Here is a 72,089-nt window from a genome sequence, read left to right as displayed (position 1 = left end):
AATACCAAGGTATAAAGCCAGCAGCTTACCTCTTCCCGTTGTTAGTTCTTGCAGCATCCCTCCTCCTCCCCGGCTCCTCCCTTTTGAACAATTTTGCCTGTTATAGGGGGGCAATCGGAGCTCGGGTAGAATATCCTCTCCGAGCCCCTCTATAGCAGACAGCAAGCCAAATCCGTTTACCACTTTTACCAAGATTATATGGGCACACAAACTCGTGAATGATCATTGTAAGCAATCTTATATTTTGGGGATGAAAAAACATATCATGAGACTGCAAAACTTCAAAGGCTATGATTTCATTAAATAAATTTGAGCTCTCATGCTTCAAAATCTGAATGTGCTGCTGATGTGCATTCTATGGGCTTGCAAACAATGCTTCAAAATGCTTCAGTTCAGAGCAGACTCGAAGTCAATGAATAGTGCACATTCATGCCAAGCTAATTCTTATGAACATGACAACGTTTTCTTTACGGTGAATATATCTTTATATGTTGTATACAGTTGTAAGGCTGTATATTTGATCTCCCTCATATGAATTGAATGAGCAGCATGAAATAAGTCATTGCAATTTCTTATTTGGTTGCTCAATGTGTTTCTTTTTTATTTATTTATTTTTTATTTATCCATCTAACCTTTTCTCCACCACAGCAGTGATGTTCCCTCTGCTCCCACATGAGATCAGTTTCTCTGGGTAATTTTCTCCACTGCAACAGCAGCGCTTTTCCTTCTGCTCCCACAGGAGCTCAGTTTCTCTGGCTAATTTTCTCCACTGCAACAGCAGCGTTTTCCTTCTGCTCCCACAGGAGCTAAGTTTCTCTAGCTAATTTTCTCCACTGCAACAGCAGTGCGTTTCCTTCTGCTTCCACAGGAGCTCTGTTTCTCTGGCTGATTTTCTCCACCTCCACAGCAGTGCTTTTCCTTCTGCTCCCACAGGAGCTTCGTTTCTCTGACTAATTTTCTCCACTGCAACAGCAGCGCCTTTCCTTCTGCTCCCACAGGAGCTCAGTTTCTCTAGCTAATTTTCTCCACTGCAACAGCAGCGCTTTTCCTTCTGCTCCCACAGGAGCTCAGTTTCTCTGGCTAATTTTCTCCACTGCAACAGCAGCGCTTTTCCTTCTGCTCCCACAGGAGCTCAGTTTCTCTGGCTAATTTTCTCCACTGCAACAGCAGCGTTTTCCTTCTGCTCCCACAGGAGCTAAGTTTCTCTAGCTAATTTTCTCCACTGCAACAGCAGTGCGTTTCCTTCTGCTTCCACAGGAGCTCTGTTTCTCTGGCTAATTTTCTCCACCTCCACAGCAGTGCTTTTTCTTCTGCTCCCACAGGAGCTTCGTTTCTCTGGCTAATTTTCTCCACTGCCACAGCAGTGCTGTTCCCTCTGCTCCCACAGGAGCTCAGCTTCTCTGGCTAATTTTCTCCACCTCCACAGCAGTGCTTTTCCTTCTGCTCCCACAGGAGCTCCGTTTCTCTGGCAAATTTTCTCCACTGCAACAGCAGTGCTTTTCCTTCTGCTCCCACAGGAACTCAGTTTCTCTAGCTAATTTTCTCCACTGCAACAGCAGTGCTTTTCCTTCTGCTCCCACAGGAACTCAGTTTCTCTGGCTAATTTTCTCCACTACCACAGCAATGCTGTTCTCTCTGTTCCCACAGGAACTCAGTTTCTCTGGCTAATTTTCTCCACTGCAACAGCAGTGCTTTTTCTTCTGCTCCCACAGGAACTCAGTTTCTCTGGCAAAAATTTCTCTACTGCCACAGCAGTGCTTTTCCCTCTGCTCCCACAGGAGCTCAGTTTCTCTGGCTAATTTTCTCCACTACCACAGCAGTGCTGTTCTCTCTGTTCCCACAGGAGCTCAGTTTCTCTGGCTAATTTCTCCACTGCCACAGCAGTGCTGTTCTTTCTGTTCCAACAGAAGTTCAGTTTCTCTGGCTAATTTTATCCACACAGCAGTGCTGTTCCTTTTGTTCCCGCAGGAGCTCAGGTTCTCTGGCTAATTTCTCCACTGCCACAGCAGTGCTGTTCATTCTGCTCCCACAGGAGCTAAGTTTCTCTGGCTAATTTTCTCCACGGCCAATGCAGTAATGTTCCCCCCCCAGACCTGCGGTCTGCAGGTCAGTGACTTACTCAACAACATCGTGCCCGCAGATTAAACCCTCCTCCCTACCCTGCCCGGAAACAAACACCGCTAGATCCACCAATTACGTGCTAAGTGCAGCAACTGCCAGCGCAAATCAGGGATTCAAAAGGAGAGTCTCCTCCTTCGTAGAAAGCAGGCAGCCCTGCAAACATTTTAATTCTGGTAAATGTACCAAACAGCGATGCCAGTTTATGCACATTTGTATTTTCTGTGGCTGCGCCCATGCCCGCATTTAATGTCCAGTGTATTTAAATATTTCACACATGGACTTTGAACTAGCTCATCATCCGGATGCCGAATTTACTAATTATCTGCTGTCAGGCCTCAAAATATTTTAGAACGCATCACCTTATTGTTCCATGGCGACGCGTCGTGCTTCTCACATGACACAAAGCTGCCACAATAGCGCTGTATGACAGCTCAGCTGTATCGGGTTCATTTCGTTTTTTCTTTATTCAAAATATTCACAAAATTGCTAACCATGTCATGAACTATCTGATATTCCGATTTTCAAATATGTGTGAGTGAATGTGTGTTAATTTATCTATACTGCGCGATGGGCGGTGCAATGTTAGTTTGCGCCTCAGAGAATCGGATCTGTCAGATTTACATCACGCAAATTCATTCATGTCTCGTGAAATACATGAAAAAACACCTGAAATCCGTTCTCCAACAGCCAGGCGTCCCAACAAAGACTTCTCAAGCTACCCTTTCCACATCGGGGAGGCAACTTCAGCAGCTCAAAAAGGCCTCTCCCAACAGCAGATCCAAGCTCTCGAGAGATGGTCCTCAGATGCTTTCTCAAAGCTATATCAGGACCAACTGGTACCACATCATTAAGCCCTCCAAACCCTCCAATTACCCCCCAATCTACCAGGAGGTTTTGTCTCTGTCCAGCGAGCATTTATCTCCCAGTGGACGCAGTGAGAAATCTCCCGGTCAAGCAATCTCCCAGTCTCAATCTCCCGGTTTTCTTTTCTGTTTTTCAGCCTTTTAACAAGAAGTGGAAAGTTTCCACGCAGTGAGTCAGCGGAAAGTTTCCACGCAGTGAGTCACCGGAAAGTTTCCACACAGTGAGTCAGCGGAAAGTTTCCACGCAGTGAGTCAGCGGGAAGTTTCCACGCATTGAGTCAGCGGAAAGTTTCCACGCATTGAGTCAGCGGAAAGTTTCCACGCAGAGTCAGCGGAAATTTCCACGCAGAGAGTCAGCGGAAGTTTCCACGCAGAGAGTCAGCGGAGGTTTCCATGCAGAGATTCAGCGGAAGTTTCCTTGCAGCGAGAAAATGGAAAGTTCCACACAGTGAGAAAGTGGATAGTTTTTCACGCAGTGAGACGTGGATAGTTTTCCATGCAGTGAGAAAGCGGATAGTTTTTCACGCAGTGAGAAGTGGATAGTTTTCCACGCAGAGAGTCAGCGGAGGTTTCCACGCAGAGATTCAGCGGAAGTTTCCTTGCAGCGAGAAAGTGGAAAGTTCCACACAGTGAGAAAGTGGATAGTTTTTCACGCAGTGAGACGTGGATAGTTTTCCATGCAGTGAGAAAGCGGATAGTTTTTCACGCAGGGAGAAGTGGATAGTTCCCTTTCAAGGGAACTCGCGCTGCGTCAAGCGCTGCAGGAACGCCTCTGCGTGATGCGTCATGAAGCACTCGTAAAATCAGTCCAATGGTGTGGCTGGACGTCGTAGGCGGGTGACGTCATAGACCAGAAAGCTATATAGCAGCCCTGAACCAGACAATGTCAGCTTCTGTGTCTTCACAAGCGCTCCATGTGAAATAGTTTATCCTTGTATGAAAGAAAGTGTGTGTGTCTCTCAAAAAAACTAAAAATATGGCGAATCAACAGTTCAGACACTGTGTTACTCCCTGCCCTCGTTTCATCACGGGTGGGGATACACACTTGCTCTGTGTTATGTGTTTGGGACCGGAGCATGCACAGTCAGCTCTCGATGGAGCTGGCTGCGAGCATTGCGAGAAGTTATCAATGAGAACTCTCCGGTCCCGCCGTTCGCTCTTCGAGGAGGGCGCTTCGGCTCGCGTTCCCCAGGGTGCAGGTCCCGCTGCTGCTGAGGCACAGCGAAGGCTTTCATCTTGGGGTTCGCAAATGGATCTGACGGCGGGGTTAGAGACGGGTGATCCCCTTTCTCTGCCTTTACCCGTCAGACCCGACGCTTCAGTTGCCGAGTCAGAAGCACGCTCTGCGGTTTCTTCTGCTCGCGCTGAAGCGCAGGTGCAGCAACACTCCAGTTCTGAGGAATTGGATGTTGTAAGCCTGGATCATTTAGATGAGGTATCGCCACCTCATTCACACGCTCAAGAGGAGCTTTTGGAGGTTGTGACTCGCGCTGTTGCCAGGTTGCAAATAGACTGGCCAGCCGAGACGCACGAAGTGCATCAGCCCAGTAAATTAGATGAACGCTTCCTTCCATCTAGATCGCAACCTCCAAAGCGGGGCTTGCCATTTTTTCCTGATCTCCACACCGAGGTGTCGAAATCATGGAACAAACCAGCATCATTCAGACCATTCAACCCCAATACAGCCGCTTATTCAAACATAGTGGGGTTGAAACAGCATGGTTACGCGGTGATGCCTCAGGTAGAAAAGACGTTCGCGAGCTACCTCTCTCCTGAGTCATCATCGTCGTTAAAAGCCCCGCAGCTGCCCACTAAGCCGGTCAGAACAACGTTGCCGTTAGTGGGTAGGGCGTACTCAGCAGCAGGTCAGGCAGCCGCATGTCTCCACACGATGGCGGTGCTTCAAGCTTATCAGGCTGACCTGCTGAAAGATATTGACGATGAGTGTGAAGAAGTGGGGAGGGAAACGATAGCGGAGATTAGGAGAGCTGCTGATTTGTCTCTTCGGGCCACCAAGGAGACGGCTAGATCCATCGGCCGTTCTATGGCAGCCCTGGTGGCCACGGAGAGACATCTCTGGCTTAATCTTTCAGAGATAAAAGATTGAGATAAGAAGTTCCTTCTCGACTCTCCTATCTCCCCTGCTGGCCTCTTCGGCGACTCAGTTAACACAGTCGTCGAGAGGTTTCAAGAGTCAAAAAAGCAGGCGGCTGCGTTCCAGAAATTTCTCCCCCGCAAATCTCATATCTTTGGGGCTGCTGGGCGGGAGCAGCCCCAGCCGAGTACGTCCTCCTCTCACAGAGCGCAACAGCGAGAGAGTGTTGCGACCCGCGCTCCCCCACAGAGAGACTGGGGGCGGGGTCAGCACTCTCAGCCGAGGTCTTCCCGAGGTAGAGCAGATCTGAGGACTGTTATCATCTATAGGAAGGCCTCGGCGAAGAAGTCCTGAGGCCAAAAGCGTCAGGCTTTGGATGGCAGTCCCCTCCGGGGGGAAGCGGTGTGTCGAGGCACCCGTCTCCTCTCGGTGCCATCAGGGGGCCGTTCTGCCAACCCTGCCACCTCGGGTGCTTCAGGGCGCAGCGGTCCTCAGCGAGCGCAAATCTCCACGTCCGCCCGGAAACGTAGCGGCGGCGGGGATGCTCGCTCCCTCCAAGGAGGGTCCAAAGGGGGTCAGTTCAGTTGCTTCCTGCCGGCGCGCCGTTTCAGGACACCAGGCTGCTCACACTTCAAAATCCAGAGGCCAGCCTCGAGAGCTAAATCGGGCAGTAAAGAAACTAAAGTTCAAAATGCTCACGCCAAAACAGATCATGTGTCACATCCGGTCCGAGGACTGGTGTGTCACAATAGACCTGAAAGACGCATACTTTCACGTCTCCATCCTTCCTCAACACAGGAAGTTCCTCAGGTTTGCTTTCAGGGGCGAAGCATTCCAATATCGGGTACTTCCATTCGGCCAAGCATTATCACCCCGCACCTTCACAAAATGCGTGGATGCAGCTTTGGCTCCGCTGAGACTCCAGAGCATCCGCGTATTGAATTACATAGACGACTGGCTGATCTTAGCAGAGTCGGAACATCTAGCGGCTCAGCATCGAGATGCTGTGATCGCTCACATGAAGAGGCTGGGGTTAAGGCTAATGTAACCCACACCTGAGATGTAAATTTTTATTTCGACTCGACAACTGGACCAATGCGCTCAGAAGACTAGGTTTGACCACTGAGAGAGATGGTGCAACAAGAGTGAACAAACTCAGACGATCAAGGGTTTAGTAAGAGAAAGATTTAGCTGTATTGAACACAAAACAGTTGATGTAATTTAAATGCAGTGAAAGATATGAATAAAATAAAATAAAAATCAAAAAATCAAAATCAGTCCATGAATTCAGTTCAGCTCAATTCAAAAGTCCTTGAATGTGATGTAATTCACAGTCTTTGCAAAAAAAAAAACAGTTTGTTGTGCAATTCCCCTCCTACCGTTCGATGACCAAACGTTTAAGTTCACAAGAAGTTTCAAGGATTCACTCTACAGGTGGCCCGCCAGTCCAACCCCACCAAGATGCATACAGAAAGTGCAGGAAGGAGTTGAGACGAATCAGAAGAATTCACACTTCGATCAATCCACATCCAGATCAGACAACATTCAGCTGCTGGCTCCACAAACTCAAACAGACAGAAAAAAAAAACCTGGCCAAGGAAACTCATTCATCACATGTACATTGTCCAACAGGAATTTTCCAGAGCATTCACGTTCCAAATGTCACTTTCCAGACAATCTGCTTCTCTCTGAACCATTACTTTTCTCTGACTTCAAAGCACTGAATCTCCCGGGATGGCGAGAAACATCCGTTTTCATCAGAGGTTATGGAGAACAGAGAAAGATCTCGAACGTGCAGGATATAATGATCCCGCGACGGCGGAGATTTAGTGACGTCAGACGCGATCTCATTGGATACTTCGTAGTGTGAGAATATCATTAGAGAATTTTGAAACCTTCAATATTTATTTATTTATTTATTTATTTATATATATATATATATATATATATATATATATATATATATATATATATATATATATATATAATATAATTAGTAAAATTAATTACCTCATAATTTATAGTTTCAGTCTCTTTATACTTGGTTTAATTCAAAGATTTATTTATTTCTCAGTCCCTAACCACTAGTAACCTGGGTTACACCTTCCACCACTGAATTCAGGCATGTCCTCGGGCATGCTAGGGGTTGTCTTCTCACCACTGAGGCAAAAACACCAGGCATGTTTACAGACTGATCACTGACACTAGTGGATTCTTCCAAGGTAGTTGTAAGTGCTGAACTCAAGCCTTGCAGTAGTGACTGGATAACCATTGTTAACGGATTTCCAAGTTTATGATATTGGAATTTGTTAGGGGGTCCACACTGCCTTTTAGAGCGTCTATGGCCAATGGCTCCTGGGTCATCATCCATGACTGCTTGGTCACCAAAAACATCTTGGGCAGGTGGGATTTGATCAATTGACTGCGCTTCTTTACTCACAGGGTCTGATTGGCTTGTATACTCCAACACTCTTTTATTCAAAGGCTCTGACATCTCTGGAAACTCAGTCTTTTTAGTGCATTTGCTTTCGCAGCTCTCCACGCCAATGGTGTCTTAATCTCGGCCAGAGCCAACTTCGGTGTCAGCTTCAACAGAATTCATCACAGGTAAGTGACTTTCTTCTTCACTATCTGATCGATTATTTGTTGAGTTTTCTTCCAGTCTGATGTCAAGTAAAGTTTCTTTTACAGGGTGTATGACAGCTGGAGGGAATTTAGAGTTATCAGGTAAGGTTTCATTCACAGGTTCCACTGCAACAGGAGGTGACTCAATGGGCTCCATTTCAGGTAGGGTCTCTACAATCCTAGGATGGTTTGAAGAAGGTAAGATGATCCTTGTGCTGAATTCCAATTGGCGCTCCGAATTCTTTATAGGAACATTGTCATCCTCAGATTCTGATTGACTGCTAGTCTGATGTTCTTGGTTTGCTGCTCCATTTGCAGATTGAGATCTGGTTCTAGGCTTACGACGAATCTTTGGAGAACCTATTTCTTCACCTTCAACCACAGGCAGAAACCCACAAGGCAGCAGCAAATCACGGTGTACGGTGCGTATCGGTCCATCTTTCCCTTCTGGGCAGACTGTATATACTGGCATGTCGCCTGCTTTCCGGAGTACTACATAGATCTCAGATTCCCATTTGTCTGATAATTTGTGTTTCCCTCTTAATCTGACATTTCGTACAAGGACTCGATCACCTGAATCAAGTGCAGAGGCAACTACATTCCTGTCAAAACGTCTTTTGTTCTGATCAGCAACTTTTGATGCATTGTGAGTAGCAACTCTGTAGCTCTCCTCAAGTCGACTCTTTAGGGATTTCACATATTCCGAATGGGACTGGAATGAGCAGTTATTAGTAAGTCCAAAAGCAAGATCGACCGGTAATCGAGGCTGCCTGCCAAACATAAGCTCGTATGCTGAATATCCCGTAACATCACTCCTGGTAGTTATACGCATGAACCAATGGCTTGACGTGATCTTTCCAATGAGCTTTGTTCTTGTTCTCCAATGTGCCTAGCATCTGCAAAAGGGTCCGATTAAAACGCTCCACCGGGTTCCCTCTAGGATGGTAGGGGGTGGTTCTCACTTTGCGGATGCCAGCAATCCTACACAACTCCTGGATAGTACGAGATTCAAAATCTGGCCCCTGGTCACTGAGCAGCTTTTCTGGGAAGCCGTAATGGACAAAGAAATTATCCCAAAGGCATCTAGCAACTGTTTGCGCTTTCTGGTTACGGGTTGGTATCGCGACAGCGTACTTAGTAAAATGGTCTGTGATGACCAAAATATCCTTGGTGTTACTGCTGTCTGGTTCCAGGGTCAGAAAATCCATACAAACAAGCTCTAGTGGCCTATGGGTCTCAATATTCACCAAGGGAGCCGCTTTCTGTGGAGGAGTCTTCCTACGAACACAGCGCTCGCACGTTTTGACTTTCTTGTCCTCATCTGCTGCCATCTTCGGCCAGTAAAATCTGGACCGGAGAAGATCGAGAGTTCGCTCAAGACCAAGATGGCCCATGTCATCATGGAGACTGGTAAGTACAATTCCTCGAAGAGCTTGAGGTAAGGCCAGCTGGTTTAATACTTTGCCTCCATCCATCTTCTTCCGATATAACACCCCATTCTTCAGCTCAAGTTTGTTCCATTGTCTCATCCACAGGGTTACTGCAGGTAAGTGGAATTTCATGTTGGAAGGTTTGTTATTAGACTCCAAGTAATCCATCACCTCTTTTATTTCAGGGTCAGCTCGTTGCTTCCACATCAGATCCTCTTCAGACAGGTATGGGATCTCTGGGAGACCATGGACACCTTCTCCCTGGATTCCTGGAGGCAAGGCCTTTACGTTCATGCTCAGAGACTCTACCAAAGTCATTGAGAAAGACTGAGAATCAAGGGATTGACTGACTCTATGTTTCTCACAGATGGCTTCCACCACTTCGGGTAAGATGGTCTTGGTGTTGCCCTCAAGATCTGCCAGGTGATGTAGAGTGAACTGTCTGATTCGCTCCTGCTCTTTTTTTAGATTGCCAGTCATCTGATGGTTCGCCATTGGGACGACGGGACAATCCATCCGCATCTTGATTTTGGGCTCCAGCTCTGTATTGTATTTTAAAGTTGTACGTCGAGAGACTGGATATCCATCGATAACTAGTAGCGTCTAGTTTTGCAGAAGTGAGGACATAGGTGAGTGGATTGCTGTCCGTAACCACTGTGAAATCGGCTCCATACAGATAGTCATGGAACTTTGTGGTAACGGCCCACTTGAGAGCCAGAAATTCCAACTTGTGAGTCGGATACTTGGCCTCACACTTTGTTAATCCACGGCTGGCAAAAGCTATGACTCTCATGTGTCCTTGCTGTTCTTGATACAGAGCTGCTCCGAGGCCCATAGCACATGCATCTGTATGCAATAAGTAAGGCAGACGAGGATCAGCATATCCCAACACGGGAGCGGATGTTAACTTTTCCACAAGGCTGTCAAACGCCTGTTGACACTCCGTGGTCCACCTATCACCCAAGGAGTCCTTTGGATTTAGGTAAGTATGGTCTTTATCTTTCCTTCTTCCCTTCCGAACAGGGGGATATCCAGCTGTAAGGTGGTTGAGCGGCCTGGCAATCTTGGAAAAATCTTTTACAAATCTCCGGTAATATCCGGTAAATCCTAAGAAGGACTTTAATTCCCGAAGATTCTGGGGCCTTGGCCAGGTTTTAATAGCCTCAATCTTTGATGGGTCAGTTTCTACACCGTTCTGGGAGACAATGTGTCCCAAGTAGCGCACCGATGTCTGGAAGAATTTGCACTTCTTGGGTGAGAGCTTCAACCCATATTCTTTCAGGCGGTTTAGAACTTGCATCAGCCGACGCTCATGTTCTTCAAGGGTTTCAGAAAAGATGATCAGATCATCTATGAAGACCAAGACTTCTCTTCTATTTAAGTCACCCATGCAGCGCTCCATAAGCCGCTGGAATGTGCTTGGCGCGTTGGTGATCCCTTGCGGCATACGATTGAACTCCCAGAAACCAAGTGGGCACACGAATGCCGTCTTCTGCTTGTCCGCTTCATCCATCTCTATCTGGTAATACCCAGATTTTAGATCAAGGACAGAGAACCACTTGGAACCGGTTAACACAGAGAACACTTCCTCTAGGTTTGGGAGTGCATATGCGTCTCGTATTGTCTGAGCGTTTAGCTTCCTAAAATCAATGCACAGCCTCACAGAATTGTCCTTCTTTCTAACCACTACAATGGGGGAAGCAAATGGGGACTCAGACTCTCGTATAATCCCTGCTGCTAACAACTCCTGTAGATGTTTCCTCACAGCATCAATGTCTTGTGGGTGGATGGGACGGGCTCTATGCTTGAAAGGAGTCTCGTCACTGAGTTTAATTCGGTGCTTCACCTTATCTGTGTTCCCATAATCCATTTCATTCAGAGCAAAAACCTCAGGCATAGAGTTTAACAAGCCCGATACTCGTTCCTTCCACTCAAAGGGCAGCGGAGAGTCTCCAAAATCAAAAGTTATTGGAGAGCTTCTAGGCTTTTCCGGTATTTCAGGAGCATCCCTTTCCAAGGGTTTGTCTATCACCTGCTGGACAGCATGCATTTCTGCAATTACAGTCCTGGGTGGGATGATTATATTAGACTGGGTTTCATTCTTGACTACCACAGGCAAGGAGAAGAAACGCTTCACCGGTAAGGTGTGCAACCCACTAGCAACTAATAAACCCCCTGGCAGAGAAGACATTGTGGGAGGACTTATAACAGTCAGGTTTTCTGCTGGAAGACCCTTTAGGCAGACAACTCCATCAAGAACAGCGGTGTGTCCTGCAGGCACAGTTTCAGGGACTGTCCCTTTTAATGTCACACATCCAAGGGTTTCAGCACATGATTGTCTATGTCTCACATCAAGTGTCTTCAGTACAGCTGCATACCCATGAGAAGCTGGATTGGGGCTGACAGGCTCCTCTTGTATATATCTGTAGTAAAGTGCATCCAAGGTGTTTGTACCGACAAGGACTTGATTCATAAGATCCGGGACCACCAGTGCTAACGTGGTAACCTCTGCGTTTGTTCCTAGGAACTCTTTGGGAAACATCAAAGTTACCTCCACATACCCAAGGTAAGGCACAGATTGTCCAATAGCTCCCTCCACTTCCAGCAAAGACTCCAATGGTTTCATGGGATAATGAGACAAGTTATTTTCGTAAAAAGACAAAGGGATTGTGGTCACCTGAGAACCAGTGTCTAAAAGTCAGTTCACTTTAATTGTGTCAACATAGATTTGAGCAGTACACTTCATTCCGATTAGTCCCTTTGGCAATTTCGTTTGAGGGCCTTGATGTGTTGTTCCAGCCTCCATATGCCCTGCTACAGAGACTGTCTGGCGTTTAACTGAGAGGTCGCTGCTTGGTTCTTTAGATCCCACTGGACTTGTTTTTCTCTCAACTGGCGTTTCTTTTCATCTACTTTAGAAGGGTTAGGATCATTTTCACAATTGATGGCAAGGTGTCCGTCTTCCCCACATCTAAAACAGTACCCAGGACGGGGACGAGTGAAAGTCACGGAACCACTTCTAAGCTGATTGTTATCATCCTTGCCAGTTTGTCTATGATGGAATGTTGGTGATGGACTTTTGGAGGTAGTCGGCTTCCCTGACCGATGTTGGGGTATCTTAGGGGCTGTCAACTGAGCCTTTAACTCTGCGACTTGCTTCTTTAGTCCGGCTATTTCCATAGCTGCTGGGGTCTCTTTAGGCACTTTACCAGGAATGGATGTTTTCATTGCTTCTACTTGTTCCTGTAATTCGATTAGCTCTTTCTTTAACTCAGTTACATCAGCATTCTTTGAATAATTAGGCTGGCACCTCTGGTACGTTGAGGTTTGCATAGCAGCGACCTGTGCATGAATTTCAGATATCTGAGCTCTCATGGTATTCACCTCTTCAGCTGTTCTGCCAACTGAATCATGGGTGTATGCTGATGCTTGATGAGTAACAGTTCTCAATTTGGGGACATTGCTGTGTTTGTTCAATCCAAAATGATTTCTCATTCTGTCTTCTTTCGAGGTTTGCCTGTCTTCCTCCATGCGAATGGACACTACCAGCTCTGCAAAGGAAGGTGAGTTGGTCTTTTTCTTCTCTAGCTGCAGACTAGCAATTAATCCATTATCTCAACACCCACGGCAGAATTGCCTTACCAGACAACGGTTTTGCTCACCCTCTGCAATGCCACCTCTCCTTACAGTTGTGCTCAACATAACATGCAACCGGTGCAGATAGCTGGAGAGTTTCTCCCCTGGATTCTGTAGCATTGTCATAAATTTTGCCAACAGCTCATCGCCATCCTCCACTGATCCGTAGACAGATTCTAACAATTCCAGGTACACTGAAGGTGAAGACTGAGGACTCACATGCTTAATGACATCAGATGCAGGAGGGAGCAGACTATCAAGTATCCTCCTTGTGCGGGACAGGTCGGAAATAGAGGGGTCATCCAAAAGAAATTGAACACTCACCCGCCAAGTGTCAAAGTCTGGTTCGTTGACTGGTCTAGGAACTTTCCCAGAGAAGGACCTGAGACGAAAAGAAGCAGGTTGTGATGCAGCAGTGTCATTTGTTCTGACAATGTGTTTCACTAACACTTTTTGCACACTAGGAGGATCAATCATGTCAATTGTAAGTGCTGGATGGGGTACTGTTGTAGCTGTAGGATGGCTAGTTCTACTGCTAGGTCTTTCCTTGGACAGGTTTTGTGATTCGATTCCACTAAATGGTGAATTTTCTAATGAGGGTGGGGCAACTTGTTCAGTTGTAACTCTCTGTAATCTGGCTGGGAACCACTGTCCATCCAGTGAGCTGGTTGTGCTGCTATCAGGCATTTGAGAGTCTGCAGCATTTCGATATTCAACTCTTCCAACTGAAGTAGTTTTGGGCTCTGCAAGTAAACTGCCAGCTTTCATTCTCTTTAACTCCTCCTGGAGCACTTCTTCAATTGACTTTCCACTAGCACTAGCAATAACTTGCAGTCCTTCTAAATACCCCTTAGTGGCACTGTCACTAGCTACATGAGAGTAGACATAGCTTAAGGCACGCACTTTGAAAGTGGTATCTGGGTTTGACGTACTAACCATCGTTACTGGGAGTAGGGGCACTAATGTCTTCATAGCAGAGCTATCAGTAAACTCTATAATGGCATGGCGGTGAAATTCAGAGTTTGGATCGTCAATGAGGAGGTTTCGACTAATAATACCATATCTCAACAGCCACGTTTCCAAGTCCTGATCTGCTTCGGTTAATGTTAGGCCGCTGACTATCACAGCATTTGCAACATTTACATTCTCTCTCTCTACAACATCCATGCTGTCAGTATTTTGTTCAATGTATTATTCAATTAAACTCAGCTCTTCTAACCAGTCTCTATTGCTGCAGACCAATCTCTCTCCTGGCTGGCTCGCCACTTTTTGTAACCCACACCTGAGATGTACATTTTTATTTCGACTCGACAACTGGACCAATGCGCTCAGAAGACTAGGTTAGACCACTGAGAGAGATGGTGCAACAAGAGTGAACAAACTCAGACGATCAAGGGTTTAGTAAGAGAAAGATTTAGCTGTATTGAACACAAAACAGTTGATGTAATTTAAATGCAGTGAAAGATATGAATAAAATAAAATCAAAATCAAAAAATCAAAATCAGTCCATGAATTCAGTTCAGCTCAATTCAAAAGTCCTTGAATGTGATGTAATTCACAGTCTTTGCAAAAAAAAAACAGTTTGTTGTGCAATTCCCCTCCTACCGTTCGATGACCAAACGTTTAAGTTCACAAGAAGTTTCAAGGATTCACTCTACAGGTGGCCCGCCAGTCCAACCCCACCAAGATGCATACAGAAAGTGCAGGAAGGAGTTGAGACGAATCAGAAGGATTCACACTTCGATCAATCCATATCCAGATCAGGCAACATTCAGCTGCTGGCTCCACAAACTCAAACAGACATCACAGGAAGAAAAAAAAAAACCTGGCCAAGGAAACTCATTCATCACATGTACATTGTCCAACAGGAATTTTCCAGAGCATTCACGTTCCAAATGTCACTTTCCAGACAATCTGCTTCTCTCTGAACCATTACTTTTCTCTGACTTCAAAGCACTGAATCTCCCGGGATGGCGAGAAACATCCGTTTTCATCAGAGGTTATGGAGAACAGAGAAAGATCTCGAACGTGCAGGATATAATGATCCCGCGACGGCGGAGATTTAGTGACGTCAGACGCGATCTCATTGGATACTTCGTAGTGTGAGAATATCATTAGAGAATTTTGAAACCTTCAATATTTATTTATTTATTTATATATATATATATATATATACATAATATAATTAGTCAAATTAATTACATCATAATTTATAGTTTCAGTCTCTTTATACTTGGTTTAATTCAAAGATTTATTTATTTCTCAGTCCCTAACCACTAGTAACCTGGGTTACACCAAACACAAAGAAAAGCATGTTATCTCCACAGCAGAACGTAACTTTTCTGGGTGTGATATGGGAAACGAAAACCATGAGGGCTCGGCTGACGCCCGCTCGGGTGAATTCGATTTTACAAGCCGTATCCAAGATAAAGCTAGGCCAGTCACTCACTGTGAAACAGTTTCAAAGACTTCTGGGTCTGATGGCAGCAGCGTCCAACGTGATACCTTTTGGCCTGCTGTACATGAGGCCCTTACAGTGGTGGCTCAAGACCAAGGGATTCTCCCAGAGGGGAAATCCTTTTCGCATGATCAAGGTCACGCGGCGATGCCTACGTGCCTTAGTCATGTGGAAGGATCCTTGGTTCCTGTCCCAGGGTCCGGTGCTGGGGGCTCCTTGTCGTCGCTTAACGCTAACGACGGATGCATCCCTCACCGGCTGGGGGGCGACCATGAGTGGTTGCTCAGCTCAGGGTCTGTGGAGCGACCAGCAGCTCTCCTGGCACATAAACCAGTAAGAGCTGATGGCAGTGTTCCTGGCACTCAGGCACTTTCTCCCAGACCTGAGGGGCCATCATGTGTTGGTTCGCACGGACAACACATCGGTGGTCTCATACATAAATCGCCAGGGGGGGTTACGCTCGCGCCGGCTATGGAAGCTGGCACATCGAGTCCTAGTTTGGGCCCAGGGCAAGATGCTATCGGTCCGAGCAGTGTACATCCCGGGGTACCTGAACACAACGGCAGACTCCCTGTCGAGGCAGGGAGTGGTGCCGGGGAGTTGGAGACTCAACCCCGAGGTGGTGGAGCTCATATGGAACCGGTTTGGTCAGGCTCAGGTGGATCTGTTTGCGTCTCAAGAGACAACGCACTGTCCCCTATTTTACTCCCTCACACATCCAGCCCCGCTGGGGTTGCCATGGTACAGACGTGGCCGAGGCTGCGTCTGTACGCCTTTCCCCCTCTGGCATTGATACCAGGAGTGCTGGAGAGAGTACGCCGGAACGGGGTTCGTCTGTTGCTAATAGCCCCATTTTGGCCGACACAAGTTTGGCTGTCAGACATTATATCTCTCCTCGAAGGTCCCCCGTGGGAGATTCCGATCAGGAGGGTCCTTCTCTCCCAGGCGTCGGGGTCAATCCTGCACCCGAGGCCGGAGCTGTGGAAACTGTGGGCTTGGCCCCTGAGGGGGCCCAGCTCGTAGACTCAGGTCTCTCTGCTGAGGTAGTTGAGACCATGTTGCACTCCAGAGCCCCTTCAACGAGGAGGCTGTATGCCCTTAAATGGAGAGTCTTTGTCGCATGGTGTTCTAACCATTCTCTAAACCCAGTCAACTGCCAAGTCAACTCAGTACTGGATTTTCTACAAGAAAAGTTCGCTTCAGGGTTATCCCCGTCCACCTTAAAGGTATACGTGACGGCAATATCGGCCTATCACGTCCATCTGGACGGTGCATCGGTGGGGAAACACCCATGGGTTATTCGCTTCCTTCGTGGTACTCTGAGGCTAAGGCCTGCGGCACGCTCAAGGGTGCCGACCTGGGATCTGGCCGTAGTGCTGGAAGGTCTAGCTTTGGCCCCATTTGAGCCTATTGAGGAGGTGCCAGAGAAGTTCCTCACGTTGAAAACTGTGTTTCTCTTGGCTATTTCCTCTCTAAAAAGAACGGAGCTCTGCCACCCCCATAGGTCGCGGCCATTGTTTCACTGCCTCTACTTTTTTTGGATCGGTCGAGACCCTGTTGGCTGAAATGACGTGTCCCAGATAACCTACTTCCTGCTGGAAGAACACACACTTAGTTAACTTGGCCTTCAACCCTTCTCGCTCAAGCCGACTTAAAACAACCTCCAGCCGCTCAAGATGTTGTGTCACGGAGGAGGAAAACACCACTATGTCGTCCAAGTACAGCAAAAGGGACTGACACTGCTGGTCCCCAAACAACCTCTCCATCAGCCTCTGAAAGGTGCCTGGGGCATTACAGAGCCCAAACGGCATTCGGTTCCATTCAAAAAGGCCGAATGGGGTACAAAAAGCCGTTTTACATTTATCCTCCTCCGTGACAGGAACCTGGTTGTACCCACTGGCGAGGTCCATAGTGGAAAACCACTGGGCCCCCGTCAGTGAGTCCAAGGTTTCCTCTATACGTGGGAGGGGAAAAGCATCTTTGCGAGTCTTTGCATTCAGCTGCAGATAGTCTACACACATACGCAATGAACCGTCCTTCTTTTTGGACCGCAGCTCTCTCTAATAATGCTCGTTTCCAGCAACTGGTTGATGTGCGTTTTTACCACGTCATATTCTGATGACGGAATCCGCCGGTGCCGTTGCCGAACTGGGACCGAATCTGTTAGAGGAATATCATGAGAAAGAAGCTGAGTACATCCCAAATCACCTTCGCACGCAGAGAAGACTGTCTGAAACCTTACCAGCAAAGACCTAACCTGTTCTTGTTCAGTCACAGTCAACATGGACAAATCGAGACTCTCGATTTGCTCCTGCACTGAAGGAAGAACCGTAGGAATCTGAAGATTAATTGACGCAGACACAGATTTAACTTCTGAAACACCACGGGACAAGCTCACAATATATACCTGTTGTACCGTGCCCAGCATGGAGTTCCGAAAAAGCAATACATCCGTCTCACCTACATTGATAACTGGCACGTAAACCGTACCCTGTATCACCTGGATTAAGGCTGATGACGCCAAAAGACCAGCTGCCAACCCAGTTACTGGTGGCTCGAAAAGCACGGTTTCCCCAGCAAGGTATCCAGGGCAAGTGGCGGCCACAATTTTCATAGTGCCGCCTGGAATACGACACGCCCTACGGCCCCGCAAACGAACCTTGCCCATGTAACCATCCTGAGGGACACAGCTTACCTGGCGACAATGTTGTAATGCCTGAAACACCGCGTTAGAGGCCCCCGACACGGGCGGCGTATCAAATAGGCCGGGGCCATGCTGCCCAAAGAGCTCCCGATAGCACCGGCTCAACACATTCATTCCCAGAACACCAGGGACTCGAGTACCGATGCCACCGGGAGGATCTCTGACCACCAATACGCCACACCGCGGAATCACCCGACCACAAAGCTCAACGTCCAGCTCAATATATCCCACATATGGTATCAATGACCCGTTAGCCGCATGGAGTTGTAACCACTGACATGCCCTGAGACGATCCTGGCCCCATGGTGCAAACTGTTCCGAAAAACAGCCTTCTGTGATCGTGGACACCATGGAGCCAGTATCAATCAAACAGGGCACCTGTACCCCCCCCATACCGACAACGAGATGAGGACACGATGCCATTAAATGCGGCCGGGAGCCTGAAGTCCCTGAGTCACGACCTTCCCCATCCGAACAGTGACTCTGCAGTTCGGTGGGACCTAGTTTTCCGTCGGTTGAGAGCCAGTCCGCCCAGCCCTCATAGAAGGCGACTCGCCACGGTTTAAAGAGGGAGGTGGGTGGATGCGTTCTCCATCATATTCACGGGCAAAATGGCCCGGCCTCTGACACCGATGACAGAGTAATGTATCCGTACGGCCAGGCCGACGACTTTGTTGGGTGTAACGAATACCTGCGACACTCTGAGTGAGTTGATCTAACTCTAACTGCTGCGTTTTTAACATCTCACGTAACTCCCGCAACTCGGACTGAGAATTTCCCTGTACTCCATACTGAATGCCATTAGCCATCGGGACTGACTGACTCCTACCTCTCGCACCCCCTGGCATCCCCTCTCGCTCCCATCTAATCGCTTCCCCACGTATATCCAATAAAGTAGCGGTGTGCTGGCGGCGAACCAACTGCTTGAGTTCCCGGCGGAGAGCACTATCGGCTACATACTCAACAAACTGGTCACGCAACACAATTTCAGCGTTAGGGATAGCATTGGGTGATTGCAGTTTAACCTTCTCCAGAAGAGACATCAAAGCAAGGGAAAACTCTAACAGAGATTCCCCCTCCTGTTGCCTCCTGGAGAAGAAAGCTTCTTGAAGTGCCACATACGATTGAGAGCAACCATACAACTCGCGCAAAATCCTAATAATCCTATCTGGATCTCCCCGGTCCTCACTAGGACGATGTCTAATCTCTTCCCGTGCTTCACCCTCCAAATGATCAAAAAGAAAGAACGCTTTATCAATCTTTGATAAATAACGAGCACGCATGCAGGCCTCGGCCTCCTCCACCCACTCATCAATACCGGTGCCTGATCTGCCACAAAATTTTGGACACCGTCTGTCCCTAGGGACAAAAACAAAACGATCCAGCACCACGGTATCGATTGCCACTGGCTGGGGAGGACCTGACACAGCCGCAGTGGCTACAACAGGAGTAGTGCTAGGGCCCGGTGACTCACCTGGGACCTGCTCACTCTCACGACGCAACCGGTCATTGTCTGCTCTCAACTGTGCCACTAACTCTCGCAACTCCTGCATTTCTCCTCCATGATCGTCAACTATACTCACCCTAAAAGAGAAAAAGCCACGAAAAAGTAATACAGTTTTGCGATGTATGCACACTGCTGTTTTGCCTATAGGAAAAAAAAAAAAAAAACAATATCAAAACAGACACAATTACACCCAAGTCTCACCTAAAAGTCCCTGCCCTACTAGGTAAACCCTGCCGACTACGCCAAAATGTGGCGCACTTATAAGCAAGAGATTTAGAAACCACAATAAATTTATACCAGACTACGCCACCCTGGTGAAAAAACAGGGAAATACCTTAACGGAGGACACACAGGTAAGTATTACTCACTGAGGGCAAAGACTTAAACCAGTGAGACCAGGGTCACAATCCAAAATATATTTTATTGTATTTAAAACATCAAAATTATTCTTAAAATCACATGGTATAAAACATTTCTCTTCAGAGCCAGGTTTCTCAGGGACAAGGCAGGCCGGGCGCAATCGAGAGGTCATCCAACCCTCCCTCACTCACCCCAAACCAGACGGCAAAGCACTGCAAGAAAATCGTGTCAATGTAAATCACACACACTGTGACATGCGTGCCTCTAGATCACGACAACCGGCCTTCCCTGCTCCACCACGAATACACTGGCTCCTGGAGACACACACAAAAGATGGTCAATGGATTAAAGAACACTTATACCATAACAAACACACAATAACATACACAAGGGTGTCACGTCAAGAGCACTCCAGCCTCCTCACAAGTGAGGCTAACGAGGAGCAGTGCTTAGTTGGCGGGACAGAATCCAACGCCACACATAAATGGATTATGATGCAAACTAAACCACAAATTAGTCTGAAATAATGTTTAAGGAAAATCACTAGACATAATAACTACTAGTGGAAGTTCACACGCTGTAGTTACAAAATAAATCCCACACAGTGAGACAAAACAACTGTAACCCCAAAAACAACAAAAGAAACTATAAGGAATCAAAACCATAAACCAAATAAGCAAAACAGCAGCGGCATCTCCTTAACGTCCTCCCACCAGATAGAGTTTACAGATGAGGAAGTTCCCTTTAAGTCATAAAACACTAAATATTAGACTCGATCTATAACAGCTGAAATAAGGGAACACGCTACTTACAATTTTAGATGACGTCACTCACGCGCTCCGTGTATGGTTACTCACAATGCGCGCAGACCAATCTGCCAGTCAACACTCACACACCGTTAGCAGTAAATCTCCTTCCCTTTAACCAAACAGGACACATTAACTCTATGAAATCCCCAAGGAAAATGGGAAAGAGATACTTACGTTTAGATGAGCAGATAAACACCGCCCAAAATGCCCGATATATGGGTACTCAATCCGCCGCAGTTCAGTCCGCCAGCCAGCACACACACATTTGCTATGTTAGCTGAGACTGCATACAGCCACCATTCAAATGCCTACACCACCAGTAATGCTACAAATCAAACTATAAATAACACAGATTACAAGAGAGCGATCCACACCATTACAACACACCGCTAGCCTTAACATACCTGGAGATAACCTGGAGTGGGACAGGAAATGCCAGGGGGGAGAAAGCCCGGAATCAGCAAGCCACGTAAACAGATACCAAAATAAAGGTCTTTAAATACTCGCGCTGCTCTCACCTCATTGGTCCTCTCCCCATCCTCTAATAAACAGGCTCCTTTACCCTGCCACAGTTACATACGTAACCTGAGACGTTTTCCACGCAGTGAGAAAGAGGATAGTTTTTTCCAAGCAGCGAGAAAGCGGATAGTTTCCAAGCAGCGAGAAAGCAGATAGTTTCCAAGCAGCGAGAAAGCGGAAAGTTTCCACGCAGCGAGGAAGCGGAAAGTTTCCAAGCAGTGAGGAAGTGGAAAGTTTCCAAGCAGCGAGAAAGTGGTAAGTTTTCAAGCAGCGAGAAAGTGGAAAGTTTCCAAACAGCGAGAAAGTGGAAAGTTTCCACGCATTGAGTCAGCGGAAAGTTTTCCATGCAGTGAGAAAGCGGATAGTTTTACACGTAGTGAGAAAGCGGATAGTTTTTCACGCAGTGAGAAGTGGATAAATTTCCACGTAGTGAGAAAGCGGATTCCACGCATTGAGGGCCCTATTTTAACGATCTGAAACGCAAGTGTCAAAGCGCGAAGCGCAAGTAACTTTGTGGGCGGGTCTCGGCGCTGTTGCTATTTTCCCGGCGGGATAAATGGCTCTTGCGCCCGGCCCAAATCTAAAATGGGTTGGTCTGAAGTAGCTTCATTATTCATAGGTGTGGTTTGGGCGTAACGTGAATAAACCAATCCGAGCGTCATCCAACATTCCCTTTAAAAGCAGGTGCGCAAGTTCCATTATGGATTGCTATTATTATGGCGTATTTACCAGGCGCACGCCAGGAGCGGTTCACAGCCGAGGAGACTGATGTTCTTGTAGGAGCAGTGAAAGACAGAGAAGTGAAGTTGTAATGTTGTACATTATGGTAAAGGTGATTTCACAGTCTTTTTTTTTTTCAGTCTTTCAGTTTTTTCAGTTTTTCAGTCGATTTTTTTTCCTGGTTCTTGACGGACAAACCAATTTGTCAGATGTCCTTATATACATATATGTCTTGCCACTATTGGGCAAACAGGTCTTATCCTTAATTATTACAATTAGCCTGAATCATTTGTAAGCTAGATTTATGCCTATTTTTTCACATCTTCGTGGCACACCACAATGATTTCCGTCATCTCATGTGTTAATATTTTTTTAGTGTAACAATTTATGATTTGCAAAAATAACTGTTGCATCTGTGTAGGTTACATGAGCAAAGGTTACGTTGTGCACGCCATACATTATGGTCAAGCATGCGCCCTTAAAATAGCATAATGAACAACGCGCAACGCGCCACTGACTTTAGACTAGGTTTTTTCTGGTCAGTGGCGCAATTGTTTAATGGAACAGCAAAATAGCACCAGGGATGTTTGCGCCGGAACACGCCTCCTTTTTTGCGCTGAACCGCCCAGGTAGCGCAAGTTCATTCACTAGTTTAGCGACGTGCTTCTGTGGAGGGAAAAGCGCGCTTTGCGCGGGTGCAAAATAGGAATGACACATGCGTCAGTGTACAAAGTCAATTGCGCTGGGTGCAAGATAGGGCCCTGAGTCAGCGGAAAGTTTCCACGCATTGAGTCAGCGGAAAGTTTTCCATGCAGTGAGAAAGCGGATAGTTTTACACGTAGTGAGAAAGCAGATAGTTTTTCACGCAGTGAGAAGTGGATAGTTTTCCACGCAGTGAGAAAGAGGATAGTTTTTCCCAAGCAGCGAGAAAGCGGATAGTTTCCAAGCAGCGAGAAAGCGGATCGTTTCCAAGCAGCGAGAAAGCGGATAGTTTCCAAGCAGCGAGAAAGCGGAAAGTTTCCACGCAGCGAGGAAGTGGAAAGTTTCCAAACACAGAGGAAGTGGAAAGTTTCCAAGCAGCGAGGAAGTGGAAAGTTTCCAAGCAGCGAGGAAGTGGAAAGTTTCCAAGAAGCGAGAAGGTGGAAAGTTTCCAAGCAGCGAGAAAGTGGAAAGTTTCCAAGCAGCGAGAAAGTGGAAAGTTTTCATGCATTGAGTCAGCGGAAAGTTTCCACGCATTGAGTCAGCAGAAAGTTTTCCATGCAGTGAGAAAGCGGATAGTTTTACACGTAGTGAGAAAGCGGATAGTTTTTCACGCAGTGAGAAGTGGATAGTTTTTCACGCAATGAGAAGTGGATAGTTTTCCACGCAGTGAGAAAGAGGATAGTTTTTTCCAAGCAGCGAGAAAGCGGATAGTTTCCAAGCAGCGAGAAAGCGGATAGTTTCCAAGCAGCGAGAAAGCGGATAGTTTCCAAGCAGCGAGAAAGCGGATAGTTTCCAAGCAGCGAGAAAGCGGAAAGTTTCCACGCAGCGAGGAAGTGGAAAGTTTCCAAACACCGAGGAAGTGGAAAGTTTCCAAGCAGCGAGGAAGCGGAAAGTTTCCAAGCAGCGAGGAAGTGGAAAGTTTCCAAGCAGCGAGAAAATGGAAAGTTTCCAAGCAGCGAGAAAGTGGAAAGTTTACACGCAGCGAGGAAGTGGAAAGTTTCCACGCAGCGAGGAAGTGGAAAGTTTCCACGCAGTAAGACAGTGGATAGTTGTCCACACTGCAAGATAGTGAATAGTTGCCCACGCAGTAAGAGGGCGGATAGTTGTCCACGCAGTAAGATAATGTATAGGTGCCCATGCAGCAAGATAGTGGATAGTTGCCCAAGCAGCAAGATAGTGGATAGTTGTCCACACAGTAAGATAGTGGATAGTTGCCCACGCAGTGAGAAAGCGGATAGTTTTTCACGCAGTGAGAAAGCGGATCGTTTTTCACGCAGTGAGAAAGCGGAAAGTTTCCACGCAGCGAGGAAGTGGAAAGTTTCCAAGCAGCGAGGAAGTGGAAAGTTTCCAAGCAGCGAGAAAGTGGAAAGTTTCCAAGCAGCGAGAAAGTGGAAAGTTTCCAAGCAGCGAGAAAGTGGAAAGTTTCCAAGCAGCGAGGAAGTGGAAATTTTCCAAGCAGCGAGAAAGTGGAAAGTTTCCACGCAGCGAGGAAGTGGAAAGTTTCCACGCAGCGAGGAAGTGGAAAGTTTCCACGCAGCGAGGAAGTGGAAAGTTTCCACACAGTAAGAAAGTGGATAGTTGTCCACACCGCAAGATAGTGAATAGTTGCCCACGCAGTAAGAGGGCGGATAGTTGTCCACGCAGTAAGATAATGGATAGGTGCCCATGCAGCAAGATAGTGGATTGTTGCCCATGCAGCAAGATAGTGGATAGTTGTCCACGCAGTAAGATAGTGGATAGTTGCCCACGCAGTTATATAGTGGATAGTTTTGTCCACGCAGTAAGATGGCGGATAGTTGCACTTGCAGTAAGATAGTGGATAGTTGTCCATGCAGTAAGATGGTGGATAGTTGTCCATGCAGTAAGATACTGGATAGTTGTCCATGCAGTAAGATGGTGGATAGTTGTCCATGCAGTAAGATACTGGATAGTTGTCCATGCAGAAAGATGGTGGATAGTTGTCCACACCGCAAGATAGTGAATAGTTGCCCACGCAGTAAGAGGGCGGATAGTTGTCCACGCAGTAAGATAATGGATAGGTGCCCATGCAGCAAGATAGTGGATTGTTGCCCATGCAGCAAGATAGTCGATAGTTGTCCACGCAGAAAGATGGTGGATAGTTGTCCACGTAATTATAGAGTGGATAGTTGCCCATGCAGTAAGATAGCGGATAGTTTTGTCCACGCAGTAAGATGGCGGATAGTTGCCCACGCAGTAAGATGGTGGATAGTTGTCCAAGCAGTAAGATGGTGGATAGTTGTCCACGCAGTAAGATGGTGGATAGTTGTCCACGCAGTAAGATGGTGGATAGTTGTCCACGCAGTAAGATACTGGATAGTAGCCCACACAGTAAGATGGTGAATTCCTCAAGCGAATAAGTTTCGACACAGCGAGAAAGTCGAAGATTCCAGCAAGATGTAGGGACTATGAGTCAGATCAAATAATAACTCAACGGGGAATTGATTTAAAATGAGAGAGACTCGAATTACATTATAATTTATAAATAATTCAGAATTCATGTTCACACCTTAACTTATTCGTCCACCGATATATAAGAAATTAAAGGGGACTCTGTTAAAGGGAAACAGGTCTATTTAGCTCAAATGAATGAATTAATTAATTCACAGGGAATTTTGAGAGTCTATTTTACAGCCGAGCAAATGACTTTTCCAGCGTTCATTTGAACGGGCCGTAAACATCATCTCCGCAGCGGATATGAATACCCGAACAATAGTGAAACACTATTTAACAGCCAGTTAACTTAGATCGGTAGTTCAAGACATTAAATTCGTAAGCACATAACACAAGAACAGTTATCTTTGAATACAAACGGAACTTTATTGATTAGGCTACTCTAACACATCAAACTAATATCTAAGATAAACACACGCACATTCACACGCGTTGCAGACAGGAAGAAAGTGAGGAAAATAATAAGTTTTAAGAGAGAGAAATTATGAAATCCCAAGCCATATATGCATTTATGACACATGACCTGAAGTAACCATTGATCAGTAATTTAACCTCCTATCGTTTCTTAGGCAGGGTTATTAAATTCGATCTAATGCACCAGTTCAGCTCGGAATCTAGAGGTATTACTTGCGTTTGTGTCTCGTGTGTCGTCTCAGACCGGGGATTCCCTTTTCCTGGCTGGAGGGGGGGTCTTCCCGGGTCTTTGATTCGCTGAAGGTCTGGTCGTGTCTTTTGATCGACGTCTTGGGAAGCCAATCACGTGTCGTGTTGGCGGCTGGATGGAAGTCTTGTGGGCGTTGTTTGAAGTTGAAGCACGCTGTTGGAGACTCGTTGAGAAACTTTGCGGCAGAAACTTAACAGAACCCGAGACTTAACGGAAAGAAAATAAACTTTAAGTAAAAGAAAGGAAAGTGAGAGAAGAGCAGATGGCCTGAATGAAATCGTTGTTTAACCCATTTTCTCTGATCTTGGTCTGCCACGATCGTCAGATCGTCTCCTAGGAGCTCTCCGTTCAGAACTGCTAGGACTCAACTCAACTGAACGACTCCGAACTGGCTGTGAACAGGCACTCTTCGTCCGTGTTTTGAGATTAAAACTCAAATATTTGCCCATCCCCTGGATGGGTTCTGGCCAATTAGGGTTAGGGGTGACTGTGTCTCCACCCCTCCCATAAAATTGGGTTATCTATGGTAATTTAGTTCCTGCTCTTAAGCAGAGAGTAAATTTAGACCTAATTTCTTACTATAAGGACATGATAAATTCTATAAAGATTTCATTCAGCTCATCTGTTGGATTATACCCATACGAACAAAAAGATATCAAACACGGTGCCTTTTCAGCCACTCATTCAATAGTTACATAATTGCATGAATTTGGAGTGATATACATGCATAATAGTCACGTGTATCAGTTGTAGACACACTAACAAGCTATGTTGAAGGCTATTTGAATGCAAGTCCAATAATCAGATTTGATGCACTTCATATGTAACAGTTTCTGTGAGTTTGCTAGGAGTTTTAGCTGTGTCACGTGGAGTTAATTTACCGGTCATTGAAAAGACAGAGATCTGGTTTGTTTCTTTGTCTTGTGATCACACCGAGTCTTTTGTCCTCTTTGTCTAAGTTTTGGTAAAAAGTTAATATGCAATCAAGTAATTATTTTTTATTTTTTATGGATTCTGATCGAATAATTTGGAAGATTCATTAAACTATGTGTCTGCGCCCACAATTCCTACAGATGCTACAAAGGAAGTGGATCGTTTTCACACAGCAAGAAATAGAAGTTGCTAAACACAGCAAGGAAACGGATAGTTTTTTCCCACAGCAAGAAAGCGGTTTAAAAAACTTACGCAGCGAGAAGTGGACAGTTTTCCACACAGTAAGGAAGCGGATAAAACCCTCTAGATCGATAGGTTCCACTAGTGGAAAGTTTCCACTTAGTAAGGAAATGGATCGATTCATGGCAGCAAGAAAGTGGAAAGTTTCCCTAGTAATTCCGAGCTCGAAGCCCTCCCCCCGGACAGCACGCCAAATACGCATTGAATTACTCTCTATAAATGATATGTAAGTGCAAACTCGTGAAGTTGTTGCGCTTGTGATAACGTCGTAGGTAACATGATAACATCAACATGGCGGATCACATTCATACTTTACCGGACCAGGCTTTATACCTACTCTTTTTGCGCTTCTTAAGTAAGTTAACTGCCTCATTTATTTTGTGATTGTATTATAACCAATATATTTTGGGTTAATTTAAGTTCTTATATTTTTAACTGTATTAATCTGAACCACAGTTTTATCCTTAAATATATAATTTTTATTACGAAAACCCAAAACCGTAATCTCTTGAATATGTTGTTAATTTCTTTATTTTATATGCAAAAATGTTCAGTGAATATGCGGTTTCAGACGCAGCCAATGGCTTTCTTGGGCTATTCCGTCTGTCTTTCTGAGGACCTATGATTAAGGAATTTGGTTTCTTTTTGGTCAGTCAGTAAGTAGTATGTGTGTTTTTTTTTTTTACATGCTGTTTTTGGTAATTTGTATCTAATGTGTAACTGACACTGTGGTTTTGAGTATGTGTTGAGCATTGAGATTTTCATGCATGCCAATTGTGACCTTTGTGCCCATTGTGGCTTGGCCCCTAATCAAAAGCACCTACATATTATACTATTTTATCTAATTTAACAGTTTTGTAATAGTCATTAAATCACAGATTTAAAAACAGATATGGAGGGAACTAATCTGATAGAAATGGGCAAGTCATTACAGAGTCTGGGGGCAGATGCAGACAAAGCACAGTCACCCCTACACTTCAGTCTCGACTTGGGGATGGACAGCAGTCACTAGATGACCAGAGTGATCTAGTTGGATGATGCTCAGTCAGTAGGTCAAAAAGGTATGATGGAGCCATACAATTTAGTGATGTATAGACAAGGAGTAATATTTTAAAATCTACTCTGTAACGCACTGGCAGCCAGTGAAGAAACACAAGACAGGAGTGAAATGGTCCCGTTTTTTAGCACCAGTCAGGAGTCTAGCTGTAACTGTAATTGGGACAGACCCGATTGGCTAATCCCAACATAAAATTAGTTACAGTAATCCAGCATGGAAGAGATAAACCAAGGCAGGGCAGGCGGAGCTGGAGATGACCACGGCGGAGCAGAGCTGGTGACCATCATGGCGGACCAGACGGATCTGGAACCCACCACGCCAGATCAGGCAGAGCAGAACACACCAAGGTGGATCAGGCGATCCATGGTTGTGTCAGGGCAGACAGAGAATTCAAAGATAACCTCTGAGTCAAGTAAAGTCAAGTCACCTTTAATTATGTAACGCTTTTTCCAATATAGATTGATTCAAAGCAGCTTTACAGTGATAACAGGAAAAAAATGCAACAAAATTTGTTTTGGCTGTGCAGCCGCTCTCGAGAAAATAGCGATGTTATCGCCCAGCTCAGTTCAATTAACACAATAGTGTCAATGCAGGAAGATCAGTAATATAGTTGAGTATTTAGTGTCCCCAACTAAGCAAGCCAAAAGCCAAAGGCAACAAAGGTGACGGTAGCAAGGAACCAAAAGTCCATCAGGTGACAGAATAGAGAAAAAAACCATGGGAAAAAACAGGCTCAGCTGGTCAGCTATCATGTCTATGAGGCCTTCACAGGGAAGAGTTTAGTTGACACAATCTCAGTTACCACTTCAGGGAAGCGTTGTGGTTGTGTCTAGTAGAGATCGACGATATGGGTTTTTCTATAACTGATGCCGATGTTTAGAGGTCAGGGTCAGTCAATGGCCGATATGTGCTGCTGATTTTTAGGGCTGATATCTTGAAGTTTTCCCCTTTATTTGCATGCTAAAATGTCACACTAATCAGGGCTCACGCTAAGGATTTTTTCTTTTGGTTAAAATTTTAATGGCCCCACCACAAAAAAGTAATAAATAAAATAAAATAGGCCTAGTTATTGTTTTTGTTGTTTTTGATCCATGTAACCTTAATAAATAAGGTTGACTCGAAAAAGCCTAACTCATATAAATGTTAAATATTGATAAAATACAGTCTGTAATGAAATAAACAAATAATAGAATTACAAGCAACAGCACAAATCTCCTGATCAAAACACAGATGAAGAAGAAGCAGAACGAGCGATCTCATATAAGCAGATGCATATGAAAAATAATGCGATCTCATCAGTAATAAATAGCATCTAAATCAAAACGGCTGTGTTATAGAACTGTGAAACTTTAAGGTGTTGATGGACTCCATCTGTGTTTTCATCATTATGAATCCGATTCGGATGTAACATTAGTCTTTGACAAAACATTTTTACTCAAAATGTTGCTTTTTTCATGACACATTCAAGTGTTGATAAAAATAATGCATGAAGTGAGAATAAAACAGAGAGTCTGTTCTTTTGATATATTGCATGTTCAGATATTCATACTGTGGGCCATGAAACTTGTGAAAATGACAAAAACGCCGGCAGTGACTGGCATTTTTAAAAAATAAAACAGAACTTATAACATTGGAGCTAATATGTAAGCAAGCAAGCTGCTGATAGTTTTCGACTACAGTCCTTAAAGTTAACTGTAAGTAAGCGAACCTTCAACCAGCTGTAGCATTATGCCAGTTCCCGACGGCTCAACCGCACCAATAACATTGGGCTGCCCCCAGACGTGCCTGACTTTAAATCTGCGCTAATAAACACGGATATCGGTCGATGCCGATATATTACAAAATGTTTTGCATGTTTACATATAGTCCACAAGACAAAAAAATAGCTGAATTTATTAAAATAACCCTGATAAAAAGTTTATGAACCATTGATTCTCAGTGCTGTGTGTCGTTCCCTGGATGATCCACTGCTTTTTTTTTTTTGTGATGGTTGTTCATGAGTCCCTTGTTTGTCCTGAGCAGTTAAACTGCCCAATGTTCTTCAGAAAAATCCTCCAGGTCCTGCACATTCTTCAGTTTTCCAGCCTCTTTTTCATATTTGAACCCTCTCCAGCAATGACTGTATGATTTTAAGATCCCTCTTTTCACACTGAGGACAATTGAGGGACTCAAACACAACTACTAAAAAAAGATTGAAACATTCACTGATGCTCCAGAAGGAAACACAATGCATTAAGAGCTGGGGGGTATTTTTTTAATTTAGTAGTGCCCTTCAGAAGCAACAGAATATACTTGCATGTTTCCCGGAAGACAAATTAAGTACAATTTACCTTGATTTTCAAATTCAATAGGTTTTCACCCCCCGGCTCTTAATGCATTGTGTTTCCTTCTGGAGCATCAGTGAATGTTTCAACCTTTTTTAGTAATTGTGTTTGAGCCCCTCAATTGTCCTCAGTGTGAAAAGATAGATCTTAAAATCATACAGTCATTGCTGGAGAGGGTTCAAATATGAAAAAGAGGCTGGAAAACTGAAGAATGTGCAGGACCTAGAGGATTTTTCTTAAGAACATTGGGCAGTTTAACTGCTCAGGACAAACAAGGGACTCGTGAACAACCATCACAAAACAAAAAAACAGCCGTGGATCATCCAGGGAACGACACACAGCACTGAGAATCAATGGTTCATAACGAAGCCGTGACCTCTTATCTTCTTGGAGCGATTTCCGCGAGTCCAGATTTAACCGCTGATCACGACGACATTGTGTGTAAGTATAACTTCACATTTTTTCTCATTCCTTGTTTAATTTTAACGTGACTGTTTTTATTAATACCAGTCTCATTTAATTGTTTTCCAGCTGCCTGTAAGACGTATTATGAATCGACACGGCGGAGCGGAAACTGCGAAGTTTAGCTCGGAGTCGATCAAGAAGAAAAAGGGTAAGATTTATTATATTAGATCCGTTTTTTGTCAATGTGAGTATTTTTCAGGTTGCTTATTGTCTTTATGGATTGTATTACAGTTGCTGGAAGCAAGACGAAGTGTGCTGGCTGAGGATGAGGTGGACATTTGGAAGTCCCCGACCATTGAACTCATATCTGATGAGGAAGACGGCATTGTTGACGGTGTGTCTGGATGGATTGTGCGGCCACCGGCCTCTCGCAGCCTGGAGCTCTCCGAACTCTGTGCCACTTTGCAATCCAGATTAGAGGCGATACCGAAATACAGGGCAACTCACCATATACGCCTGTGTTTCCCGAATGTGTTGGGCACTTCTTTTTGACGTTTTTGGAGGGCAACATAAGAGACATTACTGCTGCACTGTAACATTCTTTGAATAAACAGCTGTGTGTTTATAAATGAAGCTCTTTCTTTGAATAAACGGCACGGTCCGGGCAAATTTTCCCATATATTCCTTGATGGTAGGAATAGTGTAGTTCATAGCACAATAACATTAATATAAAACATAAATTATATATTTATTATTATTATTATTGGGGTTTATATTCATAATGAGCCAGGGTGACCAATAATGATTGGTTTGCAGTGATCTGCCAACCAATCACGAGGGATTTTTCTTGTTTAAAAGTAGTGGCTTCAGCCAATACTGAGTGAGTAAATTCAAGTCTGGCCGTTGACTCTCTGGTTTTGCTGCTATTCATATGCTAATTAGAGGTGTCGCACCTCCGTGCTGTCTCTCCGCGGGGGGCTCTCCACCTATGTCATGGTTCGTTTATGACAATTTGTGGCACAGACGAACGTGACGTTCGCTGCCTCTAAATTGTCGAAAACTGCCGAAAATTAGGGAGATTTTCGAGAGTCTACAGGCTTTTACGGGGTCGAAAATCCCACTTTTCATGCAGTGATGCTTTACATCATTTACTCTCTGCACGTAATATTCTTTTTTCATTGATCTATTCATTTTTGTAACCTGACTTCTCAGTTGACAGTATTTGAATCTGTCCTCCACTAATCCAGTCTTTACTAATATAGATCTGGCTTCATCTCTTTCCTTAATAAGGCTCTTTATAGTCTCATTCAGCTATAGGGCTGGTCTTGCTTTTACAATATACTTTCTCATAGGGGCATGCCTATCAACAATCTTCATGAAACTTTCCATAAAGATATTTAAGGATACCTCAGGCTCCTCAGCAGCATACACATCAGTCCAATCAATATCACCAACATCTACCAAAAAACTTTCCGGAATAAACTTCTTGAACATCCTTTTATGTACTTTATTGACCTTACATTTAGGAATTTTAGTTCCCTTTCGAGGCGGGGGCGGGGGATGAAGCAGAAATTGTTTCAGCGCTTCATCCACCCGCCCAAAAGGAGTTGGTAGAGGTGTTGACCCGGGCTGTGGCCAAATTAAACATAAATTGGCCACAAGAGGCTCTGGAAATTCAGCCACCCAGTAGGCTGGATGACCGGTTCCTCTCGCACCGGGTTCAAACACCTCGCCGGGGCCTGCCTTTTTTCCCGGATCTACACACTGAGGTGTGCAGATCTTGGAAAAAGCCCTATTCCTCGCGTGTTTCAAATCCTCCGGTGTTGAATTATTCCAATGTTCTGGGGGCACGCGAGGCGGGCTATGGGGCGATGCCTCGGGTGGAGGAGGCTCTCGCGAGCTACCTTTCACCCGACTCTGCATCGTCCCTTAAGGCTCCGGTTTTGCCCACCAAACCCTGTCGGGACACCTCATCATTGGTGGGCAAAGCTTATATGGCGGCTGGTCGGGCTGGTAGTTCCCTGCACACACTCTCCATTCTGCACGCCTACCAGGCCGATCTCCTGAAAGAGCTAGACGAGGGAGATGGTCCCTCTCCGGAGGATATACTGGAGTTAAGAAAGGCTGCAGATTTGTCTCTCCGCGTCACCAAGGAGACGGCCCGTGCTATCGGTCGCTCCATGGCTTCAATGGTGACTGTGGAGAGGCATTTCTGGCTGAATCTGTCGGGGATAAAGGAGAAGGATAAATCCTTCCTCCTGGACTCCCCGATTTCGCCTTCTGGTTTGTTTGGAGACGCGGTTAACGCCGTCGTTTCCAGACACCAGGAGGCGAAGAAGCAGTCAGCAGCCTTTCACCAGTACCTCCCTCGTCGCTCAAAACCTGGGAAGGCTGGCCCTAGCGGTCAGCCTCAGCCGTCATCCAGCTCCTCGCACCGAAAGGTGCAAAAAGAGAGCATCGCATCTAGAGCCCCTCCCCCGGGAGCCTGGCAAAAGAGGCGACGCTCTCAGCAGCAGTCTTCCGCTCCTAAGGGCGATCTACGGAACGTCCTTCAGGCGCGGAAGGCTGCTGGGAAGAAGTCCTAGCTGCGGCAGGGCTTCTAAGAGCGGTCCCTCCCGCAGAGGAACAACCGAGGTTGTTTCCTCTGTGGCGCTCTGGGGAAATGGATGTGGTAATCCCGCCGTCTATGACGCTTCGGGCCACATCGATTTCCCGCGAACGCATGCTGCACCAGCCGCCTCTGGAAAGACCTGCGGCTGGGCAGCTCGCGCGTCCGCACACGGAAAACCGTTCCCAACTACTTCCTGCCGGTCAGCCGCTTCAGGGGGTTGGGGACGGGAACCGTGTAACACCCGACGCCAGCCTCGAGAGGCTGGTTACCTTAGTAGATTATCTCGGCGCATGGAAATGCCTTCCGAATATTTCTACATGGGTACTGCGTACTGTAGAAAAGGGTTACAGACTGCATTTCGGTCATCCTCCTCCAAAGTTCAGGGGTTTGTACTGGACTACAGTGGTGCCCGAGCGGGTTCGGATAATGGAACTAGAAGTAAAAACCTTGTTAGCGAAGGAAGCCATAGAGCGTGTTCCTCTGCTGGAAAGGGAGTCCGGGTTCTACAGCCGGTACTTTATAGTTGCGTCTATAAAGGGTTGCGTCCGATAATAGATCTGAGGTTTTTGAATCTGTCTCTGAGGAGCTTCAGATTCAAAATACTCACCATTCCCAGGATCGTGAGTCAGATCCAGTCCGAGGACTGGTTCGTCACGATAGATCTGAAGGACGCATACTTCCACATCTCCATCCTCCCATGTCAGAGGAAGTATCTGAGGTTCGCTTACGGGGGCGTGCTTCCCTTCGGCCTAGCCCTCTCCCCACGCACCTTCACGAAGTGCATGGATGCAGCTCTGGCTCCAATGAGACTTCAGGGCATCCGTGCGCTGAATTATATCGACGACTGGCTCATACTGGCCCAGTCGTACGATATGGCGGTCCGGCATCGAGATGTCGTTCTGGCCCACATAAGGTGCTTGGGGCTGAGACTCAACACGAAAAAGAGCGTGTTGACGCCGTCCCATGGGACAACGTTCCTCGGGTCGTATGGGATTCGACGACGATGCGGGCACAATTGTCTCCCGCGCGAGTCGAGACCATACTGGCGATGGTCTCAGGAATAAGGCTAGGCCACAACATCACTGTGAGGCACTTTCAGAAGGTGCTGGGGCACATGGCAGCAGCGTCCAGCGTAATACCTTCTGGCCTGCTGAACATGAGACCCCTCCAGTGGTGGTTGAAAACCAAGGGGTTTTCCCCCAGAGGGAATCCTTTCCGTATGATCAGGGTAACGCGCAGATGCCTTCGTTCCCTAGTCATATGGAAGAAACCTTGGTTCCTGTCCCAGGGGCCAGTGTTGGTAGCGTCTTGTTGCCGGAAATCCATTTCAACAGACGCCTCCATCACTGGTTGGGGCGCGGTCATGGAAGGCCGCTTTGCGAGGGGCCCGTGGGGGGTCGTCATTCCTCCTGGCACATAAATTGCCTGGAGATGATGGCGGTCTACAAAGCTCTCAGGAGCTTTTTCCCGGACCTCCGCGGCCAACATGTCCTGGTACGGACAGACAATATGTCTGTCGTAGCGTACATCAAACGCCAGGGGGGATTGAGGTCGCGCTCTCTTTACAGACTGGCGCGTCGAATCCTCCTGTGGTCCCAAGGGAAACTGTTGTCCATCAGGGCAATGTATGTCCCGGGGGTCCAAAATCAGGGAGCAGACATCCTGTCGAGGCAGGGGCTGAGGCCCGGGGAGTGGCGACTCCACCCAGAGGTGGTGGAGGCCATATGCAAGAGGTTCGGCCCAGTGGAAGTGGATTTGTTTGCGTCTCGAGAGACGTCCCACTGTCCACTGTGGTTTTCCCTCACGCGTCCAGCCCCGTGCCATGCCATGGTTCAGACGTGGCCGAGGCTGCGTCTGTACGCATTTCCCCCGATTGCTCTGCTCCCGGGAGTCCTGGAGAGGGTCCGGCGACAGGGGGTCAGTCTACTTCTGGTAGCACCCCGTTGGCCGACTCGAGTTTGGTTCTCGGATATCATAGCTCTGCTAGCAGGTCAGCTGTGGGAGATTCCTCTGAGGAGGGATCTCCTATCCCAGGCGGCGGGTACGATATTTTACCCCCGCCCGGAGATTTGGAACCTGTGGGTCTGGCCCCTGAGAGGACCAGGTACCTAGAGGCTGGCCTATCGGCAGAGGTGATAGAGACCTTACTCAGTTCCAGGGCGGCTCTGTCTACGAGGAGACTGTACAGCCTCAAGTGGAATGTATTTTCCACTTGGTGCAGGGAGCGTGAGGTGGACCCAGTTAACTGCCCAGTGGCTTCAGTGCTGGAGTTCCTCCAAGATTGCTTCTCTGCAGGGCTTACCCCGTCCACACTCAAGGTGTACGTGGCTGCCATTGCGGCTTTCCACACTCCTATGGGTGATGGGCCTCTGGGTAGGCACCAGCTGGTTGTACAATTCCTCCGTGGGGCTCGGAGGATGAGGCCTGCGGCTCATTCCAGAGTTCCAACCTGGGACCTGGCAGTGGTTCTCGAAGGCTTGGCTGAGGCCCCCTTCGAGCCATTGGAGTCGGCTGAACCTAAGAACCTGACCCTTAAAGTGGCTTTTCTCCTCGCCATTACCTCTCTTAGGAGAGTGGGAGATCTCCAGGCCTTGGCAGTAACGCCAACCTGCCTGGAGTTTGCCCCGGGAGGAGTAAAAGCCATCTTACACCCTAGGCCGGGCTACGTGCCTAAGGTGCCATCAAGGGTGGTCAGGTCTTTGGTTCTGCAGACATTTCATCCTCCACCTCACGTGATGGCGGAAGAGGGGAGACTTCACCTACTCTGCCCGGTTAGGGCGCTCAGAGTTTACTTGGCGAAGTCTGCACAGTGGAGGAGATCACAACAACTGTTGGTGTGTTTTGGCTCACCTAAGAAGGGATTGCCTGCGTCTACTCAGACAATCAGTAATTGGATTGTCCAGGCAATTACCATGGCCTACCAGGTGCGCAGTTTGCCTTCACCTGTGGCCGTGAGGGCTCATTCCACCAGAGGCATGGCCTCTTCGGTGGCCCTTCTTTCTGGGGTCCCCTTGCAGGATATCTGCGAGGCGGCCGGGCGGGCTACCCCACACACATTTATCAGGTTCTATAGTCAAGTCAAGTCAAGTCAACTTTATTTATATAGCGCTTTTAACAATGTAGATTGTTTCAAAGCAGCTTTACAGTGTTAAACAGGAAAATAATGCAGCATAATTCCAATCAGCTGTATAGCCATTCTGGAAACATTTCAAGTATCATACAGTGACAGTGTGGGCGTTAGATCAATAATTCGATCAGTAATTTAGTTTAAATGGTTAATTTAGTTTAAATTTTTCAACTAAAAATCGAAATAAATCTAAATAATAATGTCCCCCAACTGAGCACGCCAAGCCAGAGGCAACAGTGGCAAGGAAACCAAAACCCCATTAGGTGACCTAATGGAGAAAAATAAACCTTGGGAGAAACCAGGCTCAGTCGGGGTGCCAGTTCTCCTCTGGCCAATTAACAAACAGCGTATTATTATTATTATTATTATTCTGGCAGCTTTACAGCTCAGAGGTCATAATAGATCAGAATATTCGAGGGACCGGGGGCAACATGCTGGAGACGGGTTTATTGAGGATGATGTTGAATAAATAATTATTAAAGTGCAATATTCGAAGGATCGGAGGCAACACGCTGGAGACGGGTTTATTGAGGATGACATATCGATTTAAGTATTATTTAATTGTAATATTCGAACAATCCGAGTCAACACGCCGGAGACGGGTTTATTGAGATGCCGTGTCGATGAGGCAGTTGCAGGGGGAGTCTAATCACGGTCTCTGCAGACACTTCAGGGTCATGTGTTGGTCTTCTCTGGGCGCAGGTCCACCATCTGAACTGGATACGGCCCGGATCCGGCTGACTGCAGTAAACCTCGGGATAAAACAGAGAGACTATCATTAGCGTAGATGCCATTCTTCTGATGATGTAACGAGTACATCAGGTGTTATGGGAAGTGTTCCCGGTTCCGGCTGACCTAGTTAATGCAGCCTAACAATCATTTCATTGAAAAAGTGATTTTATGTGTATGCCACAGTAAAGAGATGTGTTTTTAGTCTAGATTTAAACTGACAGAGTGTGTCTGCTTCCCGAACAATGCTAGGAAGACTGTTCCAGAGTTTAGGTGCTAAATAGGAAAAGGATCGACCGCCTGCAGTTGATTTGGATATTCTCGGTATGATCAACTGGCCAGAGTTTTGAGACCGCAGTAGACGTGATGGAGTATAATATGTTAAGAGCTCGCTCAAGTATTGGGGAGCTAAACCATTTAGTGCTTTGTAAGTAATAAGTAAGATTTTAAAATGTATGCGATGTTTAATAGGCAGCCAGTGCAGTGTTGACAGAACTGGGCTAATATGGTCATACTTTCTGGTTCTAGTAAGAACTCGAGCTGCTGCGTTTTGGACCAGCTGGAGTTTATTTATTAAGCGAGCAGGGCAACCACCCAGTAGAGCATTACAATAATCTAACCTTGAGGTCATGAACGCATGAACTAACTGTTTAGCATTTTGCATTGAGAGCATGTGCCGTAATTTAGATATATTTTTAAGATGGTAGAAAGCAGTTTTACAGATGCTAGAAACGTGGCTTTCAAACGAAAGATTGGTATCAAAGAGCACACCCAGGTTCCTCACTGACGACGAGGACTTGACAGAACAGCCATCAAGTGTTAGACAGTATTCTAGGCTACTACTTGTGGAGCTTTTTTGTCCAATAATTAAAAATTCAGTTTTTTCTGAATTGAGTTGCAAGAAATTACCAGCCATCCAATGTTTTATATCAGCTATGCATTCCGTTAATCTTGTGAATTGGTAAGTTTCTTCAGGGCGTGAAGAAATATAGAGCTGAGTATCGTCAGCATAACAATGAAAACTAACGCCATGCTTCCTAATGATATCTCCCAGTGGTAGCATGTACAGAGTGAAGAGTAGCGGTCCTAGCACTGAGCCTTGTGGTACTCCATACTGAACTTGCGATCGGTGTGACATATCTTCATTTACTACTACAAACTGATAACGGTCGCATAGGTATGATTTAAACCATGATAATGCAATTCCACTAATACCTACATAATTTTCGAGTCTATTCAAAAGAATGTTGTGGTCGATAGTATCAAATGCAGCGCTAAGATCGAGTAACACTAATAAAGAGATACAGCCACGATCGGATGATAAGAGTAAATCATTTGTAACTCTGATGAGAGCAGTCTCAGTACTATGATACGGTCTAAATCCTGACTGGAAATCCTCACAGATACCATTTCTTTCTAAAAAGGAACATAATTGTGAAGACACTGCCTTTTCAAGTATTTTTGACAGAAAGGGTAGATTTGAGATTGGTCTATAATTGACTAAATCTGTAGGATCAAGTTGCGGTTTTTTAATAAGTGGTTTAATAATAGCCAACTTAAAAGTTTTCGGTACATATCCTAATGACAAAGATGAATTAATGATATTAAGAAGAGGATCTATGACCTCTGGTAGCATCTCTTTTAATAGCCTAGTTGGTATAGGGTCGAGCATACATGTTGTTGATTTAGATGATTTAACGAGTTTAGCCAATTCTTCTTCTCCTATAGCAGTGAATGAGTGTAATTTTTCCTCAGTGACACTACAATGCTCTGTCTGATGTGATGCTGTAGTAGACCGCTGCATGGTTAAAATTTTTTTCCTAATATTATCAATCTTACATGTGAAGAAGTTCATAAAGTCATTACTGCTGTGCTGTTTACAATCATCAGAAGTTGAAGCTTTATTTTTGGTTAATTTAGCCACTGTATCGAATAAATACCTTGGGTTGTGTTTGTTTTCTTCCAAGAGAGTTGAGAAATAAGCAGATCTAGCAGTTTTTACGGCCTTTCTGTATGTGATCATGTGCTCTTTCCACGAATTACGAAATACCTCTAGTTTTGTTTTCTTCCAGCTGCGCTCCATTTTTCTGGCTGCTGTTTTAAGGGCCCGGGTGTGCTCGTTGTACCACGGCGTTGGACTATTTTCTTTAATCTTCTTTAAGCGCAGAGGAGCAACTGTGTCTAAAGTACTGGAAAAGAGAGAGTCAATAGTTTCTGTTGCAACATCGAGTTCCCCTATACTATCTGGGATGCTGAGCAGATGATACTGATGAGGAAGATTATTTAAAAAGCAATCTTTAGTAGCGGCAGTGATTGTCCTGCCATTTTTAAAGCGAGGGGGCGGCTTTGCAACCTTAGCTAAATTAAGTATACATGATACCAAGTAATGATCTGAGATGTCATCGCTCTGCTGCAGAATTTCAACGGTATCAACATTTATTCCATGTGACAATATTAGGTCTAAAGTATGATTATGGCGATGAGTGGCTCCTGACACGTGTTGCCTAACTCCAATAGAGTTTAGTGTGTCTTTAAATGCTAATCCCAATACGTCTTTTCCGTTGTCTACATGGATATTAAAATCACCAACAATTAGTACTTTATCTACGGCCAGTACTAACTCTGATAAAAAATCAGCAAATTCTTTGATAAAGTCTGTATTATGCCCTGGTGGCCTGTAAACAGTAGCTAACACAAATGTTGAACGTGTTTTATCATGTACACTACATAGCGTTACATAAAGCACCAAAACTTCGAAGGAATTATATTTGAAACTAGACTTCTGAGTAATACTAAAGATATTATTATAAATTACAGCAACTCCTCCCCCTTTACCTTTCAGACGCGGCTCATGTTTATAACAGTAATCTTGGGGGGTGGACTCATTTAAGGTAATGTAGTCGTCAGGTTTTAGCCAGGTTTCTGTCAAACAGAGCACATCTAGATTATTATCTGTAATAATATCATTAACTATAAGCGCTTTTGGGGAAAGGGATCTAATATTCAGCAACCCAAGCTTTATCAATTGTTCATCTGTATTATATATTTTGTTTATTTGTTGGACGTCAATTAAATTTTTACTGTTGAATGGTTTTGATGTTTTTTTGTATTTACTAATTCGGGGAACAGACACAGTCTCTATATGATAATATCTAGGTGAAAGAGTCTCTATGTGCTGGGATTTATCTGACTCCGGTAACGTGAGACAGCTAGCAGACGGTCGGTTTAGCCAGTTTGTCTGCTTCCTGACCTGGGCCCTAGTGAGTCAAGGTTTAGCTCTAAGACTATGTGCCAAATTACTAGAGAGAAGAGCAGCACCACCCCAAGAGGGATGGATGCCATCCTTCTTCAACAGGTCAGGTCTGCCCCAAAAACTTTTCCAATTGTCTATGAACCCTATGTTATTTTGCAGACACCACTTAGACAACCAGCCATTGAGTGATGATAGTCTGCTAACTATCTCATCACTCCTTTTTGCCGGGAGCGGTCCAGAACAAAAAACAGCCTCAGACATCGTACTAGCGAGTTCACACACCTCTTTAATGTTAATTTTGGTGATCTCCGACTGGCGAAGTCGAACATCATTAGTGCCGACGTGAATAATAATCTTAGAGAATTTACGATTAGCTTTAGCCAGCACTTTTAAATTTGCTTTGATGTCAGGTGCTCTGGCTCCCGGTAAACAAGTGACTATGGTGGCTGGTGTCTCTATCTTCACGTTCCGTGTAATAGAATCGCCAATGACTAGGGCACTTTCAACAGGATACTCAGTGGGTGCTTCACTGAGAGGGGAGAACCTGTTTGATGTTCTAACCGGAACGGAAAAGCGGTTCTTTGGTCTGCGACTATGCTGCCTCACTGTTACCCAGTTTCCCTGCTGCGAGGGCCCTGCAGCCGGAACCGAAGAATGTACAGAGTTCACTAAGCTATTCGCATCCAAATCAGTGTCTAAAGCTGTTACATCCTCACTACTCTCAGATAAAGTATGGATGCGTGTTTCTAATTCTGAAATCTTCTCCGTCAGCCTAACTATCTCCTTACATTTATCACATGTGAAGCCCTGTTCGCCAGCGGAGAAGCCTATACTGAACATGCGACATGCTGTGCAAGTGATAATGACAGGAGAAGACATGACTTACCGTGTTTGTTGATTAATCCAATTTACCACTTACCACAATCCTTTGCTGGACACAATTTACTAATCCAAGTTATGAACTAAGAAAAAGGGAGACCCGGGTGCAGAGATAACAAGCTAACAGGCTAGCAAAATGCTAACGTGTGATGGTGATTTAGATTAAAAGCTAGCGATGTCAAATTTAACGTGATAGGCAATTTTTAAACAATGTATGGTGATGAGTAAGTTATATTTAGCAGTAGAAGAAAGAGGAAATATCAAAATAAAGATTCAAACGTAAGCAAGGCTCTACAGAGCTACAGACTTGAGCTACAGCAACAGACACAGCAGGCAGGCAGGCAGGCAGACAGGAGCAATCGATCAGGAGCAATCGATCAGGAGCAATCAACCTTAGTAAAAGTAGCTTGTAGCCTGGATCTCCCTACAACGCCTGGTGCTAGGGTGCTCCAATCCTAGCTGTGCCCAGTCTCCGGCTTCACACTAGGGCAGGCGCTACCCTTCGGTGTAGCCTAGTTGGGATTCGTTCCCCAAAGTGTCGTCTCGATGCAGTGTGAGTTCCCTCGAAAGGGAACTGCTCGGGTTATGTATATAACCCTTGTTCCCTGAGAAGGGGAACGAGCACTGCATCTCGACGCCACACCTCGGCGCGCCTGGAGCGCATGCTTCAGAGCAATTACTGCCGACATTACGTTCCAGCTCCCCTTTTATACTTCCGGGTATGCCGTCACGGTTACGTCATCACGCACGCCAATCGGATTGGCCTAGTTGGCATTCTGGTTTCAGATTCGCTGATGCTAAGGGAGCATCCCCAAAGTGTCGTCTCGATGCAGTGCTCGTTCCCCTTCTCAGGGAACAAGGGTTATATACATAACCCGAGCAGTTTTCCTGGTAATTGCTATGATGTTATGATCACTAAAACCCACAGATTGAGAAACTGGTTTAGTGCAGCATTCAGGAATATTTGTATAAATATGGTCTATGCAAGTGGCAGTAGTATGGCCAGCACTGTTAGGAAATGGAAAAATCTGAGTCAAGAACAGTAGCATCCAGATGGGTCTCCGATACTGCCAAGATATGAATGATGTTTTCTTTAATCAGATAATTAAGTTCAAGAGTCAAGAGTCAAGAGTTTTATTATTTGTCACATACACAGTTATATACAATATACAGCTGGCAGTGAAATGTGTTTGGGTGTTGTGCGAGTCACACCGAGTCGCCATTCTCCGGCGCCTTCTTTAGTTGGACAGAAAATACAGCATAACATGAGGATAGGTAGGGAGGGGTGAGGAGATGAAAAAAAAAAAGCAACCCGCAGACTATGCTCCTACGGGAGCACAGTTTGAGAACAGTAAAAAAAACATCTCAGCAACATGAGCACACATTACAACATGAAACACGACTTGCAACAGGGGAGAGGAGTGGGGGGTTGAGGTGTCCCAGCACAGCCAGGCGTCCCGGTCCTGCAGCCATTTCAGGCGCTGGTCACAGACCCGCTTGTCAGACTGGGGGTACAAAGCGGCGAAGGTGAGAGATGGGTGTGTGCATAAGTGTGTGTGTGTCTGTAAAGTTCATGTGCATGTTTGTGTAGGCCTGGAGAGTCACGCCTGGCACCATAATCTCGGTGCTCCAGTCCGCAAGTTGCTATGGAGACAACCTTGATCAGATCCCAGCCCGAGTCAGCAGGTGGTTGGGGGATGAGTGCGAGAGCGTCTTCCTGCAGTGCTCTTCTGGGGGAGTTATTGTCTCAGCAGCGGCCTTGGCCAAGACCGTGCTGGTTGAGGGAGCCGAAAGCAGATAAGATTGGAATTTGTTTGGTCTGGGAGCGAGTAGCCACAATTTATGACTACTCTCTTAGTTCGTTCTGGTCTCTGAAACCATTTTGCAGAGCAGTGAGCTTTTCCGTGATGATATCCATCTTGCGTTGCAACTCCATGATGTTATCCATGTTGCGGTTAGTAGTCCCAGTTTGAGAGATGACCGCTCTGCCCACTGCTTCAATCATGACGGGCAGCCTTGTGGAGCTTTGAACAGCTGTCACCGCTTCCTGAATTCTTCGATATCCCAGGGCAGTGCCTGATCCAATCAGCAGAAACCCTGTTACCATGAAACCGAATAGGTAGATGTCTTCAATGTCCTCTACGGAAAGTGCCGCTAGACACACAACATGCCACCTCTCCCACGCGTCCATCGTGTAGCCAGCAGCAAACGTTCCGGCAGGGCAGTCAGGTTCCCCCGAACCCAAGCTTCTCGTCGAGAAGATGGTGTCAATTGCGTTGAGAGACCAGTTGATCAAATCCATAATTTTTACTTCGAGAGCAGTGCGTGGAGAGTCTCTCAAGTTTAAAACAGTAGACTAGACGAGACGAGAGAAGCAAGCAGGAGAGGAGGGAGGAGGAAGACGAGAGGAGAGAGGAGAGAATGCGACCGCCTTCGCTGAGAGCCAGAGGGAAAAAAACCGTATTTCTGATACTGCAGATATTCAAATAGAACATAACAAGACCCTTTGAAACAGGAAGAAGATGCTTATCATCAATGGGCCTACTATCCATAAAAAATGTAGTTCAATACAGTCTATGTGAGCACAAGTTAAGGAAACCAGATAACCAGTCTCTTGCTCCATCTCCTGGCTCCCGCTCCAGCTCCTGGCCATTGGTGCCTTTCTAATCCTTATTCTTTCGGGCAGGGGGATGGACAATAAGCTTGTCATGTCGGATGTAGGCTATGTCACCCCGTTCTCTGGCAGCTTTCATCGCCGGAATGAGTTCCTTACGCTTTTGCCTGATGGCTTCAGTGTAGTCCTCGTTCACAAAGATGTTGGTGCCTTTCAAATCCTTAGTCTTTCCCAAAACAGCCATTTTATCTTTATATCAGAGGAATTTGATTATGATAGGCCTAGGTCTCTTTCCAGAATATCCGGATGGATTGCCAGTCCTATGTGCACGTTCAATCACCATCTGACTACTGTCCAGGTGAAGTTTCTCATTTATCACACACTTGACTTTATCCTCAGTCTCCTTCCAGCTTTCATTCTGGGCCTCAGGAATGCCATCCACAACAAGGTTATTCCTTCTTGTTTGACCCTCCAAGTAATCCGCTTTCTCAGTCATCTCTACCAATTTCCTCTGCATTGTTTTGGTTTCAGCACAAGCAATTGTTCTCTCTGACTCAATTTTATTATATTTCTTTATTAGATCATCAATGTCCTTTTGGGAGAATTGCAGGCTGCTTCTCAGCTCCTGTGTCTCCCTGGTCAATTTGTCAATCCGAGTGTTCACATTGTTCACAATTAATTCCATAACAGACTTAAAGTTGCGTTCTTGCCGCTTCAGAAGTTGCATGAACAAATTCCTTTGTTGACTCATTAGATCTCTTATCTGTGAAAGCGACACCAACTCCTCTCCATTACCTTGGTTGCTGCTTTGGTCCTTCTTGGTTGGCATGGTGTGCTGAGATTCTCTGCTAGGAAATCCTCAGGCTTCAGCCAACGAAGTAGGCCAAGATAGTATCCACCAAGAATCTCAAAGTATGAATATCATCCACCGTTTTTCACTAGATTTCTTATAAAATATAGAGTCTCAGAGTAGATTTTTAACAAAATTGAAATTCTTAAGTTAAGTTGAAATACTCTGAAATACTGAGTGTGGGCAGCAGCCTCTGCAGTTGCTTGCTTGTCTGAGAGTAGTATGTTGAGTAGTATATCTCCTCGGAGATGAGAGTGGAGAGTAGCGATGTTTGTCTCGACCACGTTCTGGTGAGTAGCCTCTCTGTCTAGAGGAAGCATATTGAGAACTTTGCTTGTGCTGTTTCTTTAGATGACTGACTTCCATTATGAGAGACTTAACATCAGCAGTTAGTTGCTTTACTGCAGTCATGATTTCAGAAGAAATGTCCCCTGTTGAAGTTGTCTTTGTGGACACCATAGCAGAAGGCGACTCTACACTGGGTGACTTTGTAGATGAGTTCAGTGTCAGGCTGGTCTTTTGACCGAGATGGGAAATGGGTGCAAGCCTGAGAAATTCCTGTGCCCGTTCCCATTTACCAGCAATGGCTAACGCTTCCTCTAGGCTAGTAGCGCCATGCTCATGACATTTTGCTTGTAGAATAGGGTCAAGACCGGCAATGAACCGTCTGAATCTTTCCATAGCAATGGCGGATTCACCATAATTTGGAAAAGCTTCCAAAACCAGTCTTGTAATCTCAGCGGCAAATACTTCCAAAGGCTCTTTGGGCATACGCGGTCTGGCATTCACAAAGGTCTGACAATGTAGCAAAAATTGTTTCCTTCCAAAATCATCATTCAATGCAGCAACACACAGTTCATAGTTCTGTTGTATCTCTGGAGACAGGGAGAGCCAGTAGGCCAAAGCATCTCCACTCAACCGCGTAGGCAAAATGGTGGCCAAATCTTGTGTGTGCGCATCAGCACAAGTTTTAACAGCGAGCTCTAATCTGGCTTTCCATAAGGAAAAACTGTCTTTGTCCCTACCGTCCCCATGGAAACACGGTGGAAGATCGACTTTGAAGTGCAGCACCTTTGTAGTGCGATTAGCAGAAGCCGCATTCTCTGTACGACGAGCCGTTGGGTCCAATTCGTCATCATTGCTCTCGTTGGGTGACAAAGAACGTTCGGGAAGCACGTGAGAATCAACAGACATTTTCTCGTAGATGTAGACGCTGTTAAACTTCGAACGGCGCGAGTGATGAAATAGTCTTTTAAACGGACTAAATATCTCATCAAAGTACACTCACCACAACGCTTCGCGGTGCATTGAAAAATGCGCCGTCTTAGTTGAATGCCTCTGCCACGAAACTTCCAGAAACTCGTAAACTTGAAACCGCTGCCACCAGTCTGTAACCCTTATTTTCTGCTTTGTGCACTCCAGTCTCTTTGGCGTGGATGACATGAATAAAACCAGGGTTACAATGATGGTGATTCACATTTCTTCGTTTAATCAGAAGTATCGGCATAACATTAACAGACGCCAAACTCACTTTCGTACAACGCTCGTCTATCTAGTGTGATCGCTACTGCGTTCTCTCTTTCCGAGCACTCCTCTTTCGGACCCACCCCCTTAAAGTGGCCAAGACACGCAACTTTCTAACTAACACATATGTATATAACTCTGCATAAGACACCTGCAAATACATGAAAACATTCTAAATAGATTATTAGTGTCTTCACATCCACTTCACAATTTCTTATTCTTCCTCTTCTCTTTTTAACACAACATGAATTAAACTAAACCCAATATAATGAATTAAACAATTAAACAATGAATTTCAAGGTTACAATATCTTATTCAGGACAGTACTAAATAAAAAAATAACATGCATTTTGTATGATCCCTCTTATTTAGTTAAAATTATTCCCATTTTCACAGATTCTGCAAGTGGTTAACATACTTTTTCATGCCACTGTATATCGGTCGACCTCTAGTGTCTAGGCGCAGATCCACCATCTGATCTAGATACGGCCCGTATACAGCTGACTACAGTAGACCCTGGGATAAACAGAGAGACTAATATTAGCGTAGATGCAATTCTTATTATGATGTAACGAGTACATCAGGTGTTATGGGAAGTGTTCCCGGTTCCATCTGATCTAGTTAATGCAACCTAACAATCACTTAATTTGATGGCCTGCGGAATTTGCATAACGTAACTCCGCCCCACCCTGTGGGTATATAAGGAGGGACGCTGGCAATCTCGCATTATAACCTGCTGAGGAGGCGAGACTGAACTCCCTGCCATACCAGCGGATGTGGCAGAGGGATGTAACGTCTCCGTTCCCTCCTCATGGAACGAGGGTTACATACGTAACCGAGACATTCCCTTTCGTTCAGTCTCTCCGAGTTACGTCAGTGACTGACAAATGGGGGTCCAATCTAATTACGCCACTCGGCTGTCGTCCAGTGCCCTGCGTAAGTGTGAGCTCCCTGTCGTAAGACTAGTACGGACGAAAAACTCCAACTTAACACAGGAATACGGAGGCACACTGGGAAGAATATTCCAGTGCCAGTGCCTGTCTGCAGGGAGAAAAACACGTATGACCTGAGAGGGGGCTGCATATGGAGAAACTCTGGGGCATCCAGCCGAAGGTGGAAAAATTTTAAACCCCAGGGGTGGCAAGGGGCTTGCCAAGGGAAAGACACATGCTCAGAGAGGCTTACAGTGGAAAACACATGTGGGGGTCGACCAAGGGGGAACCTTGCACATGGCGGCACCTAGCCAAACACGAGGGCTGACCGAACGAGCATGCACTCTGGTGTCGGCATCAGGGGTGCTGGAGGAACTCAGGGCTTCAGGGGAAGCTCACCTGAGGAAATATCGCACATATCCAGTCCGTGGAGTGGAATGGTGAGCAAGCGAAGTCAGTCCAGTTACCGGCCACTAATTGAGGCGAGTACATGAGAGGACACTGGCTCCACCCGGAGGTTATAAAACCTGGCGAATGTGTTGGGTGTTTCCCAGTCTGCAGCTCTGCAGATGTCTGTCAGTGAGGCGCCATGCGCTAGAGCCCAAGAGGAGACCACACTCTGGGTGTAGTGTGCCCTCACCCCCAGGGTGATAAGCTGGTAAGCCAAGACAATGGCGTCCACTATCCAGTACGATAACCTTTGCTTGGAGAGAGCCTTTCCCTTCAGCTTCCCACTATAACAAAGAGCTGGTCTGAGGTCCTGAAACACTGCGTTCTGTCTACGTAAGCACAGAGGGCGCGTACTGGACAGAGCAGTGCCAAGGCTGGTCTGCCTCCTCCAAAGGCAGCGCTTGCAGGTTCACCACCTGGTCCCTGAACGGAGTGGTAGGAACCTTGGGCACGCACCCGGGGTCTCAGGATCACGTGAGAATTGGCCGGCCCGAATTCCAGGCACGCTTTGTCACCGAAAATGCCTGCAGGTCCCCTACCCTCTTGATGGAGGCCAGAGCGACCAGAAGCGCTGTCTTTTTCATAGACAGGAACTTAAACGTCTGGTCGCAAAGGCTCAAGGGGAGATCTCTGCAGGGCAGATAAGCCACTGCAAGGTCCCAAGAGGGTACAAGGGGAGAGCGAGGAGGACTTAGTCTCCTCGCCCCCCTCAGGTACCTGATGATCAGGTCGTGCTGACTTACCTCGTGTCTCCACGAGGTCGTGGTAGGCTGAGATAGCGACCACATAGACCTTCAGGGTGGAAGGAGACAGCCTTCGTTCCAACCCTTCTTGGAGAAACAAGAGCACGGAGCCGATCGGGCATTCCCAGGGGTCTTCTCGGCGAGAAGAGCACCAGGTGAAGAAGAGGTTCCACTTCAATGCATAGGCGGGTCTAGTAGACAAGGCCCTAGCGGAAGTGATGGTAGCACTCAAACCTGCCGCATCCCGTTCAGGACCCACACATGCAGTTTCAGAGATTGGGACGCATGTGCCAGAGGGTGCCCCGTCTCTGAGAAAGGAGGTGCTCCCTCAGAGGAATCGACCAGGGAAGGGCTGTCGCAAGGAGAAAGAGTTCAGAGAACCGGGTCCGGCCGGGCCAATATGGGGCGACCAAAAGGACCTGCTCCTTGTCCTCCCAGATCTTGCACAGTGTCTGTGCAAGAAGGCTCACTGGGGAAGACTCCACGGCCAGCTGTGCGCTAGTACACCCATGCCGAAGGTTCCCTCAGTCAGGGAGAAAAACAAGCGGCAATGGAAAGAATCGTGGGAGGCAACAGATCTACCTGTTACGTCGCCGAACTGTTCCCAAAACAGCTAGACCGTCTGGGGATGGAGTCTCCATTCACCGGGAAATGACTGAATCTTGAGAGCTCATCGGCTGCACGGTTCAGGTCTCCCAGGATGTAAATGGCAAGAAGCGACCTCAGATACTTCTGACTCCATAAGAGGAGATGGCGGTAAACTAAATTACTGATCTAATTACTGATCTAAAGCCCACACTGTCACTGTATGATAATTGAAATGAACTGATGACATCACCGTTTTCTCTGGAATGGCTATACAGCAGAATAATATTATGTTGCATTATTTTGCTGTTTAACACTGTAAAGCTGCTTTGAAACAATCTGCATTGTTAAAAGCGCTATATAAATAAAGTTGACTTGACTTGACTTGACCAGCTCGAGGCCCACGGCTGCCCAAGCTGTCAAATCTGGGTCAGACCCGGGCAGTGCTGGCACACCCGAAGGCGGCAGCACAGCCGAATCTTCATCTCCAAAGGACTCTAGCCCACCTTGAGATGCGGCATTCGACATCTCGTCGCTATCTGGAGCGTGAACGAAACAAACGGGGGGTCAACAGATGGTCCCGCCGCTTCAGTCCAAGCACTCGCGGGTAGCAGTGTGCGAGAGGGGGGTGTGGCCCGAGGAATGATCTAAGGGGTTTTTATACCACACTGCAACCCTCAGGTCACTCTGGCCACCAGCCAAAGTACCATGTCTCTGGGAGACGGTAGATTGGGGTGTGGCAGTGGGGACTCTCTCTCCTTTACGGAGGTCATTGAGTCTCGACAGCAACATCGTGATGGTCATGTTCCCGTAGTGGGAACATGACACATCCAAAAACAACACTTGAACATGCTGAAAGCCTAAACACGTCAAGCGGTGATTGTGCCCATCAGACAGCAATGGAGATCGATCACACCCAGAAGTGCATGGGCGAACCGTCTTTAAAAGACGTGCTACGCGCGAAGTGAGAGGAAGCTCTGCAGAGTGCTGAAGCGCCCAGGGAAAACACACACAGCTGTTGCAGATCACTGCACAGATCAGCAAACAGGCAAGATTGCTGTGAGATCGCTGGAACGCGCTGTCACACCAACACACTGGAGAACCGCTCGTCTCGAAGAACTGAAGAGAGAACTCAGACTTCAGGCTTGCAGGAGTGAAGAGATACTCTTGCTCTGAAGCAGAAACATAATGCGAGATTGCCAGCATCCCTCATTATATACCCACTGGGTGGGGCGGAGTTACGCTATGCAAATTCCGCAGGCCCATGGCATTTCTTCGCCATTGGGCGTTTTCTAAGATCTCGAAGATGATAGGCTTCTAAGCGAAACCTCCATTAGTCAGTCACTGACGTAACTCGGAGTGACTGAACGAAAGGGAACTCTAGCTGCTGCATTTTGGACCAGCTGGAGTTTGTTTATTAAGCGTGTAGGGCTCATAATTAAGTAGTAGGAAATTACTAGTCATCCAATTTTTTTTTATCAGCTATACATTCCGTTAATCTTGTGAATTGGTAAGCTTTGTCAGGGTGCAAAGAAATATAGAGCTGAGTATAATTTGCATAACAGTGAAAACTAATGCCATGCTTTCTCAGAGGAAAACGTTCACAGTTTGCACAAACAGCCCCCTGAGCGTGCATGTTCCTCAACCAAACAAGAATGCACAAGTCATGTCTCAGGACGCAGAGCGAGTTCCCTTTTGAAAGGGAACCCAGTTACCTGACTTTAAGCGGCACTGCACAGAACCATCGGAATATGACATCAAAGTACAGAGAAGGGATTAGAGAGCAGACAGAGCTGTATGCTTTCAAATCGCTCTTGCGGTACTTTGATGTCACACACTGATCGGTTTTCACAGCACCACAAGTTGAACCAAGTGTGAAGTTTCCACCAGTGGCTCTTTTATAAGGCGAGACACCATATTGTGTGTTGCAGTTTCTCCCATTCATAAGTAATAGGAGCGAACCGTCTTTATATCCTAGTCCGGATTTTAAATAAATAAATGCTGTGTTCAGATTAGCTAAAGAAAGCTTGGGGTTTGCAGGGGGAATGGAAGTGTCAGGTCAGCTTTGGTATGTACATGCATAACATGAAAATTTTATTTAAAGAAGTGGATGCACAATCACTTGCCCCTTCTTAAAAGGAGAATGAATGTTATAAGAGGTTAAACTGTAAATTAGCTTTAGCTTTATGGTTAAGTGATAAAGGTCAGCAAACATTTTACCAATAAGAATTGTTCTGCAACAAGCCTTTGTATCCAGTGGTATACCACAATTGTAATAACTCCAATTTCTTAGTTATAAAATTAATAAAATATCAGTGTGAAAAGCTTTCCTTCATTTGGAAGCTCAATTTTGAACATACCTGTCCTGATACAGAAGAAACATGAGCTGTATTTTATGTAACTCCTAGAACAGTTCAGTTCCATAATGGCTCTATAAGGGCATACCAGTGCTACTGGCTCCCAAATCCAGAATAAGCAATTATCTCAATCAGCCAAATTATCTAATCATGCACTGCATCTAAAATTAAGCCATTACAGTAGTTACTAAATTCAAGCCTGGTTTTACAGACAGGGTTTAGATTAAGCCAGGATTAAGCCTTAGTTCAATTAGGACATTTAAGTACATTTTATAAATGTGCCTTTAAAAAAACATTACTGGTGTGCATCTTGAGACAGAACAATGGCACTGACATATTTAAAAATATGTCAGTGTAAGTTACTTTCAGTTAAAACAGCTCAAACATGCATTTTAGTCTGGGACTAGACTGACCGGGGGTCAGTGTTCTATTAGGTGATTTATAGAATGCAATCATACCTTCAGGCATTTACCCATTGTATTCAATGCTATGACAATAAACTAAATTATTATAGGTTTATATTCTTTTCATGCTGTAAGGAGACCAAATCAAACAGGAAAAGTGAAATACTAGAATTGGTTGGAAGGAGAGTTCAACATCAAAGACTAAAACAAAAAACTTCTAATTTCAGTCAGAGTTCCGTTCATTCTTTAGGACCTTCTCTTTCAACAAGTCCAGTATGACCTGCCTTTCCTGACTCTCCAGCTCAAACCGTCGTTCCCGCTCTTTTCTCTCTGCTCCAAGACGCTCGCGATCCAGGGCAATCTTACTCCTCTGGATTTCTAGCTCCTCTCTTCTCAGTGCCATCTCCTCCTCTCGCAGACTCTGCTCTGCTTCAAACCGCTTTTCTAGAAAGCTCAGGATCTCTGAATAGGTTTGGCAGCAGCACTGACATGGCCGTTTAGCTGTAGGAGCTGTGAGCTCAGCCTCCTCCTGCTCTTCAGGTTCTGCGCTTTCTACCACTGTTTTTGTTAAAAAAAAATTGCATTTAATTTAAATGTTTGAATTAGAGGCAATAAAAGATAACAATCTTCAGGCAGTATGTTGCTTAATGATCTATGTAGTTATAATAATTTCTGAACTAAAAGCCCCTTACCAGCAGGTGGAGCTGATACTGACAGCACAGTGGATTTGTCAGGCTCAGGTGATGATAATTCCTCCAATGCTCTCTTCCTGAGCTCTTCATCCTGGTATTTATTTTCCCCACTCACCAGAAGATTCTTCTCGGCTTCCAGCTCCAGCACTTCGTGCAATAGGTCTTCTTTCTGTGCATACAGGCGCTCCGTACCAAACCTGAACACCAAAAACTCATATCTCATAACTCATAATTCCTGACCCCAGCTTTTAAAGAGCTTTTCTGTGCACAGAAAAGCTAACTGACCAATGTAAAGCCTGGTTTATACTCGCCGTGTCCGTATGAGCATCACGGTGCGAGTGACAAAAATTGTCTTTGGGGTGTGGGCAGTCATGTGCAAGACCCCATTTTGCGTGCGGCATCTATACCAACACCCAGTTTGCACGTGTCTAAATGAATTGCTTACATTTACAAAACGAGCCTACAATAGCAGCAATAAGCTTTTTTGATGAAAATAAAGTTCCAAGTTTAATAAAAATATTAATGCAATTAAATGAAAATATTTAATGAAATCAAAAAAATTCAGAGCGGTGTTTAGTTTTATACACGTGTTCTTATATCCATATATTTTGTTCTAATGTCACAAGTAATAATCTCAAGGTTTACTGGGTTTTACACAATTCTTTGTTTCTTTTGTAGGTGAAGTGTAATAAAAAAACAAACATCTTCACGTGTGTACCTTACTTCTTCTCACCACTGTTTCCTTACTTCTTCTCACCACTGCTTCCTGATGGTTTGGAGGACAACTACTCCGAGCCCCCTCCTGTCGTTTCAAAGATTAGAACAATGCCGTGTGCATCAAGTATAAACGCCTCGTCCATTTGGGGAGGAGCGCGCACAGTCAGCAGAGGCTCGCAGTACGGGGCCAGCCGAAAGTATAAACAAGGCTTCATACTCTAATGTCTCATTTAATAAGAAATCTTGAAATACAGTTAATGACAACATTTATAACTATCTCACAGTTAAGAGATGCACTAAGTAATACTTTGTGTTTCACTGTCTGTTACCAATATTATTTTAGAAAAAACCTGTTTAACACCTATATTGTTCCACAACCAAATGTCCAAAAACTGATCTCAACATGGCAGCCACCAGAAGGGAGCCCACCTTTATGTAGAATAAAATAGCTTTTTTAGGGCACTGATATACTGGAATCGGTAATGCCTTAGATTACAGCCCGCAAAAAAACTTGGAGAAAAATTGAAATACTTTTGGTGATCTCTTGTTTTTTTGTTCTTACTGACTCTTGAGTACTTTTAAAAGGGCTACTTTTTACTCCTACTTTGAGTAGTATTTAGAACAGGTACTTTTACTCTACTAGCACTACATTAACAGTACTTTTACTTGAGTATGCTTTTTCAGTACTCTTTCCACCACTGATTATAGTGTACCTATAAAGTATGTATGTGCAGGTATAAGGGTAAAATATGTCAAGTTTGGGGAATAAAGTAGTAACAACCAGGAAAATTAACAAATTATTTATACTGTAAGAACTACGGGGTCTTCCTTGACACAGACCCTTTCTATGGTTTGCCTTTGAGGGGCAGGCATACCAGTACACGGTACTCCCATTCGGGTTAGCCCTGTCTCCTCGCGTCTTCAAGAAAGTCGTCAAGGCAGCCCTTGTGCCACTCCGGCAACACAGGGTTTGCATCCTGAACTATCTCGACGACTGGCTGATACTAGCTCAGATCAGGTTTGCGAACACAGGGACCTGGTGCTTCAGCACCTCACCCGCTTGGGCCTTCAGGTCAACTGGGAAAAGAGCAAACTCTCCCCCGTGCAGAGGATCTCTTTTCTCGGTATGGAAAACGACTCGGTCGCCATGTACGCGCAGCTTACGAGCGCAGTCACTGCAGTTCCACTGAAGTTATTTCAGAGGCTCCTGGGGCATATGGCATTCGCAGCAGCAGTCACGCCGCTCGGACTGCTTCATATGAGACCGCTTCAGCACTGGCTTCGTGATTGAGTCCCGAGATGGGCATGGCAACAGGGAACGCTCCGTGTCCCAGTTACTCTGGCCTGCCGTCAAACCTTCACCCAGTGGTCGAACCTCACTTTTCTATGGGCCGGAGTGCCCTTAGACTGAGTTTCCAGGCATGTTGTTGTATCAACCCCGGCATCCTGGCCAAAATTTGCCCATTTGCCCCTGTCCATCATGGCCTCCTAATCATCCCCATATATATATATATATATACATGATTGGTATCATCCCTCAGTCTCCTCTCCACCAATCAGCTGGTGTGTGGTGGGCGTACTTGCGCAATATGGCTGCCGTCGCATCATCCAGGTGGATGCTGCACATTGGTGGTGGTTGAGGAGATTACCCCCTTCTGTGTAAAAGTGCTTTGAGTGAGTGCCTAGAAAAGCGCTATATAAACGTAATTAATTATTATTATTATTATTATCAACAGATGCCTCTGCCACGGGCTGGGGTGCCATGTGCAATGGACATGCTGCCGCGCCAATTGCCTCGAGTTGCTGGTTGTACGTCTAGCCCTGCACCTCCGCAAGTATGCGTTTCCCCCAGTGAGCCTTCTCGCACAAGTTCTGTACAAGATCAGGGAGGACAGTGAGCAGGTCCTTTTGGTCGCCCCGTATTGGCCCGGCCGGACCTGGTCCTCTGAACTCGTACTTCTCATACGGGAGGGGGCCCTTGTTCTCATGAGAGAACAGGGCGTTCACATCCTCAACTATCTCTACAACTGGCTCATTTTAGCACAGTCCAGGGATCATTTGTGTGAACACAGGGACCTGATGCTCAGACACCTCAGCCAATTGGGTCTTCGAGTCAACTGGTAAAAGAACAAACTCACCCCTGTGCAGAGGATCTTTTTTCTCAGTATGGAGTGGATCCGGGCGAACAGACAGCATGCCTCACAGAGGAATGTGCTCAGTCAATGCTGAACTGCTTGAATACGGGCGAACAGACAACATGCCTCACAGAGGAATGTGCTCAGTCAATGCTGAACTGCTTGAATACATTCAAAGGCAGGATGATGGTCACACTGAAACTTTTTCAGAGGCTCCTGGGGCATATGGCAGCCGCAGCGTCAGTAACAAGCTGCTCTGTTTGCTTCATATGAGACCGCTTCATATGAGATTTGGCTTCACGGCTGAGTCCCAAGATGGGCATGGCAATGCTACACTCACCAAGTGAGTATCACACTGGCCTGTCGCCAAACCTTCAGCCTGTACCGCCATGGGCTGGGGGGCCACGTACAACGGGCATGTAGTGTCAGGGGTTTGGACGGGCCCGCACCTGCATTGGCATATCAACTGCCTCGAGTTGCTAATAGTACGTCTTGTACTGAGCCAACTCAAAAAGCCGCTACAGGGCAAAGATGTTTTGGTCCGTACGGACAAAACTGCAACCAGTGTGTACATGTACCGACAAGGTGATCTGCACTCCCGTCGCATGTCGCAACTCGCCCACCATCTCCTCCTCTGGAGTCAGAAGCATATGGGGTCGCTTCGGGCCATTCATACCCTCGGTGTGCTCAACCATGTGGCCGACGAGCTCTCACGAGCTGCGCTCCCGGGAGAGTGGTGACTACACCCTCAGGTGGTCCAGCTGATCTGGAGACCGTTCTGAGAGGCTCAGGTCAACCTGTTTGCCTCTCCAGAAACTGCCAGTTGTTTTACTCCCTGACCGAGGGAACACTCGGCACGAAGGCACTGGCCTGCGCAAATATGCGTTTCCCCCAGTGAGCCTACTTGCACAAACCCTGTGCAAAGTCAGGGAAGATGAGGAGCAGGTCTTGTTAGTTGTGCTGTATTGGCCCAACTGGACCTGGTTCCCAGAACTAATGCTCCTTGTGACAGCCCCTCACTGGCAGATTCCTCGAAGGAAGGATCTTCTTTCTCAGAGATGGGGCACCCTGTGGCACCTCTGTAAACTGTCTGGTCCCTGTGGGACGCGGAGGTTCCAGGTGACTTACCCCAAGAGGTACTTAACACCATCACTTTGGCACGAGCACCGTCTACCAGACACGCATATGCCTTGAAGTGGAACCTGTTCATCGAGGGGTGTTCTTCTCGCCGAGAAGACCCCAGGATATGTTCAATCTGTGCTGTGCTTTCCTTCGTGCAGCAAGGGTTGGAGGGAAGGCTGTCTCCCTCCACCCTCCAAGTGTATGCTGCCGCAGTGTCTGCATATCACGACCCCATAGGAGGTAAGTTGTTTGGGAAGCACGACCTGGTCATCAGGTTCCTTAGGGGGGTGAGACCTCCTCTAAATCCTCCTTGACCTCCCTCCATACCCTCTTGGGAGACTTGCTCTGGTGCTTCGAGCACTTCAGAATGCCACGTTTGAGTCTTTGCCATCAGCAGAGCTAAAGATTCTGTCTATGAAGATTTTGCTGCTGACTGCACTGGCCTCTGTCAAGAGGGTAGGGGACCTGCAAGCATTTACGGTCGACAAATCGTGGTTTGGGGTACTGAGACCCTGGCCTGGCCCAAGGTGCCTACAACTCTCTTCAGAGACCAGGTGGTGAACCTGCAAGTGCTACCCCCAGAGGAGGCAGACCCAGCCCTGGCTTTGGTACGTGGACAGAACTCAAAGCTTCAGCTTTCCGCTGTATCCTTGAGAACCGGTATTAGGCTGGATACCATATGAGTGGCCCTGTGTTGATCCCATGTTTCTTCCATGGTTGCTCCTAAACGGAAGCCTGTGTCTTTCCCTTGAGTGAGCCCCTCTTTTAGTAGGGCTGGAGCCAACTTATTACCCTCTTGTATTGCGGCCGATGGCTCAGCAGTTATACCCCACTTAACTCCATTTGGGTACAATGTGGGTTCCGCAGTGTTCCTTCCTACTAGAAAGGCACGCTTTCCCAATGTTATCCAAAAGTAACTGTTTGGGTCATGTGGAACAGCAGTGATGGACATTCTCTGCCCCCTTCCAGTGCCCTGTGTGAGCCCTGTCTCATAAGAAAGTTCAGGAGGCTCAAACAGGGCACTGGAAGGGGGCTGAGAATGTCCATCACTGCTGTTCCACATGACCCAAACAGTTACTATTGGATAACACTGGGAAAGCGTGCCTTTCTGGTGGAAGGGCACTGGAAGGGGGCATCGGCCATGGCACTTTGGTAGGGATTCCTATTCTTCGGTCTCCCAACTGAATGGGAACATCTCGGTTACATATGTAATCCTCGTTCCCTGAAGGAGGGAATGGAGATGCCACGTCCTGTCGCCATGTCCACTGTACCTAGCTGGGGTGCCAGGTCACCGACTCGGCTCCTCAGTGAAAACCTGATTAATGCAATCAGCTGCTGCTTATTTATACTTGCGCTGCAAGGCATTGCATCATTGCATGCCAATGTGCATTGGCTCGTTTATTTACACTCAAAGTAGATTGGATCTCTGGCGAGATTCCTATTCGTCAGTCTCCCGACGTGGTGTCTCTGTTCTCTCCTTTAGGGAACGAGGGTTACATATGTAACCGAGACGCTATTTACTTTGGGGCCACATACACAACATCATTTTCAACCAAAATAGAAAACTCTCATCCGCACGGCAACAGTGTTTGGTGGCTAGAGAACGCAAACCTTGAAACAGGTTTTGAAATAGCTTTGCTCAAGTCCATTAAATGATACAATTACAACTTTTGATTTTAATAATGTATAATGTATAATGTTTAATAATCCATTTTAAAATTAGCATTAACTAAGATTAATAAATGCTTTAGAACAGGGGTTCCCAACCTTTTTTGAACAAAGATCTACTTTTAAATTTGTCAGTGTGTCGAGATCTACCCAGAAAGCCAGTTGCTACTCATAGCGTATCTACATATTTAATATGCACAAATAAAACAGTCTAGTTCTAGTTAGAATAGTGACAAAGTTATTTCTCTACCTGGGAGGAGGCAGCTAGTTTCTCGTAGTCAGGGCAGTAGGAGCTGGTTGCAAGCCTTAAGCAGGCCACAAGGTGGTCATCAGTCATTGTAGATCTGTACTTTGACTTGATGATTTTCATGTGAAAGAAAGCACACTCACACAAGTAGGTTTATCCGAAAAGTGTTGTCAAGTTGAAAGCGCATATTCTGAGGTTGTGATACTTCTGTTCAGGCAGTAAGTTCCAGAACTCTCCATTCATGCCAGATGTTGCCCTGGATTTGATCTCAATGTCACTTTGCAGTGTGAGAATCTCATTCTCAACAGCAGAGTTTTCTAAGTGGAACAGTAATTCAATTTTGGAGGAAATACAATCCACATCAATATTTGGGCCAAATGGAAAACACAGATAGCTGGCAACAGGCTCGATGGATGCAAAGTCCGTAAAGCGCCTCTCAAATTCTTGCAAGATGCTCTGAACTTGCTCCTCATAACGTGCACTGTCAAGCTGCACAAAGTCTTTGCTCTGACTCTGAAGTTCGGCCTGCTTGTGAGGAAAGTTCCGCAGGTCATGGTGTTGCAGCCTACTTGAAAGCAGGTGTAGCTTGCTTTTAAATGTGTTCACTGAACTGATCATGTTGATTACATGTTTGTTTTTACCCTGCAGTTCTAAATTAAAATCATTCAGCATGTCAGTGAGATCGGTCAGGAACGCTAAATCCAATAGCCACTGGTAGTCCTCTAGCTGGGCATATTCTGCATGTTTTGAAAGCTTCAGAAAATCTTTGATTTCAGGCAACAACTCTGAGAATCTCGCTAAAAATGTACCTCTACTCAGCCATCTAACATCCGTGTGCAGCAACAGTTCTGTGTGTTCTGCACCGGTCTCCTCCAAATGAACACGGAATAATCTTCTCTGTAGACTCCTGGCCCGAAAGGAACACACAATCTTCATTGCAACATCCATCACTTCTTTCATATTTAAAATCTTACCACACAATGCCTTTATACAGTGGTAATTAAGGAAGTCCGGGAAATATTCACTCTGTTTGCACAATGCAATGAACCCGTTAGTATGGCCCACCATTGCTGGAGCGCCATCCGTTGTGATAGAGATGAGTTTGAAGAGGGGCAATTGGGTCTTGTTGACAAATTCCATGAAAGCTTGAAAAATATCTTCGCCTCTAGTGTGTCCTTTCAATGGCAAAATGGTGAGCAGCTCTTCCTTTGCGCTCATGTCTCCAAAAACCATTCTAATGAAAACGCATAGTTGTGTCACATCCACAACATCAGCCGACTCGTCGAATTGAAGAGAAAAACATTCACACAGTTCAATATCCTTCCTTAACTGCTCCTCGACATCCTCTGCCATTCCCTCACATCGCTATGTAACAGTGCCACGGGATAATTGCACGTCCTTAATGGCAGCTATGATATCACTTTTATTCTTAAAGTCACCAAATAGTGCGTCTACAGCAGTGTTTCCCAACTGGGGTGCCGTCTGATGAGAGCAGGGGTGCCATGTAAAAGTCCTTCAAAAAAAAAAATTTCTCACATTTTTCAAATAATTCTCTCTTTGTAAACTTTGTTCATTGAGTGCTGCCGTATGTTCGAATATGACCAGTCATTTTCGCCGTCATCACCCACCCGGTTGTAGTAGTGCCAGAAGACGCGAATGAGAAGTCACGCGCGCTGTGAGAACATTTGTCTCTGTGCACTCATCCGAAAGCGCGCACACGTCTCACAGTGCGCAAATATTGAGTTCTCTTTCAAGTCTCGCTCTTGAATGGACAAACTAACACAAAAAAGTATGTCAACATGTCCATCTTGATGAGTATTCTAGCAGACATAGTCTGTATATGCCTTAAGTAAACTTTATACAGTCGAGAAAGACGACGCATATCTGAGCATTAGGTCTTAAAGGGGCAGTAGCCTTTACTGCTGTCTGTTTAATGTCAAACAACAAAAGACAAGGACATCACTCGCTGCTCTTGATTGAATAGCTTTTGTAAGTTTAATAGGATTAATCTTTAATTAATACAGTCAAATATTCTGTTATTTTACATTTGATAAATTTCTGTACCTGGAAACTAATGTTAGACGTAGGCCTACCTGAAAAACCTGAAAAGCATAGTTTATTTTATTAGTATCTTTGCTCAATATTATTTATTTGTGCTCCTGCTTGTATTTAAATTATTTGTTCTAATTATTTTCTCTATTTTTATTTGACAGTAGTCCTTTTTTCCCTGAACATAGCAAATACTGAACCGTACCGAAACCGTGAACCTAAAACCGTGAGCAATCTGTACCGTTATACCCCTAGCGTAACGTATGCAAGGGGGTGCCACAAAATGGAGAACATTTTCAAAGGGTGCCATGACTGAAAAAAGGTTGGGAAACACTGGTCTACAGCCTCTACAGACGCTTCTTTCACAACTTCGCCATCCTTTAAAGACTTCTGGTGTTTTGCAAGAACGTGACTGACACGATAAGATGCTATAGTTGCAGCCTTACCCTTGGTGTTTGGCCGGGTAAAAAATTGACTGCTGTGCTGCTAACTGCCCCTTCAATTCCCGGACTTTTCGGGTGCGTAGAGCTGATTTAGCCGGGAAATCTGCATCGTAGCTTTTGTGCACAGTCTTGAAATTCCGCTCCAAATTGCCCTTCTTCTGTAAGACCAAGCTTGCATTGCAAATAAGACAGATGGTCTTCGAATTTGAATAAACAAAAAAATAATCCTCCTCCCAATCAGAATGAAAATTATATGTTTTACGTTGCTGAAGTCATGGGCGTGGTAGTGGGGGGAAAAGTGGACCTGACTAACCAGGGCCCTGTCTAGGGAGAGGGCCCTTTGAAAAGTCTGGAATATATTTTAACATGGAACATGGGGGCCCATCAGGACTGCCTATGCATAGGGCCCAGGATTTTGTGCTACACCCCTGGCTGAAGTCGCAGCTCTTTCAATGTCTCCACTAATAGCGAGTCCCTAATAATAACGTAACGTAACATGCCTAGCTAAAACCCTGGCTGAATTCAGATTAGCGTACTAGCAAATTACTCTCGCTATTTCTGCCATATATTTATATTAAATAGTATGAGTAGTATGTTAATATGCGATTTCAGTTATAAGTCACTTATAAGTAATTAGTGATTAACTAATAGTTTAAAAACATGACTATACATTCATAAATTATTAATATGTGGTATGCTAACAATTTATAAATGTTTTATTAATTATGACATTTATAAATTATTAATGATGATTTAAACTATATGTTTAGAAATGATTAATAAGCATGATAGGCTATGCTAACGATTTACAAATGTGCTGTAAGTTATCTTAAAAAAATTGTAAATCATGAAATAAATAAAAATGGAACAATAGTAGATGTTTGAGTTATTAGTTGATACTTTATTTATCACTTATAAATCATTGAAGTATTTGTCAAACTTGTTTTAGTATTATCTTAATAAACAATGATTAATCTTTAATAAATGATGAACAAACCATTAGTAAATGATCAGTATATCATTTATTGATTTATCTTTAAGTTGTAAGCTGGTCTGTGTTCAAAAGCACAAATGCAGGATGCTAAAACAGTATTTTTTTTAGAATAGTAATTTATTTGTTTTAAACGGGATAATAATTTATAAATGACTTATAACTGAATTAACATAACATTCATAAAATGTTAGCATATTACTTATTAATTATTTATTAATGTATAGCCCAGTCATGTTTTGTGAATGGTTAGTTCATAATTGACAACCATAGACTGTAAAAAAATAATGTTGACAACGTGTAAGTGACTTATAAGTGTTACCATTTTTTCATAAAGCAATGCTATTGGTCACCCTTTATGTCTGTCAGTGGATTCAGATCTTTAACAACAAATGAAAAGCATTCATAAAGAGCCACTGGACTGTCAAGCAAATCCTCACAGCTCATAGCTCCGCCCCTCCTCCTCCCGCAGGCAGCCGGCACACACACACACACACACACACAAACACACACAGCGCAACGTAATCAGTGATCTTGTAAGGGTAAATAAAGAACTGTTTTTAAAATAAGTACAGCATTTTCTTTACTCATGAAATAACATGTCTATAAAGGTTAATATTTATAACTCTGAGACGTGGGACGGTGAAGAGAGAGAAAGGGCAAAAACGGAGTGCAATTTACTCTCGCGATCGACTGGAAAGCAGCCTGCGATCGACTGGTCGACCGCAATCGACTGGTTGAGCACCCCTGCTTTAGAAGTACTATTTTTCATTGTCAGTTTGTTTTAATTAATGACTTGACTAATGTTAACTAATGGAGCCTTATTGTAAAGTGTTACCGAACAGTAATAAAGAATCATGCAATTTTCAGTCAATGTCTAGGGCATGTTGTAGTAGATTAAAGGACTAAAATATAAGATTAAAATATAAATATGTTTATGTTTGAAAATAAATAGCTTATTAAGTCCTTAAGTATTTGACGCTGTGATGAACACCATTGCAAATACAAAAACCGGAATGGCTGTTTGAAACATTTAGCGCATGCAGTGGCTTTGTTTACGAGGTTACCTGGGAAACGGCTGCATTTCTGCTGTTCCATTAGCGCTATCTGCTGTCAGAGAGTGAATGTGCATTTTCATTCAGGGCATTTCCTTCACTCGTTCTGCCATGCAATGCTTATGCGTGTTGGGCTTGTTTACATCATGAGTGCGCGTGTCTCTTTGACGCAGCATACAGCGGTGTTGTGCATTTTAAACGGTTGATGGGTATTCATAAAATGCATTGTAAAAATAATACATAATAATAATAAATATTTATTAATGGTATTTTGAAGTGCCCACGATAACAATATTGTGCATGGTCATTATCATGATATATCATATTCCCGTATACCGGCACATGTCTTATTGGCAATGTCACTTTGTAAAGAAAGACTATGCACCTGCGCACAGACAGATTCAAACGCACATACCAATAGACTAAACAAGTAATACGCATGCCATCAACATTTTCACAGATTCACGTTTTTGAAGTTAACACGGAGATGATGGCGGTATCGTTTTCAAAATCTTGTATCTTTCAAAAACTCGTTTTCAAAAACTTGCACTCTGAAACCTATTTCAAAGTTTGCATTCTTAAGCCACCAAAACGCTGTTATCATGTAAATGAACTGCCATGCATAAAAAAATTCTGTTTTCAGTTGAAAATGGTGTTGTGTAAACAGCCCCTAAAATAACTTATGATAGTGCTGGGCGGTACGACCAAAAATTTATATCACTGTATTTTTCTAAATTATACCGGTTTCGCGGTATATATACAGTATATATATATTTTTTTCCTATGCATGACTGGGAGTTAACCCCTAGGAGTCTGAGCTGTTTTGGGGCCCTTTAGAAGTTTTGACATGCTCTGACATTTGTGTTTTTTTCAGTTGCTTATAAACACATTAATGGCAAATGTGTAATTACACTGTATTCAGCACAAACTGGGCTACCATAATATGTGAGCAACATGTATGTACATGCTTGTATTTTTGACAGAAAAATGTTTATGAATGGTTTTGAGAAAACAAAAAAAAAAGTTTTAAAATTAAGGCCTCAAAACACACAATAGATATGTTTCCACAATACTTTTGTATAATGGGTGTTGTTTCCAAGAGTTTTTGCTTCAAAATGATGTGAGAATCATTGAGCCTACTCATTCACATAAAACAATACACTGATTTAAAATTTGTAAGACAGTTTTTCTCCACAAAGCCTGTATGCGAGGAGGCGTGATATCTAATGAATAATGATGAGTATCACCTGAGAGGACAAAATAACATAATAGCCCGCATAATGATCTGCACAATGAGCTGCATAAGGAATGAGCTTCACGTACCTATGTGACTGAGAGCAGCAGGACAAAGGACATTATATATTATATATATTATATATTGTACTTATCTAGTAAATGCATCTTGATTTAACTTGTTAAACCGCATCGGATCGTGGGCGGGGGGGTTGACGGAAGTGGGCGTGTGTGTACTTTTATTTACTTTTGTTTTATACAAAATATTCAATCAACTATCACAAACTATGCATCATTTGAAAGCTAAAACACTCAAGATTCATGTTCTGAACTTGTTTTTGCAATAAATACACCAGAGAGGAAAGGGTTAAATGAAACGCTAAAGGACCGGCCATGTAAACATTAGCATAATATCAGCGTTACTCATCTTTCATCTCCTGTCGTTCAGATCAGATCGGACGAATCCAATAAACACCCGCATACATCTCTGTGTAAGAGTCCACTCTTCAAAATGCATCCCACTTTTTAATCCAAAACAACGAAAAAATAGGGAAAAAACAAAAAATCCTTCGTTGTTTGCAAGGGAGTTTTGAGTTAGCGTAATCAATCATGTCCATTTTCAATGAAATATCGATTCTAATCCTTTTCTGGCAAACTCCCCCTGCTAGAATAGCCTCTCCCACGTATTATAAACCCTCCCTCGTCTCTCTCCTTCAATCAGAGACTCTCCTGGGATGTATCATATAGAGCAGTGGTCTCCAACATGGTGCCCGCGGGCACCTGGTAGCCCGCGTGGAGTCTCTGGGTCGCCCGCGAGCACGTTCTATAAATAGCCTGAATTGTAATCTTTCTTTTTTTTTTTTTTTTTTTTTTTTTTTTTATGATAATGGCATAAAATGAGAAAATAACTATTGGTGACATTTCATATACCATTAAAACATAATAAAATAATTCAATAATTTAAAATATTTTGAATCTGCACGTACGTTGCCATAGGCAACATTACTTTGTGCAAAAACAAAAAACAAAAAAAACGTCACTTCTGCTAATTGAGTTGGTCGCGGGCAGACGGTATACATACTCTACATGAGATAAATTGAACTATAAAAAAGAAAAAAAGATTAATTATGGCTGATGATGCAAGTCATGCAAAAAAGAAAAAGACTTATTATTTCAATGAGGAGTGGGAGACAGAATTCCTCTTCACAGGGCCGGCCCGTGGCATAGGCGGAATAGGCAAATGCTAGGGGCGCCACTCATCCTTAGGGGCGCCAAAATGTATTACCGATATTTTATTAATATTCATTTGAAATATTACCAAATAAAGCTCAAAAAAAGCGTCCCCCGCCTCTTCCCAGTCCGCCGCATCAATCTCCCCCCGCCGAGCTACTTGAAGTGCGTCAGAAATATAACGTGCAATCAGTTTAACGTTAGGGGAATTTGTTGTGTCGCGCCGCCTTTCGCCGCATCCAAAGCAGACAGGATTGCTTTTATTTTTTAGGGTGCTTGGCCGCTCGCGCCAGGTGTAGACTCAGTGAAAGTTGCCTGATCATTTATGACGGATGGCCGAATTGTAGTGTCAAAAAAGACAGAAGCCCTCTGATGATGGGAAGATAAGGAATACACTGCTCTTCTTACTTAGTATTTGTGTCTTGTTTCTAGTCTAAATATATACAAATTCTTAAATCAAGATGCATTTACTAGATAAGTTAAATGACATAAGATATGTTTTCTTGAAAATAAAATCAAAATGAAGTGAGTTTTTGCTTATAACAAGCAAAATGATCTGCCAATGGGGTGAGAAAAATAATCTTGTTCCTGATTGAAATCTTGTTTCTTTCCCAAACAGAAATAAGATTATTTTTCTCACCCCATTGGCAGATAATTTTGCTTGTTTTAAGCAAAAAACTCACTTCATTTTGATTTTTTCCCCCCAGAAAATAAGAAAAAATATCTAATGTCATTTTACTTATCTAGTAAAGGCATCTTGATTTAAGCATTTTTAGATTTTATACTGGAAACAAGAAATAAATACTAAATAAGAGCAGCATTTTTTGCAGCGTAAAGACCGAAGTAAAGTGATGTAGGCTAATGAATGAACAGTGTATCTATAATTGCATAGTGGTAAAATACTAATGTTCGCTAATTTAATTCGTTATTTTTACCTTAAACTATGCAAGCAGCTGTTCTGGGTTCTCCAGAGGCCACACAGCCAGTGTGATTTTGTAAAAAAAAAAATATATATTTTTTATATATATATAAATATTAAACGCATGTAATATCACTTTTTTTAATAGCTTAATGTTTTTACTCTGCAGTTGTGCAGTTTTAAGGGGATATATAGCAATTTGAAAATGTATTTGCCAAAATTAGTAATGATATTTATATACAGGTTCATTTAAAATAGTCAAGTCAAGTCAACTTTATTTATACAGCGCTTTTAACAATGTAGATTGTTTCAAAGCAGCTTTACAGTGTTAAACAGGAAAATAATGCAACATAATTTTATTCAGCTGTATAGCCATTCTGGAAAAAACGCTGATGTCATCAGTTCATTTCAATTATCATACAGTGACAGTGTGGGCTTTAGATCAATAATTCGATCAGTAATTTAGTTTAAATGGTTAATTTAGTTTATTATTTAGATTTATTTCGATGTTTAGTTGAAAAATTTAGTGTCCCCAACTGAGCACGCCAAGCCAGAGGCAACAGAATAACAAAATAGCAACATTTTAGGTAAAATTCACATTAAATATCTACATTTCACAGTTTAATTCCTGGTGAAAGCATGAATGCTCATAGTCAAGTGTAAGATTGCTGCCATCTACTGGAAAACAAACACTTTTGCTAGTTCTCAATGAATAGTTTGTGCATGAATGCTAGATGCTATTACTCTTGCTCTTTGTGTTTAGGCTGTAATGTGGCGTAGGTGCTATTTTTGTATAGTTTAACAATCATCAGCCTTTAAAAAATCAAATAATAATAATAATATCATGAACATAATGATGGGGTAGAATGGACTGGACATCATATAAAACAACAACAATAAAAATAAAACATCAATGCATTACAAAAATAAAACTGTACGAGTGTTTCCACAACTTAGACTGATAACGTGTAGTGCTAAACCTTGATACAAGGGGCACCAAATAAAATCTTGCCTAGGGCAGCAAATTGGTCAGGGCCGGCCCTGTGTGTGTGTGTGTGTGTGTGAGTGTGTGTGTGTGCGTGTGTGTGTCTGTGCCTATATTAAACAAGTAGCCCTCAAGACTTTTTTATCCCTTCAGGGAGCCCTCGCTCACAAAAAGGTTGGAGACCCCTGATATAGAGGAAGCGCTTTACAGGCTTGGTGAGCTGTCAATCATTGCGCCCATGGTTTTCGTTGGATAAAGGCACTCGGTGCCCAGCCAATGCCTTTCCAACAAAGGTTTGATTGATGGACTTAGTAACCAATCAATAGGCATTATCTTGCGCAGTTTACATATGAAGGGTTTGGTGAATACTGTTTGTGTGCAGTCTGCGCGTTCTCAATGGCGGAACTGCAGTTGAGCGTGCAGACTCTTACTGACGCTTCCCATCAGCTAAATTAGTTTTTTACACTTTGTAATCTCTGTAAATAGTTGCTTTAGTTTTTCAGTAACTGTTTATCCATTATAATTAGCAGTTTATTGCAGATTTATTTGAATGAAAAACTACTCTTTACAATAGCAAATGTTCTGAAATAAATGGCCTTTTTGAAATTCGCCTAGACTTTTCTTGACATAAAAGCTCACAGAAGCTACATTACTGAGAGAATCATCCTCATATTTGAATCATGACATGATTAGACATTCAGTTTTATATTTAAGTTATTTTCAGGCTCTTAACATTCAATTATAATATTTTTTTCCCTAAGTAAAAAAAAAAAAAAAAAAACGTGAGTCACTTACATGTATATTTACATGTATATTACTCTGTTCCCATATTACTTTGAGTTATTATGACTCTTGGGTAGCAACATTTCAAGTGTCTAGTTTAAAATAAGACCAGATTTATGAATATAGACCATAGGGTTTAAGAGCTGCAGACATTTTCATTTGGGTATGTCGTTTTCATAGAATTCTCAAAAAATGGTTAAGAATGTTTAATATTTAGACTAAAAACAAGACAAAAATTACTAAGAGCATTTTTTCATTTTTTTTTTTACTATTTTTGTTTGTTTTTGAAAGTAGTCTCATGCTAAAAAATGTAATAATAAATAATTAAAATTAAGATACAATTTATACAAAACGAAATTCACTGTAAAGAAAGCAATTCACTTTCTACAAAACAAAAACAAATTCACTTTCTACAAAACAAAACTCTAGAATAATTTATTTAGAATGTAGTCAACAAAGGCCTATTATATTTTAAATGATCAAAAGATTTGACAACACTGCAAAAAATGCTCTTCTTATTTAGTTGAAAATTGTACTTATCTAGTAAATGCATCTTGATTTAAGAATGTTTAAATATTTAGACTAGAAACAAGACACAAATTACTAAGAAGAGCATTTTTTCTACATTTTTTGTACTATTTGTTATGTTTTTGAAAGTAGTCTCATGCTAAAAAATTTATTAAATAATTAAAATTAAGATAACATTTATACAAAATGAAATTCACTTTAAAGAAAGCAATTAACTTTCTACAAAACAAAAAAAATCACTTTCTACAAAACAAAACTTGATATTAACCCTCTCGAGTCGGCGGTCGCTTTTTTTCTTATCAGTGCCAAAGAGACTCAAATAACTCTTGTTTTTTTTAGTACAGTCACAATAAAAACAAATTGTTGTGCTTTTTGCAAAATAACGAAATCAAACATGATGCGCGATCTGCAGCCTCTCTCTCAGAGACGTTCATTCAGATAGTCTTCAGAAAATGACCTATAGCTTAGTGAATAATTGTCTCACAAACATGAGACATATGTCTAAAGAAACGCTGAAATGTCAGGTTTTAAACACTGTAAACCAAATCAAAAACAAATATTCGGTGTTTATGTAATCCGTTATAAAGCAGAGAGATGTTAGTCGTTCCTGAGCGGTTCATTATACACTAATGTGACCACGCCCATGAAGCACGCGTTCTGTTGAGATTCAAATACTGAGGCTCCGGAGGCGACGCCCACACATCACATCACACATCAACTCAAACAAACACATCAAGTAGGGGAGAGCGGGGCACAACCTAACGCTTTTTGACTTTCTCAGTTTGTGTAAATCCACTTGGGGTTCAGAGTATTTATTGTTTCCCACATTAATTGCACACGTCTAGTACAATTATGTGGTTTTGTTTCATTAATACAGTGTATACTTTTTTCTTGATTTACCCCGAAAGAATGAAAGTGAAATGTGACAACATGCCCCATAGGTGGGGTACATTGTAACATGTGGTGGGGCACAATGTAACATGACCAAATAACAGCTTAAAATGTTATCTGATATAATAAAAAAAATATTCATGACAAATTAAAATATTTTGTCAACAAAATACAATTAATAACTTTTTAAAATATAATAATGGCATTTTTTAATCATTAAAAATATAAGCATTTTTGAGTTTGACTACAAACACATAGCTAAATACAGCTATACAGCATAGTTCAAAACATAATAATAATGAATCATTTCTGAACATTAACTCTCAGTCATTATTCACCCTTTTCTTATGGTTTCTCAAAAGAATTCATAAAAGTATAGAATATAATGGCATATTTCTAATAGGGGCTCATTGTAACACAGTGTTACAACACACCCCATCTGCGCAGCTGTGATTTAAATCGCGGCTCGTATCTTCTGCTGGTTAGATCAGCATTAAAGAACCATCTAAACTTTTAAATAACAGATATAAGATTACAATAATATTGGATTCGTCTTATTTTAAATAAACACAAAAAACAGAGATGAAAACTAAACTTCAGAAATTTACTTTTGCTATGGTTAAATACATCTTCAGTGATATCGTCCAGAGAATTTTTAATTTTGGCGCAATTTTTTCTCTAAATGATGTTGATATGGCAACTAGTAAATACACTAAGTTTCGTCATTCTGGCATGTGTGGAAACGGTTAAAACATGCACGTTACAACTAACCCTGCGTTAGGTTGTGCCCCGCGCTCCCCTACTGCATTCCTACTTCAACTACATTGTTTTGAGACGTGTTTAATAATCCTGGAATAATTCTCCATGAATAGCTGTTCATTTTTGAAAGCAATGATCCCCCGCTGTGTAAGTAGGCTAAGTTTACTCTGTAAGCATCTGTGAATATTAAATGCAAAAACCTGCGCGAGGACACACTGAAGCTTTCTTTGTTTAAATTAGCTCAAAATTACTGTCAGATGTAAGTAATTACCTTGACAAACTATACATCATTTAAAAGATCTAAGACTCAAGCTTCCATTTTTGACCTCTGTTTTATTCTCAAAGTCATATAGTGACCATAATTTGTTAATATGTGTCAGGAGTTATGAATATGAAAACCGTATTGGTACCTTAGATTGTAATATGAGCATCAGCTGATCTCATTCATAAAAAACTCCTCTATTCTCGTCATGAAGACTAACGACAAAACAACATCCCTCAGGGCTTTTAGTTCAAAAGTGTGCAGATGAGGAGAAATATTAATCTCATATGTCTCATATGTCTGTGTCAAATTTCTATACAGAGAAGTGTTATTATTTCAATCTGTTGTGTTTTCAGTTCATACTGGCAGCCGGAGGGCGCTCCGTGCACATGTAGTCCATATATAGCATGCATGAAGAAGATACCATGTGACATTCTCTCTGACATAAACAGCTTCCAGAAATCGCTATAACATGCAGATAGACACGTTTGAAGATAATAAACGTACAATTGCGACAATATATGGCTTATCTGTGTTATTTATACCATGTTGGGTGTTTTCATAATAGATTATATTTATAATGCAATGCTATTAGAGCTTTTATAATTATGCAGAATATTTTAAAATGATATATTTTCTGTCAGATTTTTTGATCCAAAGCCAAATGAGATCACATAAGGTTATTTAAAATATTTGACTTATGATATAAAGTAAGTTTGGAGTAAAAACATGGTTTTAATCTCATTAATTGTTGTGTTTTTAATAAATTGGTGTAATAAATCATAAATTATGGTTTAATAAATCATAAATTGTTGTGGCAGATAATATAGATTGTTTTAAGTTATGGTCTACCTTTATGAAGCAACTCTGCACTCTGCCCCAGCAGAATTTCCCCTTGGGGACAATAAAGTTATCAACTAACTAAGCAAAAACTCACTTCATTTTGATTTCCCCCCCAGAAATGTTTACTTATCTAGTAAATTAATCTTGATTTAAGAATTTTTTATATTTGGACTGGAAACAAGAAAAAATACCAAATAAGAAGACATTTTTTGCAGTGTAGTCAAATCTTTTGATAATTTAAAATATAATAGGCCTTTTTTGACTACATTCCAAATAAAATAAACTACAAAAAATATATATTTCCTTTGCTCTGTTGCTCTCTGTCACATAGGCCTACCTGAAGCTCATTCATTATGCAGCTCATTATGCAAACTATTATGTTCTTTTGTCATCTCAGATGTTATCTAATAATTATTCATTAGCTATCACGCCTCCTCGCTGTAACACTTCAGCCCAGGAACAGTTCATCCCTCCACCAGAGGGAGCCATCACCTGAGTTCTAGTGACACTTCCTGTTTGTAGTCTCACTTCCTGTTTGTAGCCTTATAAGCCATGTGCCTCTATGAACACATTGCGAAGTATTGCCAGTTTGCTGCCTTACCAAGCGTTTACCATTGCTATTGCTATTGCTGTTGACTTTGTTTATGTTCTGACCCTCTTGCCTGTTTACCGGATCTTCTCTCTGCCTATCGTTTGGAATTCGTTTGCTGTCTGCCTGCCCAGTATTGTTGCTGAACCTTGCCTGGACTTTGACTACGCCTTTTGCCTGTCGTCTTGCACTGTTTGATCAGTTGTTTGTTCCTTCCCAATAAATTACCTCTGCAACATGGATTCT

This window comes from Gobio gobio (assembly GCF_949357685.1).
Source record: "Gobio gobio genome assembly, chromosome: 17".
Taxonomy (NCBI): Eukaryota; Metazoa; Chordata; class Actinopteri; order Cypriniformes; family Gobionidae; genus Gobio; species Gobio gobio.
The sequence above is the reverse complement of the archived record's forward strand: the minus strand, read 5'-3'. Positions refer to the sequence as shown.